The sequence below is a fragment of the Colossoma macropomum genome, unplaced genomic scaffold (assembly GCF_904425465.1).
Source record: "Colossoma macropomum unplaced genomic scaffold, Colossoma_macropomum, whole genome shotgun sequence".
In the NCBI taxonomy this organism is placed as follows: domain Eukaryota; kingdom Metazoa; phylum Chordata; class Actinopteri; order Characiformes; family Serrasalmidae; genus Colossoma; species Colossoma macropomum.
This window is the reverse complement of record NW_023494786.1, coordinates 6,557,788-6,617,483: the sequence shown is the minus strand read 5'-3', so window position 1 is coordinate 6,617,483 and position 59,696 is coordinate 6,557,788. Positions and strand designations below refer to the sequence as shown.

At 39.5% G+C, this 59,696-nt stretch overlaps 2 protein-coding genes across 2 annotated transcripts; one reads left to right on the top strand and one right to left on the bottom strand.

Annotated features, from left to right (window-relative positions):
* The first annotated feature begins 3,759 nt into the window (after positions 1-3,759).
* Positions 3,760-6,289, top strand: si:dkey-243k1.3 (endonuclease domain-containing 1 protein-like). Its single transcript, XM_036558882.1, has 3 exons — positions 3,760-4,139; positions 4,286-4,442; positions 5,728-6,289. The coding sequence occupies exons 1-3, from the start codon at positions 3,843-3,845 to the stop codon at positions 6,114-6,116; spliced, it is 843 nt and encodes a 280-aa protein (XP_036414775.1). The 5' UTR covers positions 3,760-3,842; the 3' UTR covers positions 6,117-6,289.
* A 2,299-nt stretch (positions 6,290-8,588) lies between these two features.
* On the bottom strand, positions 8,589-31,038 carry zgc:162193 (TRPM8 channel-associated factor homolog). The gene is made up of 7 exons (XM_036556733.1): positions 31,035-31,038; positions 19,146-21,332; positions 17,746-17,840; positions 14,289-14,502; positions 13,959-14,198; positions 13,499-13,836; positions 8,589-9,503 (listed from the first exon to the last, which is right to left on the bottom strand). Exons 1-7 carry the CDS (start codon positions 31,036-31,038, stop codon positions 9,261-9,263), a joined length of 3,321 nt encoding a protein of 1,106 aa, XP_036412626.1. The 3' UTR covers positions 8,589-9,260.
* Positions 31,039-59,696: the final 28,658 nt, after the last annotated feature.

Below are 59,696 nucleotides of genomic sequence, written 5' to 3'. Positions count from 1 at the left end.
CACAAAACCTCCTATGCTTTTTTTGGTCATTTGTCTTCATTGTGAACTTCATTGTGAAGACTTTCAAAATCCATATCATGAGACAGATTTGAACCAACAACCATCTGAACTTAGCGCCATGACTTCTACCACAAGTCCACAAGGCTGACTTGTGCTTGTTTGGGGAGAATCTGACTTCGAGATTCCTAGGTTGTGTTTCTACTTGTGTACTTGTTGGTCTTATGTCTTCTGCTCACCACCTTCTTGTGCTTCATTGTTGGCTTGGTTTTTCATGCTCTGTAAAGCAACTTTAAGCTTTGGAAAGGAGCTACATGGGATACATTTGTCTTTCAATGTTCAATACACCTGAAAAGTTCCTGGAGGACCCACTGCCCCTCACAGGGTCACCAATTCCCAGCCCCAACACACCTGAATCAGCTCGTGCTGGGACAGATGATGACTGAAATTGTAAAACCAGTGGATCTCCAGGAGCAGAATTACAGAACATTGCCCTAAAAACCATGGTTCAGTGCGAGTCTGGGTTTGAGGGAAAAGTTCAGAGTTATATATTTCACTCAGGCTATTCCTCAGGCTATTCCTTCACCCATCTCAGGTGCTTTCCTGCAGCCTTCCTCATACCTCATGTGCATCACGTATTTGTGTAGCCACCATCAGGATTTGAACTGATAACCATCTGACCTTGAACACATTGCTCTTCTTTTTTTTTTTGAACATTAGACTTTCAGATTTCCAACTTCAGAGTGAAGAAATAAACCCAAAAGCTTTGTCCAGGACTCAGTGTTATTGTTTGACCCCATGAGCGTCAAAGCATGGCTCATACTGGCTAGGGCCTCACAAAAACAGTTCAACACACACACAGACCACTAGAGGTCAGAAGCTACACTTGCATTCTGGTTTTAGAAGTTTTGACTTTGACCTTCAGCTACTGGCCTGAAGGCCTTATTAGTGTGAATGGAACACATATGAAGAAAAAGTCTTTGGAAAGACAGTCTATGACCCAATGATAACCTGCCCTATGCCAGTGATGGCAAATAACATCTTCAACAGCTTCTGGAGAATTTCAATAGCTGAACCTTTTAAAGCAACATTTATTTTGATATGTTTTATTGATGGATACTCTGGGAATCAACAAAGTAATCCAGCCACTAACAGTACACAGGCAAAGGTTTCAGGAGGAAGATCACAACGAAACTGTTGAAGCTTACTGAATGTGAATGAGTGGAGTGATATTTTCTCCTTAAAAATTGTTCCCACCCACTGGAAATCAAGACATAATTGGGTGATTCCTTTGTTACTTCCTATTGTATTGATACTTAATCAGACACTTAAGGCCTAATCAATGGATGAGTCAACTAAGTTAAATACAACCCTAAAATATATCATATCACAGTACTTAGCATATCACAAACCTTTAAAAATTGCAATAGAATCGTATCATCGTTCAGTAATCATGATATTGTACTCTGGGGTTTTTATATAAGGTCTGGGGTGCACTACCACACCTCACTGGGGTCTTGATGTGGTGTTCTAGGACATCTGTGCGACCAGGCATAGAAGAAAGCACATCTGTGAAATCTGATTCTTACTGGGCCACCTCTCACCACTATGGTCCTAAATCATCCTCTTTCTGCCGCCAGTGACACCTGAGCAATACGGACCTCTTCTCTATTTTTTAAGGACATTGAGGTGCCATATCTGACATCTCTCCTATCTGCTCTCACCACCTCACTTGTTATGTAAGCTCAAAGGGCCACTTGGCGAGCAATTCAAAGCCAAAAGTGGGGAACAATACAAGGACTTTGTCTCCCAGTGAAAATTGCCTCAGTTTGGGGCACAAATTCTCCTAACATAAGAGCCACAATGAATGGAGTTTTGCTCTAAGGTCTAGTGTGGTATACTTAGTCAAACCTGGGATATGAACCTATGACTTTATGGTTGCTGGTTTATCTCTTCCACCACTTGGCTACCAGCTTCTTGGGTTCACTCCAATGAGTAAAATATATATATACACAAATGCATCTTGCTTTTCAAATGATGTTACAGTATTCAGATGTATTTCCTACTTTATCATTTAAAGAAATATTACATAACAAATTTAACTTAAAAAAACAGCTTCAAAATGAACACCTACTATAGCACTACGTAACTTTGGAGGAGCTGGCATGAGACCTCTGAAGAGAACTGAGTAATGTTTTACAGCAACGTGGTTCTTCAGTTAGCAATGAGAGGCTAGCTCAGTATTCCCAGCATAGACAGATGGCTGCAAAAAGACGGAAGAAGACGTTTTCAGAGGATGCGAGGAAGGCAAAAAGAGAGAGTGACCGGACAAGAGTAAATCATGGACTGGCTTTTACTCATTGGCGAAAGCTAAAAGCGAGATAAGGATGCAAGACAGTCTCACGGGTAACAGGAAAACAACAAAAATCTGACAGCAGGGTGTACATCTCTGCCAATGTTACTTATGAAAGAAACCTCGTTGGTGTCATTCCAGTCTCATGGAGTTTTGTGGTTTTTGCAGATGCCAAAAGTCATCTAACCTCAGTGCCGTTTCAGGCTAACATGCAAAAACATACATTAATCTCATGAATTCAAAGTGTGGTCAGTGTTTGTCAGTCTAATGCCAAATAAGACTTGAAGGTTTGCGACCACCTGTAATAAAATCCTGTAATATTACTGTACTTTGCAAGTCGACATGGTACTTTCTCTTCTGATGTTGTCTTTACTGGTTCCAACGTCAGAATCCGACTCTCTTTCGCGTTCACACACGTCATGCAGCCATGTGGATGCTACAGATTACACTCACAATTTCTGTTGTTTACACATAGAGACAACTGAAATGTCGTGATGCCTGAAGGGAAGTTGGATTCTGTATCCTTCAGCTCGTCAACAAATGCATGTGTACAGCTGTCCAAGAATGGGCCTCACAGAGTGACTTGTATATAAGAGAGTGGTGTAAAAGTGAAATACATTCTGCAACTGTAGGGGACCCCAAAAGCAAAAAATACCAATTCTCAAATAATGCTGCTTTGAATCACAAACCCAGGGACTGCAACACTGTATTTGTAATTGTTGTGGCCCTCATAGACCAGTTTAGTTTAAACCTAGGCTTCAGTTTACTGGGTTATATAAGGAATATGTTTACATGTGTCAGACAGTTGACGAAAGTGAGTAACAACGTTAACAATTTGAGAAATGGCCAAGCACATTCCTCACAGAAACAGGAAAAAGGAAGATAAGGGTCTAATTCTTTCCATTACTGGCATACACAGACGTGTTATTTCAGGGCTTTAATTTTTCCACAACACCTACTGCTGATATGTGCTGGAGGTAAGATGAGGTCAGTCCGGTGTGACTGTTTCCACATACGGATACTGGTTCATGGGAAACCAACATATGATATATACAATTGCACAACCTTTCCAGACCTGATAATATACTATTAGGCCTATCTATTCTGTCAGAACCTGGCGGTTTAGTGGAGATATTTGGTTGTTAAATTGGGACAATTTCACTTACAGTAGTGGAACACGCTGTTTTCTGTAAAGTATAACACTGTAACACTGTTCAACTAGTAACTAGCCAACACAAGGACACACCCAAACAAGGACATTAATACCCTTCCTTTATTTACACACATCCGCTTCCCAACCGTTGCTACGTTACCTTGCCCTTGTCAAAAGACTGATAATGTTGTAAAAAAAGGCAAAAATGCGAAAAAAAAAGAGGAGGAGATAAGGAGGTGGATATAAGGAGGAATCAGGATTGCGCAGTTGTTTTTGGCCCTGTAGTGTTTGTGGGAGTCAGAAGAAACACAGGACACTGTAAACTTTTGATTAACAACAATGCAGACCGCCGCTGCTCTGAGTGTCATTATAGGCTTTTTCGTGGCTCTGACTGAAGGTGATGTGGTGTCTGACTTTCAGGATGAGCCTGACTGCATAAAGTTCTTCTACAAAGGCAAAGTCCCACAATGGGGCTCGACCACATCTGGTGCCGCCCGGCTCTGTCAGCGCTACCAGAACACGTACCACTTTGCTACGCTGTACGACACATACAACCGCATTGCCGTGTACTCTGCTTACATCTTTGGGCCCAGCAATGGGGGAGGCAGGGAGACTCGTTGGTTTGTGGAGCCCCAGGTGAGTGCAGGTGGCTGAGAGATATCATTGATTACTTGATATTTGATTGCATGAATGATATTGCTTTCTCGAAAACTGGCTTTGCTATAGATACAACTGCTGTAGTCGCTTTATGATCCAAGCCGTTAAAAGCTTATGTCTTCTAGCTGGTGAATCAAAACTGGGAAGGTGAGATGAAGGAAAGCTTCGTGCTGGAGAAGGAACACCCTGATGTCTATCAGGGTGAGAGGCAGGCTCTGAATGTGGACTACACTTCCTCAGGGTTTGATCGCGGCCACCTTAATCCCAATGGGCACCATGCAGGTATGCGCTGATCACAATCAATATCCTCTGATTCATTTTAACGAAGAGGCAAAGACATTAACATGAACATTTTAAAGTAGCTTATATGTGAAAATGTTAAAGTAAGCCTTAATTATAACTTCGGACTGAATTTATATACGTAAGCAATTGCATTCGCCCATTTATTTTGATGGTGTGAACACAAATCCCCCAACTTTGACTATTTAGTTTTACAGCTTTGGATAGGGATCAAAACCACAATGACACAGACTTGTCTTAAGTGAAGCCTTTCATGACACCCTATTGTGAATCACAGTTCTCAGAAAAGTGCTTAAAGCCACTATTTCTTGATTTTGTTTTCAATTGGATAATGGCATCTTCTTTTAAATTTAAAGATTCATTTCATTTTTTACTGTTCAGTCCATTGTTTCAGTCTCGTTGTTTATAAAGACTAAAAACATACAAGTTAGAGCCTGGCATCATTCTTTTACAGCTGCTTATTTCATTTGGAGGTCAGTCAGTTCACCTTTGTACCCAAACAACTTCCTTCAGCAGAGTTATTATTTCAGGAACTGATTGTGGGCTTAAAAAGGAATTCCACCAATTTTTTAAACTTTGGCATATTTCAATCAATGAGATGTAAACAAAGCCATTCAGAGTGGTTTGATGTGAAACGGTTCACTGTCAAGAAATGTACTGACTCAGATTTCTTTACAGTGGTAGTGATAGAAACCAGGGGTCACAATGTCTACAACACAAATATAACAGTTTTATTTACTATCCAAAATCACCAGTGAACCTACACTTTTTAGATATAATGTTGATAAAGGTAATCTAGTGGTAACATGAAAAACTTCGTTTTCAGTAGGGAACTATTTTGCCCCACAGGACCCTGCAGGTACCCCTCCACCCTAATTATATATTAAAAAATACACTGTCAGCCAAAATCTTCTAAAAAATTATCATAAAGCAATGCCCCAGGCCTCAGGCAATATATTCATACCAACTGTATGTAGTACTTTCTGTGTAGGAGCTTTTAGAGACTCTTCAGACGTCTGGTTCCTATGAACACAACTGTGAACTATTCTGACTCTAAAACAAGGCATTTCACATCAAACAGCCTGGAATACTTTTGTTTACATTTTATCCATTTAATTAAGCAGAAATATTGTAAATTAGTGCAGTTCCCCTTTAAATGGCAAGTCAAAGGGAACCGGCGCCAGTTTTTTCATCTTTGTTTACAATACTGAAGTCGATACTTAAATAATTTATTCTGTGTCTCATTATTGTGTTCTGTCACCTCTAGTCCCGAGTCGAAATGCCACATTCACCCTCACTAACGTGGTGCCCCAGAGCCCAAAACTGAACCAGAATGCCTGGGCGAATCATGAGGCCAATCTGGCCAATATATTCAAAGCTCAGTGTGACAAGGCCTACGTGTTGGTTGGTGCCATCCCATCTGCTGACAACTGGATCATCAAGAACAACGTCAAACGGGTCAACATCCCAGAGTACGTGTGGAATGCTTACTGCTGCGTCAATTCCAACGGCGTTCCTATTCGCAGTGGAGCAGCGATCGCCCTCAACACTGACCAGAACATAGTTGAGGAGTACACACTGAGTAAGCTAGTCGAGTTCCTCCAGAAATTCTCCAATACAGCAGTAGGAGAGCTGTTCTACAATCAGTGCCAGTAACAGATTGTAACGTTGTTTCTTAAACTGGATACATCAGAAATACAACACAGCAGATCTCAATGTAGCTAATCTTATAAACACTGTAATGTAGCATGTTCATTTAAAAACGTACATCACAGTTTAAATGCTGCTGCAATGCATGTCAGAAATTCATTAAAAAGCATATCTAACCACTGGTATGAGTATTTTTGTAATGTGGTAAAACCACACAGTTTGATCTCTGTGTCTTATTTGAAAGTGATGCATTTTAGCACAACCAGAAGTTAAGACATAGAATATTTTGAATAGATTTAGTTCATTTTTCAAATCTAGGAAAAATATAAGGGACTGCCGCGCATATACACGATTTATAGTCTAATAAAGTTTCTTTAGGTCAGTCATGTTAACAGGGGTGGTCTTTGCACTAGGCAAAGGTAGCCAGCTGTCTATGGCCCCCTTAAGCCAAGAGCTCCATGAAAATACAAATTAGATGTACTGTATGTGTTGATGTTAAATAGCTTATTCCGAAATAAATATACATTTTACAAATAGCTGATATTTGCGATTGCAGTGGTAATTTCAATGCACAATGCCACAACCCGGTCATGGTTATAATGGACTATTCTGTATTGTTATGTGATGGCACAACTGCATGAAGACAAACTGGTATGAACAAGGTAATTACGCTGTAATCTACACTTTGTAGAAGAGGTTACCATAATTGGTCAGCATAATAATACCATTAATGTTAGTATAGACAACTGCAGTGTTGGGGGGAATTACTTAAAGTAAAACCAAAGTTACAAATTACTTCTCTTAAAATTTGGGGAATATGTTACTTACTACTTCCATTATTCATTATTCATTATTCTACCTTACTCTATACCAAATTGTCTAAATTTATTTGCATATGATTATTATTTCCAAATTATCTGCCATTGTAGAAAGATCATTTCACTTAATAAAATGATTTAAAGGAAAATGTCTGTAAAAAAGTTAAATATCCCTATAATCTCAAAATGAGAAATATTACATATATCTACTAGATTTAAGATTAATTCAATCGCCAAGATTTTTTTTTTTAATTCAAAAACTTTTTGCAGGTTTGGCACACACACACACACACACACACACACACACACACACACACATTTTCTAAGCCGCTTATCCTTTTGGGTCACAAAAAGGCGCTACCTACTGTGCCACTGTGGAAGAGTTGGCGTGCAGCCTTAACTAATTAAAAAATTTGCCTCTAGGGGGCCCCAGTCACTGTCTTTTACCTAGAGCCCCAGAGTCACTAAATCCACCCTTGACTGTTAAATAGCTGAAGAAGTAATGCTAAATTCACAAAGAGACTGTACACAAAATGGAAGTCATATAACAAGTGTTATTTTTGGTGTTGTGTTTATTTTTCCTTAACTTGTATCTATGTGCTCTTTGTACTATAAGAAAATGACTTCTGCATTACAGTGTCATTCTATTATATATAACCAATAATCCAATCCAGAGATGCACACAGTGAGCATGTTATAAGACACAGTGCTGCAAGGAAAATGATTAATATGCACATTAACAACAGTTTAAAAAGAATAATTTTAAACATGGATTCTGTAAGTAATGTGACCATGTACATCTTATGGCTTGTGGCATTACAATGATTATTTGTGATAAAGGCATATGTTGTGGTTAAATGCTTCTTCATTTAATCCACCTTGATCACAGAAAAGTATAGTTCTGACTGAACAAAAAATAAAATAAAGGGAAATAAATAATCAATGCCCAGATGAAAAGTTCAGTTAATGCTGGTTGAAGAATTTATTACAAATGTTTATTAAAAAAGAAAGAAAGAAAATAAAAGGCATAAATTTGCAATTGCTAAACAAGCACATTCAAGCAACTTTGCCGGAATGCTGGGTAGCTAGGTGTGTATGTGTGGTAAAAGGCTACCACCATGACAGTCACCCCATGGTTAGACTTCCTCTCTTTTATATTCAGCTTGACCTCTAGAGGGCACACTCACAGGGAGAGACTTTAATGCACACAATGCAAATTCAGCATTAACATTAAGGCTCCTACAGCAGACAATGATTCTGTTACAGTAGATGAACATGGTGAAGACAGTCAGACTTTATTGGGTAATCTCAATCTTTTAAAATCTTTGTGTTCAGGCTGAGTTTACGAGGAAAAACCCTGATGTCATTTCACAGAGGACCCTACAAACTGCAGGGAAAATTGTAGTTTGTAGGTCATGACAGCATATAAATATATCAAAACTGACTCTCCAAATATCTGCCTCTTTTGTGAATTTTACATAGATTTCTCCTATACGGCCTTGGAGGTGATTATACAATGCTGATCTATAAGTATAATGAAAGCCTAAACTGAGATTTTACACTTTCAAATGGTGCCCTTATGTATGTGTATAATGTAACCAGAGTTGAGCAGAATACTTTAAAAAAATAGTGATGATTGAATAATGTATACACTGTCCTAAATGTGTTCAGGAACATATTCCATTACAATACATAAAAAGTAACATATTCACAATTCATTTACAATACATTTAGAATATATATTCACAGGGCACATGGGAAAAACTCACACTTAACACTTCACACTTAAATCCTCACTATTACTGGTTGTCATGTAATTCTTCTGTTAGTATGTTTTATTAAAATTAAGTTGCAAACTTCTCAATGTTATTTTGGTTCTCACTGCCCGCTTCAGTCCACTGCTCCAAAAATCCCACTGCTGTTTCATGAATAAAGCAAACGATTTGCCACATCCTAATAAGAAATTTTGCAAATTTCACTATAAAGTGGCTAACCATGAGATATTCTGGTAATGTATGTATGTACATGTATTTAACTTGCCACAACACGCAGCCAGTACAACACCAATGCTAAGCTTATCACTCATGAACATGTTCAGGGAGAACACTTCAGTTCCATCATCCCTCAAAGGAGTGACACTGAATGTCATTAGAGTGATTTATCGGTCTACTCAGGCTTTAGCAGGAACTTCAGTATTTATAAAGAAGCTTTTTAGCATTTTCAAAAACCATCATTTTAAAATGAATGTAAATGATCTCTGAAGACTATCCAAACCATAAAATGTTTATAATCTGAGACAGAAAATATTCTCTATGAAACATGGTTGTTTTAGCTACTCATACTGGACCAGAGGATGGTCAGTCCATTTAGGCAGGCTGGACAGCTTCTCCTCAGTGCTGGGCTGGATGGGCCAGCCCCAGGCTTTGAAGAAGGAGACCAGATTCCTCCCTACCACCTTGGAGAAGGTTTCAGCGTACAGGTTCATCTTGCCACTGTTGTCTTTTGGTATGTTATTCATGTCACGGTAAGCAGCAAAGACTTTCTTGAAGGCGTCCCAGCCAAACTTTTCTTGCAGCTTTAAAAGACAAACCAAGGATTAAACTTACAGGGGATGACTAAGAAGTGCTGATAGAATGGAATAAATATTAGACACCAAAAGCTTTTTTACTTGGTTTGAAATAACATAGATGTTTTATGAGCTGTGGTCCTTGTACAACGTTAGAAATACCTCTCAGTAAAAGTATTATTATTGACTGACTGCCTTATGTAAACCAAAAAAATTAAAGTGAGATCACTAAAATTAGTCTACAATGAAAGGAAGCATGTAGTTAACTAACGAACAAGAATACAATCTGGGAATCATTAACCATGATGGAATTCTTGCTAAATGTTGGTGGGAACAGAGACGTATTATGGCACAAGGTGAGTTACACCTTCCAACACCTACAGAAGGCCAAGCATTAAGTATTGGCAGCGATGCGCTGGCCCAACATAAGACGTGTCTCAAAGAAGCTGAGGTAGAACAGACCTTACTATCACTGGTACACTGTTAGAAATAAAGGTACTGTGCAGGTACATTTTTCATTCATCAAGGCACAAACAATGTAAATGTTCCCTCAAAGGTACAACAGTGGTTTTGAGGTCTAACTGTGCACTTTAAATAAGTTTTTCCAGGTGAAAAGTACATATTAGTACCTTTTCAAAACCTAATGTTTTAAAACAGAACAATAATATGAAAAGCCTCGAGATGAGACGGGGTGTGTGGAGTCAGTACAACGTAGAAAATATCATTTCAATGGATTATGGTACAATTATGTTCCCTGAGTAAAGGTACTGAGATGTACCCTTGAGGGTTACTGCCCCAGTGACAGTTTACCACCTTTTTTTCTGAGTGTATACAAAGCCTCCTCTTCAGTGCTCACTCATGCACATTAGAGACAACCTAAGTGGGCTGTATCAACATGTTACATCTTCCTAACAGAAGCTGTGAGACGCATTCAAATCTTACATTTAAAAACATTCATTTAAAAGAATACTTTGGCAAAAATGACATTTACAAGATCTTCCACTTACCACAAATGCAGTTGATTAGACAAGACATGTTTGGTGTTTAAATGTTGCTTCGTTAATTTAGAACTGCAGCTGCTAGGCTAATGGTGCTAACAAACACTGTGAGTCAGATGTCACCAAAACTCTTACCACAAATACATGCCAAAATCCTTATGTATTTGCAGCAAATTACATTGCTCAGCTACGTAAACTTGTTTAAAAAACAATTTGGTAGAATGACCTGGACAGGCCTTATTTACACATTTAAACTAAATTTGGATCTACATTATTATCTGCATAATGTCTTGCTTTCTGGTAATACAGGCCTTCAAACTCTGGGAAGATGTAGTGGAGGGATATGCTGTAAAACATCACTACACAGGTATGTACACTGTAAAAATAATACTTTCTGGACCTGAATTTTCCTCATCTGATGGCAAAATACTGTGTGTCAGAATGACTATTTGAACTAGTGACACTGTTAAATGTTTAGTTTTCCTCATGTTTGCCCCAGGGGCCCCCATGTGGCTTGGGCCCCTTGGCATACAGGGGCCCAAGCCACATAAAACCCATTGGATAATCGGGCCTGCCCACAACTATGCTAATTTGTGCAAGACTAGTAGGAAGACCAAAGGAGCATGCATGATTTCGGCCTGTGGGGTTTGTAATAAGTTGTTACAAGATCACATCAGACTTTCTTCCAGGTCATTTTGGGCCATTTCTTTTGATTCATCCATCATGAAATTAACATACTATGTAAAGGACAACAGGCATTTTCAAATTACATGAAAAACTGAAAAACGATAAAAATGGAGATACAAGGTTTTGTTCCGACAGCAGAGATATAACAAAAATGCATATTCTAACTGAGGAAAAAGTTAGGACACCCTACCCCCTAATAGCTAGTGTTACCCCCTTTGGCTGAAATAACTGCAGTGAGACGCTTCTTGTAGATGGCCGGTCTCTGACATCAGTCTGAGGAAAGTTTGCCCCACTCCTCAACGCAGAATTCTTTCAGCTGTGAGATGTTTCAGGGGTTTCTTGCCTGTACAGCCTGTTTCAAGTCACCCCACAGCATCTCCATGAGATTAAGATCTGGGCTTTGACTGAGCCATTCCAGGACTCTCCATTTCTTAGTTTTCAGCCAGTCCTTGGTGGATTTACTGGTATGTTTTGGGTCACTGTCATGTTGCAGGGTCCAGTTCTGCATCAGCTTTAATTGTTTTACAGATGGTCTCACATGTTCCTCAAGCACCCTCTGATACACGATAGAATTCATGGTGGATTCTATCATGGTGAGCTGGCCAGGTCCTGCTGCAGCAAAGCATCCTCAAACCATGACACTATCACCTCCATGTTTCACAGTTGGTATGAGGTTCTTTTCCTTGAATGCTGTATTTGGTTTACGCCAAACATGCCTTCTGTTAAGGTGTCCAAATAATACTGTTTTAGGCTCATCTATCCAAAGAACATTATTACAGAAGTCCTGGTCTTTGTCTACATTCTTTCTGGCAAACTTCAGTCTGGCCTTCATGTTTCTCTTAGAGAGCAAAGGTTTCCTTCTTGCACACCTCCCATGAAAGTTAAACTTGTGCAGTCTCCTCCTGATTGTAGAGGCATGCACTTTCACATCAACAGTAGCAAGAGCCTGCTGTAGGTCCCGTGATGACATTTTAGGTTTTGTTTGAGACTTCTTTTAGCATCTTGCGGTCTGCTCTCGGGGTGAACTTGCTTGGACAGCTAGACCTGGGCATGTTGGCAGTTGTTTTGAATGTCCTCCACTTGTAGACTATTTTCCGGACAGTGGAATGGCTGATTTCAAATTCTTTTGAGATCTTTTTAAATCTATTACTAGACTCATAAGCTGCTATCTTCTTTCTGATGGCCTCAGGCAGCTCTTTCGATCTCACCATGGTGTTCACTCTTACTGCAGCAGTTAGGAGCACACCAAACTAAATGTTTAAGGGTTAAATAAGTTATATTACTTGAATCTCTCAGTATTGTTAAAATTGATAGTTTATTTCCACATGTCCAAATATGTTAAAAAACACACAGGCTTTCATAGGATGTATATATATATGTGTGTGTGCGTGTGTGTGTGTGTGTGTGTATATATATATATATATATATATACATACATATATTATGGCAAGCCAAACAGGAAATATTTAATGAACATTGATATATATGGAATGAACATTGATATATATTGAATGTAAATTTATATATATTGAATAAACCTTGATGTACATGGATCGAACATTGAGATGAAAAAATGAATAATATAATTCATAAAATGTTTTGTTTAGACAGAGAGGGACTTTTGAGGTTGTGTGTGTTGTAGCCTTGCACACCCCCCCTCCCCCCAAAAAAGACTGTTTACATTGTTATTTAATGTTGTTCCTCAGTTACAGTGTGTGTATGTGTTTACTGTGTTATTTTGTGTCTAGCTCAGAGTTAGGGAGAATGTGTTTGTGTTTGGTGACCATCAGAAGAAAGAGTGGGGCTAGGAGTGACTCAATTTTCAGTTGCTTTTCAAGTGGCACTGTTTTCCCTTGCTCTCAATAAAAGAGCATTTTTCAAACAGAAATTATGGCCTCATCTGACTCTTCTTCTGCACCATGTCAAATTATGTATATATTGAAACTCCACCCATCTGTGTCTTCACATCATATATCAGCCACTCTCAGGTCACTCTGTCCACGGGGTCACTGTGGATAGATACTGTTCACTTTATCAGAATTCCCTTCCTTTAAGCTTGTTAATGCCCATTTATTGAAGTACAGTTTTTCTTGGCCATCCTCAACCCTTCAACAGCGACTTTCATTATATATATATCAATGTTCAATCCATATATATATCAAAGTTCATTTATATATATATCAATGTTCATTAAATATTTCCTGTTTGGCTTGCCATAATATTATATATATATATATATATATATATATATATATATATATATATATACTTAATTCAGACTTGTTTTCAAGTCTAGTACTCAAATCCTACATCACTGACCTGCAAGTAAGTCTCCAGTGCTGTCCAGATGTTCCAGTTCTCCAGACGCCTGCCTTCTGTGATGTATTTCTTTATTCGGCTCAGTCGTTTATCCGCTGCCATGGCCCCATGAGCATTTGCCCTGTTCACACCCAGCACCACCTCATGTACGTACACAGGCCACAGGTTACAGGTACACTCGACAGTATGTGGTGGGAACTCCCACTTTGAGCATTGCTGATTATGGCCCAGTTCGTGAAGATGTCCCCAAAGATCACTTTTACCGGCAACATATGGATTCACCAAGTCTGTGGCACTCTGAGTCTGCATCATAATGGGGTAACCTGAATGCATGAAGCCTGTGGAAACAAGGTCATCATATGTAAGTAATATGATGAGCTCATGATGATGATAATTAAACCACCTAGTGGCAGTCGCAATGTTTCTCTTATTCAAGTTCAAACCACTACATGATACAGACCAGCCGAGATCTGAACATCAGCAACGAAGCGTTCCTTGCGGGAAAACTTTGCAGGCTTAGCGGCCAAATCAGCTACGCCCCTCATTATGGAATCCCAGAGAGCGGCCACTTTGTCTGGATGGTCCAATTGCCGTATCTGCTCTGATGGCAAGGTGATGATGAGGTTCTCAAACTCCAGCTCTGCCCAAGGTGCTGGTGCTTTACGGATCTTAGCTACCCAGTCAGATACGCTGGTCTCTCCTGAGAGAATTAACAGCGTTTAATTTTACAGTGTACTGCAGTAGGTCACGTTTGGCTTACTAAGAAGGAATAACCAGTAAATGAATTTACCAGACTTGTAGTACGGCGCTTTTATGGCTGTCTGTATGACAACCTCCATCTTATGTGCTGTGCTCCTAGGGGGTGCGATCAGGTATATGAGCCCTCCCCACAGATTCCAAACTTGCAGATTCTCTTTTTCCAAAGGGTAACGAACAAAGACCACTGGAGCTCGTTTCAGTTTATCTGCCTTGTTTAAGTCATCTGTTTGACAGCCAATCTGCACCTGAAAATGTGGTAATTAAGTATATACATCAAAATACCCACATTATGAGTTTGAACGAGTTTGGTTACTTTAGGTTTTGTGACATATTTCTCTACGAACCAGACATACGGCTACCAGGTTAGTTTGGTGTGAAATGCAGGGGGTCCTGGGAGGTCTGGGATCCCCTACTTTACCTCTTGATCCCCCTGATCTCAAAATTCAGGGGGATCCCTGAGAATAAACTTATTATGACATTATGCTGCCTGTTACGGAAAAATACACATGCCAATTAGCCTTGTTTACCCACAATCAGTGAGCTTCTGTCTTTAATATTCTTAACTAAGTAGAGAAACAGCGCTGGTCTGCCTCAGGGTGGTGCTGTAGCAAATTAGTTTACTCAGTTGGGCCTTCATAGCCTAGCAACTATATGCCTGTGATATTTGGCAGATCATATCTGTAAATCTTGCCCAATTTCCAAAGAGATCGGTGGGAGGAGTGAATTATTACGCATTTCTCAAACTGAAGACAAAAGAGAAGATGTGTAGGATTTCTATGAATGTATGGAAGAGCACATTACCAAACTAAAGAGCATTTCCAGAGGAAGAATTGCTAAACCAAACATTTCGCTTCCTCTGAAGCTAGCTGCACTGCTATGGCAGTGAGTTAGCAGCCAGACAACGCTACACTCTTAAAAAAGGAGGGTTCAAAGGTTTTTTAAATTAAGACAATATTTCTCACTCAAAAAGAACCATTTGCATGCTTAAAGCATTATTTAAATTGTGAAATAGTTCTTCAGATTGATGGAGAATGTGTTGTATTTGGTTCTATATAGAACCTTTTTGAAAAGGGTTCTACATACCACCAAAAATTGTTCTGCTATTGTTATGATATCACGCTTGTAACAATAGAAGCCATTTCACGATGCAAAGAGCCCTTTAAGCATCAAAATGGTTCTTTGAGTGTTCTTGATTCTATATAGAACCATTGCCCCCCCAACACCTGACCCCTCCACCCCCGAATACCAGAGGATATTTCACATATTGCATGCAAAGAATCTGGCAATTTAATGCAGACAAAAGTGGCGTAATGGCACCTTACAAAACTATTCATTGTTCATTGCTCATTATTCACATGACATTCACTCACAGACGGTTAACAGGGTGATGATTCTCTCCACAAGGGGGAGCTATTAGCACCAGCAGGATCTCTTTAATACACATATATTTCCAGGTACAAACTGTATGTATAAGAATTAAACAGCCAAAGACAGACTAAAATATTTCAGGTAAAAATTCGGTTTGTTGAACTAACTGTTGGTTGATTGATGAACAGCTTGGTGGATAGCTAACAGACTAACAGGCTACTCTAGTAATATTCAGAATTATGCTTTAGTTTTGAGTAATTATGGAGCTTTTCCTGTAAAACTGCATCATGAAGAGTAACATACAGAGCATTTGTTTTTTTAGAATTTTATTCAAATTACCAATGTAATTAAAGCTTTAAATACACACACACACACACACATCATCTAAACCGCTTATCCTTCTGGGTCACGGTGGGGTGCTGGAGCCTATCCCAGCTGACATTGGGCAGAAGGCAGGATACACCCTGGACAGGTCGCCAGTCCATCACAGGGTAAGCCTGAAATAACCATTCAAAATTCTGGGTTGTCTGGTTGACAGAAATTTTTCAGACCACGTCAGATGTCTTTACGTATTGACATCACAGGCACAGAATCAAATAGAAGGTCTGGCTCATATGGCTCATATGGTTACCTGAGCAACATTGGTCGGGTGTTGGCACAGTGCCGATCTGTACAGTGCTGAAAGTTAGTAAAACGAAGGAGAGAAATATCTCTGAATATGGAGATGTTGGAACAGCCAGCCCAGTTGTCTCCCACGGCACCACCCGTGGTCAAAGCAAAGAAACGTAGAGCTGAAGAGAACCATTGTTCTAACAATCTGTCCTTCCCATCCAGTGGTCCTGCTTAGCATACACTTAGCATACATCATTTTTAGGCTTTTGCATAGAAACTCTGTTTTAAATGGTTTTTCTAATTTTTCCATTCCACCTTAAAATGGGCCTCAGTACCTCAATGGCTGGAGACGCAAAAATGTGACTACTACACCATTTGAGGCAGAACAGGAAACTGACTTCAGATTTGTGTGATTTAGGATCTAAGAATATCCTACATATAGTTTTATCTAGAGCTCTACCTATAAATATGTGCTAAGGTAGGACATTTCAACAAGGTAGCACAATTTGTCAGAACACAGGCAAGCTAAAAGGGAGAGCGACAGACATCAGCGACAGACACCGATCAACATTAGCTTGGTTTTGCAGACATGGCAACAGCTCTGTCACCTGAAGGGACTCAGGAGTGATGCTGAATTGGCTTTTTTATTGCTGGAAAGGTAAGTTATGTTGGTTGTTTGCTAGCTAGCTACCGAAAATAGCTAGCCAGACTATTACTGTTATGGAATTTAGTGTAATGTAAAGCAATGCGCCCTTGTAACTATGAAGTTGTTTCAGTTATATAGCTAACATGTGGCTTTTTGGCTTCAGAGTTTGGGAAACTTGTAATTGTGAAGTAGTTTTAGCTGTATAACTAAGGTTAGCTGGCTAATTCACTAATATTAGCCATTTACTTTCCTAACAGTGTTGTTTTTTTGCTTCAGAGTTCGTCCTCTATTGTTTGATAAACCAGGCTAGCCATTACTGTCAGATAATTTCTGGTGCTACCGTCTGTCTCCTTTGCTAAATGCAACCACATAAAATATACTTTGCTAATATTGCCTAAATAGATATCTGACTGAGTGGAGGCTTACATAACTAATGGACACATGTGCTTCCCAGCTCTCATATGAACAGTAATGTTAGTTAGCTATCAGTTATCTGTGGTGAAGCAGACACAAGTGCAGCACAACCCACATTACAAAATGTTTTCCACACATTTCATGCAGTTGCATATTTCGACCAGAGAGGTCGCCAATTCCTCAAATTGTGCAAAAGTTCTAAAGTGTGGCTTTAATTTATCCACCACTGTGGACAATCAGAATTAGTGTAAAGTCAGGGCTTTAATTGTAAATTAAGACTTTGATAGCAGATTTGTTAATCCATGTTTAAAGTGGTGCAGCACAACTCGATTTAAAATAAATTTAAATGATTAGCTCTGAACTCTGTTTAATTTAATCCTTGTTTGTGCAGCCCACGCTGTATCTCACATTTCTAATTTCAAATGGACAAAATACAGTTAAGTGATACCTGCCAACCCTTGCCTACGATTGTCCTGGGCACTGTAATTTTAGTCTTCATTCCAGGAGAAAGATAGAGGCCTGTGCTTATCCATTCTTTATCATCTACAACGAGAAAGCAAGATGATCGTCTCATTAAGTAAACACTTATTTTAGATATTAAACATTTGATAGTTTAACCAGTGCTCATGTCATTTTTTGCCTTAAAAGCCAAAACTCAACACTGACCCAAAAGCTAACCCTGGAGTGTCAGACTCCAGTTCTGCATGGCCACATGTGTTCATCTTCATTTAACATACCTGATTCAGTTCATGTGTTAATTTCCAAAACTTTGATGAGTTGTTTTTTGTACATAAGAGGAGGAAAAACACAAATCTTTGTGGGAACCTGAGTTCAGTAATCCTGTGACCTTACAGACCCCACAAAAATATCTTAGTTAGACACAGGAAATTTAAATTTAATGTGCAGCTGTGTGTTAAACCCCTGAAGTTACTGGTTTAGAAGAATCTGTGTGAAACTGAGTCTAATCTGCTGCTAAGCTAATGAAAGAGAAAAAGAAATAGCCCCATTATGCACAACAGTTGTGTTCTAAGCAATTTTTTGAAGCTGTCCAATAGACAGCGAAACCAAACACTTAAACCAATACTCATACTTGTATGTAGCCTGCTGTAGCTTGTTATACATGTATTTTTAATGATTAAAGTAATGCTACTTTATTCTTACTGATCAAACTACCAGTACAAAAGCTTTTTTCATCCCGGAATTAATCAGAAGAAAGAGTAGCAATGAGATAAGTTCATCTAAGCTAAACTTTAAGTTTCTTCAAAATAAATAAATAAATAAATAAATAAATAAGATAGATTCAATTATTTTCTAATACTTAGTTGTGTCCCTTTGGCTTAATAACAGCACTCAGGTAAGGATTAAACCATTCTCTCCTGTCCATTCTACCCAACTGTTCCACAAACAGCGTCTATATTTCAGCCAGAGTTTGTGTTTGCATGATAGCATTTTACCTGCTGTTTCAAATTAAGCATTGGGATTGAAATCTGGTGATTTTGCTGGTCAGTCAAACTGTCCCAGTGTGCCATCATGTCCTTCTGTAATGTGGGAGTGTCAGAGAGTGTGTTCTGATCAGACATGAAGCACAAAGTAAGTGGAAGAGTGGGGTAAAATAGACAGGACCTCAAGAGGATCTCAAGAACTGGTAGAACCCTCACCTGAATGGATTGGCCCCATCATTAAAGCAATTACATGCTTAACCAAGTATTAGAGAACAAATTATGCAACTCATTTTTTGTCGAGGGAGCTTATCTTTTCATTTTTTCCCTTTCATTAACCATGTGATGTGTATATAGAGGGAAATCTATAGGGAAAACTGTGATAACTTAATTAGCTATTATTCTTTACCTGCTGTGCTAGCACTGATCCAGACTCTTGCATCTGACACAGATGGCAGATTAGGTATGTCTGCGATGAGGTATGACAGAAGTTCACTGGTGTCTTTAGAGAGCCTGAACAACTCAGTCCCCACCTGGAGTAGCAGGTGATCCTTTGCACTTTCTACAGGACGTGTAGGAGACACCTGTGGAAACCCTGCCTTTATCATGTCTGTGAGGAGTACAACTACTGATTTGTACATGTCACAGTTGTATGCCTGCATACGGAGATAACTGACACAGTCATTGCCAAGCTTCTTCAGAAACTGCTGTTTATAATCTTCCAGCTGCTTGCCCTGAAGCACATGTTGAGCAAAATGCTGCAGCAAATCCTGGAAATCATACATCTGTGTAGAGCTAATGCCATGTTGCTTCACCTGAGGAGCCTTGTACACACCAGCAGTCAGAGTTTTGTCCAAGAGACAGAGTCCCATTTTATCAAGGATGCGATTACCAGGGAAATCTATCTTCACATTACGGCCAGGGTTGGAATGGGCCCATGACCAAGCTTGTCCACCTATCAGAAGACCACCACCACCAGTAACAAACTCGTGGATCTCTTTAGACTGAGCATCACTGTATGAGGTGCAGACAAAGACACTTAGGTCTTCCTTAAACCCAGTCAACTGACACTGTAGTCCTGACTTATTCAGCAGGCTGTAGACCTCCTTAAGTTCAGGTACAACTCCAATAACCCCATTAGGTTTTTTATCAAGCCAGTAGACAGCATTGATCATGAATGTGGACAGGGACTCACAGCCTAGGTAGGCTTCATGGCTGGCCACAATTACACGTCCCTTTCCATAGTATGCCCCAGCAAGAAATGCCTTTTCATCTGTGGTGAATCCAATAGGGAATGCTAAAGGACCATGCACCAATACCTCAGATGGTACAGCCTTGCCTTGGATGTCTAATTCAGAAACTCCTTGTAAAAGGAATTCTAGAGCATAGTTGAAAAGCCGTGGGGCCTTGTACAGCCCAGCTTTCACGGTTGAACCAATGAGATACAATCCCATCTTACCCAGGATGCGATTTCCAGGGAAATCTATCTTCACATTACAGCCAGGGTTGGAATGGGCCCACGACCAAGCTTGTCCACCAATCAGGAGCCCACCACCACCAGCAACAAATTCCTGGATCTCTCTACACTGAGCATCATTGTATGATGTACAGACAAAGACACTCAGGTCTTTCCTAAAGCCAGTCAACTGACACTGTAGCCCTGACTTGTTCAGCAAGTAGTAGGCCTCTTTAAGTTCCGGTAACACTCCGATAAGCCCATTACGCCCTTTATCAAGCCACTGAACAGCATTGATCATGAAAGTGGACAGTGATTCATGGCTTAGGTACGTTTTGTGGCTGGCCACAATAACTTGTCCCTGTCCAAAATATGTTCCCGCTAGGAATGCCTTTCTATCTGGAGTGAGTCCGATAGGGAATGCTAAAGGACCATGCACCAAAACCTCAGATGGTACAACCTTGCCTTGGATGTCAAACTCAGATATGCCTTGTAAAAGGAATTCTATGTCATCTTGGAAAACATGTGGAGCCTTGTACAACTCAGCCTCTACAGTTTTATCTAAGAGGCACAACCCCATTTTTCCAAGAATACGATTTCCAGGGCATTCAGTCATCACATTGAGGCCAGGATTTTGATAAGCCCACGACCAAGCCTGTCCACCTATCAAGAGACCACCACCACCAGCAACAAATTCCTGGATCTCATTACACTGAGCATCGTTGTAGGAGGTGCAGACAAAGACACTCAGGTCTTCCTTAAACCCAGTCAACTGACACTGTAGCCCTGACTTGCTCAGAAGCCCATATGTGTCTTTAAGTTCAGGTAAGACACCGATAACTCCTTTACGTCCTTTATCAAGCCATTGCACAGCATTGATCATGAAAGTGGACAATGACTCACTACCTAGGTAGGCTTCATGGCCAGCAACAATTACTCTGCCCTGGCTATAGCACGCTCCAGCAAGGAATGTCTTTCCATCTGGGGTGAGTCCAATAGGAAATGCTGACGATCCATGCTCGAATATTTCAGATGGTAGAACCTTGCCTTGGATGTCAAATTCAGTCACTCCTTGTAAAAGGAATTCCAGATGATCTTTGAAATTTTTGCCTTTCCTGAGGAAAAAGAACAACACATATACTGGTTATAAGATAAACACAAATGTGTCTCAAATGAAACCTGGGCTGATCCTTTTCATATTGAAACTATGTAGCATAATGAAATAAACAAATTTCATTAGGTTTTATTTAAAAAGGTCCAGAAAGAGAAGTGAGTTGAGAGAGGCAATTGAGAGTCATGCAGCATTACATTTGGATTAGCCTGCAGCTAGATCTAGTCAAACTAGAATGCTCTTTATTGAAGTCATTCCTCTTCCCCAGCTGTCTGTTACCTTTACTATACTGTCTGTAACGGGTTTTGCAATTTTTAATATTATTATTGCTAAAACCTTATGTGAGGGTGTGAGGTAACCTGGATTTATTCAAAGTCTACCGACCAGGGCAAGAGAGAGAAACGCTCGCACCAAGGATGCTTCAGAAAAGGGAATTTATTGGCTAAATATCAAACTACTTTTGGACTTCATTCAATGATAAACAATAGAAAATAAAACCAGAAAACAAAACAAAACAAAGTGATAGTAATGAAAGACAAAATAGCTCGAGTAAGTTAGAGTGATTCACGGCTAAATGGTATGAGGCAGTGTGGTTTGGGAAGTCGCTTAGGAGAGTCTCTAGAGAATTAAGTATGGACAAGAATAACTATATGGCTGGATGTACCTATAAAAGTTATCTTATTAAATAAATTGGCGTCAGGGCCCTGACTGCAAATTGATGGAACCAGCTTACATTGGAGTCAGGGGCTGACTTCAGGCGGGGTCGTCTCAGGACAGACTCGATCGAAGGCTGGAGCTCACGCGGTGGTTCCTCTCCTCGCTGGCCGTGGATGCTGCATCTCCGTGCGGGCACATGCCTTTCTGTCAGTGATTGGGCGGAGGCGTCTCGTGGCCGTCTGACGGTGGAGCTTGGGCAGCCTTTCGATGGTCGATCTGTTCACAGATCAGTGCATGGCTCTGGGTGTGATGCTGGGTCTCCGTGGCGTCAGAACCGCTCCGACTCCGCTGGCGAGGTTCAGGTTGCAATCAGGGTTCTGAGGCTGGTGATACTAATTTAACTAACTACCTCTCTTTAGCAGAATCGAAAATTATGGATATATTCTCCCTGGCCAGACAAGAAATATCCACCTTCCTTTTCTGAGGGTGGTTTAAACTTAAGGTGTGTAGACAAACAGGCAAGTTACAAAACAAACAAAGGTTTCAGATCTGAAAATTTAGCATTCTAATACTTCTGACCTGTCTTTCTGACCAAGGCCGGCACAAACTTAGAAACTTAGCTATCCATTTGTTGCAAACGCAGGAATCTGAACTGAACTCAAATTTGCGGTGCACTCTGGTTTTGCTCGGCTGTAGGCCCTACCCTTTGGAGGTGGAGCCAGAGTGCTGATAGGTTCTCCTCACCTAAGGTTACTAGCTACTCATTGTTTCCAACTCTGATTGGTTGTGCATAATTTTAGGAATGCCTTCCCCAGAATCACTGCCTCCTTTGTTTCAGCTAGTTTAAACAAAGAAAAAGAAACATTCCTATATCATCAAATTGGTTAAACTTTCAAAATCAAGAAATGAACAACTAGGATATTCAGACATGTTTCTAAGAGAGAGTTTAACCCTTGTTACCTGATACACAACACATGTCAAAGAACACAGGTACTATTTGCCTATCATGTCTGAACATGACCCAATGCATGAAAAATAAAATCGACAATAAAAGGAAAGGAACAAAAGAAGAAAAGAAAAGAAAACCACATTCAGGATACATATTGGTCAATGGTCTAAACTCATAGCAATTAAATGGTTGTGTCTGACTGTTATCAAAGTTATACTCTACGTATTTCTAGCACTTAATAGTAGAAAAAGATACAGGTAATATTTAGGTACTACCCAACAACAAGATTAATACAACAAGTAGTATTGCGTACAGATTGTATAAATGTTGATAATCAAGCAGACAAGCAAGAAGTTTCTTGGGTTCCTTATAAGCACAAGTCCTTACGGTGGTGATGTGGTAATTTGCGGTTTCACCCCTTGGGGGTGCTGTTGGTCCATGCTTGAGATCCCTAGGGAATTTAGGAAGTTACAACTTTGCCGTCCAAAGTCGTAAGATTTCCACTTTTGGTATGTCTAGTTTAGTTAAAAAGAGTTCTAACGAATGGTTGCAGCTTGGAGTGGACGTATACCTTAGAAATGTACTTTCTATGCTCTTTCTATGAGTGGCGCAACCGTCTAAGCGTTGGCCCTATCATCAGGAGATCACGAGTTCGATCCCTGGTGATGCTACAGCCATCCGTAGCCGGGAGTCCGAGAGAGCACAACTGGCCTCGCTCTCTCTGGGTGGGTAGGATGGCCCCCCTTCTCCCCCCCATCACTCAGCGCGATGCTAGTCAGCGCAGGCGTCTGTTAGCTGACGTAACAGATCTGGTGGTTGGCGCGTTCGGCTGTCCGGTGACGTTGCGTGAGCGGCAGCTCGAAAAGAAGCGGTGGTTGGCTTCACAGATCTCGGAGGAAGCCTGTGTTAGCCTTCACCCTCCTAGCGTTGATAGCATCGTGTGATTGGGGGAGTCCTAACTAGCAGGTGGAATTGGAGACGACTAAATTCGGGAGAAAATCGGGTAAAAATTAAAAAAAAAAAGAAATGTACTTTCTGTTACTTAAAGATAAAGTTGTCCACAGGACTTTCAGCTGTAAATCTGACTGAGTCTGGGGTTGGGGGGTGTTAAGCCGACAGATTTACACCTCAATTCCAGATTTGCTGGAGCCAAAAGGCCCTTAACTTTGGGTTGTTGATACGTTAGAAACACTAGCAAGTTTCAGCCAGTGTTCGCTACATGTCTCTATACTGTCTCTCAATATTCTAGTAAACACATAATTTGGAACAAACTTAATGTTCCACACAAGCTTAAACTTAAATGGCACATTTCCACAAAAATGTAATGCACTTTTACTTGCACTACTACTATTTAACTGCTGAATTGAATAAATAAAAAGAAAACCTCAAATAAAATGTGGTATGTGCAAAAGTTTGGGCAACTTTTCAGTCCAGTGTTATTTTTTTGTAATGCCTCTGAGCTTATTTGACTGATTAAGCCTTAATCAGGTGAAGACAGTTCTATAGTGTAGAAAACCTCCCACTCAACAGACATGGGCTCATCTAAGTGGCTGGCTGAAGATCTGAAACTAAAGATGACTGACTCTTACAAAGCAATAAAGAGTATGAAAGATCTAAAGTTGATGCATAATTAACTAATTTATGTAGCAAGTTGAAACACCAAATGTCCTGCTTTTAATTTTCATTGTCTGAAAAGTCATTAGGAGATGGAAGTTAAAGAAAATAGTTGACATGAAGACAAAATCTGGAAGACTGAAAGAATTCTTTGAACAAAATGCACATAAACTGGTCAAGTTTGCAAAACAAAATCCCCACAGGTAGGTGGCCTTAACTGTGATCTCATCACAAAAGTCACGGTCCAAAGTATGCAACACAGCAATCAGCAGCATTTGGAATCAAGTGCTGTGAACTGAACAAAAATCTAACTCTGGCTCTGATCTTCAAAGGTATGTTTGTGCAGCATTTCAAAAAGAAGACTTGGCCAACTGATAAGCATGGGGGTGGGTCCGTTATGCTTTGGAGTTGTGTGGCAGACAGTGACACAGGAAATGTTGTGGGGATAGAGGGACTGAAGGATTCTAAATTAATGAACAAATCCTGGAAGCTGATGTCTCACAGTCAGCAAAGAAGCTGAAGCTGAAAAGAAGTTGGATATTACAAGTAGACAATGATCCAAAACACACATCAAAATCAACATTGAACTACCCTGATAAATGAAACATTTAGGTTTTGAAATGGCCATGACTATCCCCAAACATGACCCGCAAGCCAGACAACATGAATATTGAATATTTGTGAATGGGAAGCGTTCTGCAAGGCAAAAAGTGAAAATAATTCCAATAGTAGAAAGACTGTCCTCTGGCTACAAGAAACAATTGCAGGTTGTAATTTTGGCCAAAAGGCATCTTTTGAAGTGCTGACCAAAAGTGTGCCCAAACTACCATGCATAATATTTAAAATTTTATTTATTTAACACATCAATAGTACTGTGCATTAAAAATTCCAGAAACTTGCCATATTAAAGTCTGTTCCATGCATATGTGGTGGTACAAAATTACTTAAAGAATGGGTTACATTCACTTCCATTGCAATGTTTTTTCCTTCTCCTGTAAAGTTACCAGTTTAGAGGTACCATTTTTAAGGTTTTTTCTGACAGTGACATATTCATTGTAGTGTGTGGTTTGATACAAGACCAGTTATGAAAACAGATATTAAAAGTTATCGTTAATGTTTACTATGCTGAAACTGTTTAAACTAATCATACTGATCAGCAAATCAACACACTTCACTGGCTAATCTGTCTTCATTAACAAACTAAGGCAACACCACTGATTTTTATTTTTCCTTTCAGCTCCACTACTGTTATCAATTTCGTTAGCTGACTGGCTGAGCTAGTTAGTCTCTAATCTGATGCCCTCAATTACATGCATGGTTTGAAAAGCTGAAAGAAGGCTATCCCTTCACAATTTCACTGTGCTGTGTCTATCAGCCGCAGTCAGGAGACAGACAGACGCCAGTCATCCTGTTGTAACACGTGCAGAATGTTTCTTGCTGTTGTCATGTTGAGACAAGCATTGACGTCCCTGAAAACATAGCATTTAAAGGCAGCATATGTTACCCCAAAATGTGTATATACTTCTTTCGATGTTAATGGTGCTTTCACTGTTATGCAAGTTACCCAGTAATGCACCCCCATACCATGACACACCCTGGCCCTTGGCCCAGAGAACACGATGTCCGTTATTTCCATAAATAAACTGCATAATACATGTTTCCACTGTGCATCAGTCCATTTCAGATGAGCTTGAGTCCAGAGAAGGCACGGCATTTCTGGACGTTGTTGATATATCTTCTTTGCTGTGCATAGCACATTCTTAACTTGCGTTTGTGGATGCAGCGACGAACAGTGTTTATTGACAACGGTTTGTCAAAGTATTCCCGAGCTCATGTGGTGATGCCCATCACAGAGGCATGCTGGGTTTTAATGCAGTGCTGCCTGAGGGATTTTTTTTCCTTTTCTTTTTTTTTATTGCTTTTTTGGCAGACACCAGGCTTTGAATCTGTGTGAAATATTGAATTACGGAAGTAAAGTTAAGTTACTACCTAACCATGGTGGCGAATATTAATGGCTAACCAAATTTAGAAATTTGGACAATCATCCAAACACTGTTGGCATTTGCTGAAATACAGTAACTTGATGTGGCTATAATAGGTGACAGATCATCAAGCAATATGAGCGATTGTTGAATAATGCCTGTCTCACACTACAGGATTAATGGGCTGTTTTTAAGTTTCATTCCTTCTCCACTTTCTGTATGAGCTTCTTTGGCTTGCTTGCCTTGTAAACATTGCATTTCTTTCAGGAAATGCCTATGTAGTTTTACGCAACACAGTTTGGGTGCAGATGTACTGATACACAGCTGTATGTCTGGAGCTGAGTAGTTCTTTTTCCACAAAATAGCTTCTCAATCAGGTCATACTTTACTCTTGCAGTTTGCTGAGGTTACCAATATCAAATCAAATTGTGAAATATAGAGCTGGACTGCATTAAACTACTTTTGATTTCTGAAAAAAATGTAACTCAATCAAGTAAACATTGAAACCCTAGAGACAAGTAGACATTACACACATTAGACTTTAAATCTGACTTTAAGTAGATGTAAATATGGATAACCACACTCTCCACATGCACAATATAAGGCAATGTAATATAATATAATGTAACATAAGTTTTATAAGTAGGAACAATTTCAGTAGCTACTTACATGACTGGATATGTTGACAGTTTCCTGCTGCAGTAAGTATGAGAGAATTCTAACCCTAACCCTACTGAAAGTGTCCTGTGTAGCAAATCCCACCCTCTATTTTGTGAAAGGGCTGGGACGCCCCACTCACATAATATACGCATAAGGAACAATGGCTATGCAGCAGTGGAAGCAACCTGTACCTGAGATTTTGCTGTTAACTAACAGCACTGCTACTTTTATAACAGTGTAAAACCTAAAAAAAGAGAAAATAGTGTTTCTTTTGAGACACTACAGATGGTGACTTATGTGATATGATAAGCTCAGTTTAAACTCTATGGTAGACCACTTTTATAATGAAAAACAGTTTAAACATACATTCTTTTTTTCACTATACTAATATCTGTTCACTCAAGTGAATGAAGTCTGAGTTTTCAGTGCAAACAAAGAATCATGTTAGGTTAAATGCTGCAGTGCTGTAACTGTACATTCAGTCAAAAAATCTAACATAGTTCTCGTGTGTTATGAGTTCTGAGTGTTTGTACATCTATTCAGCCATGGAAACAAATCAGATATGTAATGAATTTACATATTTAATGTTTGTGGTGTTAACTTGCTACATAAATTTGTAGTAAGTTAATTAGATTACTGCCATTGTTTTTTTCTCCTGTTGTTCAGCTAAATCAAGTAATGCAAAAGAATTTTAACACATGGGTACCTAGCCTAGTTTGCACTGCCACATAAGACCTTGTGTGCTCAACACCTTTCAGACAGTTTGTTGTTTGTCCTTCCTTGGAGGTTCAGGCAAGTAAAACGAGCATTCCCCAACAGTTAGCTAAGAGAACCCATCCATATGGATCACTACACTTTAAAAACACTCACCACACTCGACTACCTAATCATTTTTCCAGGCTCACTCTAGGAAGCTACCACTACAAACCACCTACACAACAAAAACAACTTAAAAAGGAGGCCAAACCTCAAAAGGGTCCCTTAACCCTAGCCTCGAAAATGTTAATTTCATTGATCCCTGGTGAGAAACTATGTTTTTTTGTATTTACATCTGAAATATCTTTGTTAACACAGGAAAAAATGTTGGCAATAAAGATTTGCACACATTTTTCTAAAATTGTTGTCTGTAGAGGCAACATGCCGGGACAACAGCACAGAGAGCTCCAATCATCTATAAAGCAGGCCAATCAGATTAGCTGTGCGGCGGGACAAAACCAGATCCCTTATCATTTTAAGTTGAGTTGACCTCATAGTGTAACAGAATAGAAGATATAGGATGTACTGTTCGATATAAGCTAAAAGAAAAAAACACAAATGAATCCCCCCTTTGTTGTTTTTCAGAGGCGAGGAGTGTTCAGTGGGCCAGAGGAAGACTCACTGAGCCAGACTTGGCAGACGGAATACTCAGTTTAATTCCTCAGTTCTCAGAGAAAATAGAAGCCTTTACAGATCAGCGATGTTGGGTGCATTACTCCTCAGTTTCTGAGGATCTGTTATCCTGCCTTGCAATTTTTAATACTCTTAACACACCTGATCCAACTAATCAGCTCATTAATAGCCCATTATTAAGTTAAAGTGAGTGTGTTAAAGCAGGAAAAGCACTACAGTGTACAGGTCAGTGGGCGTCCCTGACCAGGACTGAGAAAGACTGCTTTAGTAAATTGATTTGACTAAATAAGTAATTCAGATATTGGTTTTGTTAACATTTCTGTATCAGATTAAACCAAATGTTTATTATTGTACTGTATCATATTGTACAATAGCATTTTTAAAAATGAGGTTTCAGAATGGGCAATCGATTAGTATACTTACCCGACAAAAAAGCTAAATATTAGAATAAATTTACACATTTTTGTGCTCAAACAGGCACTACGACCTGTCACTAAGAGGTTGCTACACAAATCTGTCCAACACTGATCTGGATGAGGGGGTCAGAGAGGTGGTCAGTGGAAATGATGAACTTGGCATAGAGCTTGTTAGAGCACGGCTTGGAAGTGAAGTCATCATAGTACAGAGGAACAGCATTCGTCAGAGTTTAATCTGAACCAATGGATCAGCAACCAGAGCCCAGTCACACAGAATGCACGGAAAATCTTATCAAGATGCAGAGCCAAACTTGTAGCATCTTGATGGCAATCACAAGTGAATCAGGTATAAAAGTGAAGCTCATTTTAGGTGTCTTACAATTTGATACATTTTTGCAGGGTGACACATTCAACTGTTTCTCAATACAGTAAACTATACTAGCATTAAATACTACAGTTTATATAATTTATACTAGTATGTTAACTGAGCAATGTCATTATGAACAGGGTGCAATAGCATTTGAGAGCTTTGTGGAAATTATTCAGCAAAGTGAGTATCCTCCAGAGGGCACTGCAGTCAAGGCAGAGAGAACGATGCAGTTTGCTTGTTCCATGGGACAGACAGAGGGAGTGCTATGAAAGGAAGTACCCACAAAAAGTTGTGGTCAGATATTTGGAGAGGTGTTACAAACACATACCACACTTTATTTTTACCCTTTTAGAGAGTGAAGGCACAATTAACAGGAATAATAGAATGCACCTGTGGGCACTACATTATGCTTATTTGACTGGGATTAATTGACACCCGTAGCTGGGTGGTTACTAACTATAAAAACATTTACTATTCACAAGGAACTATATTCCTGGGTGTAACAACAGCTGCATAAGCAGGATCTTAAGGGTGCCAGTGCAAAAACAATTAATGTGCCCCCCACTACACAAAAATTGCTTTCATTACTAAAAAGTGACAATGTAATTTGCCTGTTTATTCAGAATCAGAATAGCGTCAAGCTTTATTGGCCAGGTATGCTTACACATACAAAGAATTTGGTTTTGGTTACAGGAGCTCACAGTGATCAGTATCAGACAGACGTTTACATGTAGTGAATAAAATAAATATAAAATAAAATAGAATACAATACAATAAAATAAAATAAAATACAAAAAAATAAAATAAAAAATGCATTCCTACCATCACTCACTCATACACACACACATACACAGTCATAGCTGTAACCTTTACATTGTGCAAAGTATGGGTCTAAAGTTAAAGTGATGAGTGCAGCAGCAGTTAAAGGGTGTATAGTAGCAAAGAAAGGGATCAGTGAGGTGACAGATAAGTGGGGTAATATGGCAGGTAAGTAAGATGCTAGAAGTTGGTATTGTTAGGTTGAAATGGAGTTGATGCTGTCAAGGCCACTCCACCCACTAGAATCTAATGTGTTTGGTTTGCTATATAACATTGGAACAAATACAGTTAAGCACAAACACAGTAAAATAATGTGTTGTTTGGCAGTGAAGTTATTTATTATGCAGGTTTAGATGAATACTGTTACAAGAACACTGGTTTCCTGGCTTCTCTCTGCACTCCAGCCATCGCATGGATTTGTTCAATTCCATCAGCAGCACCTGATTTAATTTAAATTCATTCGACGTGCACCACTCATATTATCTGATGTTTAAATGGATGATAGATGTATATGTGACTTCTCATCATGATGGAGTACTTATTTAAAAATAGTGGAATTGTTAAATGCTGCTTTTGTAGATTAAGAATAAGGAAATGTTGAATATGACAGATGGTATTTTATACTTGCATTACATATCAACATTTTGAAAAAGAAAATAAAATCATATCTTGTTTGTCACTGCTAGTAGAATGACTCTTATACTAAACGCTCAGCTCTCCATGCGTTTTATCCATAATAGAAATGTGAGTTTATATGTTCTAATTTTACATTAAACTTTCAGTCTAGCGCCTGATCTACCAGCGGCTAATGTGGAGAGAAGCTCAGATTAAGAGTGAAAAAACCAAATGACTACAATTTGTATAGAAAATCACACCCATTGTTACGACATCACAGTTATCTATAAATGTGATCTCTACAGTGGAGAAACTAGAACTGCCTGTGTCTGCTGTTTTATACATTACAGTAAATGTGCTTGAAACAGTCTCTCACTCTTTCACTCTTAAATTCCTTTTGTATTTTGACAATATTCTCTCATACAGGGGCGACATTTGAGTCTCATATCAGCAAATAAACATCATCTCATTTGTGAGTAGCCAACAGTCTGTTTCCATCTATTGTCAGACTCTGTATCATGTTTAATCTTTTTATCTGAGTCAAAGTACAAACAGCAGACTTAGTGCAGTGGTTCTCACACTGGGGGTCTCAGGTTTTTGAAAAAAAAAGAATATAGGTCTATATTTTTGACAATGACCAGCACGACACAGAGCAAACACAACTACATTGTGACAATCAGTGAATAATTAGTAAATGACTTTTATTTGTTTACAGAGAAAATAGAATAAAAATAGATAGTAGCTTTTTTCCTGCGAGAAATATAGAAAATAACCACACAGATGATTAAAATGTTATATAGATAATCTAGAAGGAAAAGTAATGTCACTAAACATGACCCCACTGTTCAAACTTCAGCTCAGATCACTGAAACACTACAGCTGACGTGAAAAACACTGAGTTTAGCTCTTTAGATCTGTGAACCAGATTTAAAAGAATACAGAAATGTATGAAAGTGGAATATTTAAAAATACAGTATATTTTGGTTTTAGTATTAGTAAAAAGTACAAACAAGTATTTTTAGTTAAAAAAAATGAAAAAGAAACAATTTTCTTCAGAAACACTTTAAAACTAAATTATATAAAAGTACAGAGACTTCAAAGATAATAATGTCACAGTGAAAACTGAATACACTTTTAATATTGATATGTAAGTAAATAAGTGAGACCTAATTGTTAAAATGACAGTAGAAACGTGTTCCCTTTACAGCATAAACAGGTTTAGTCTGATATGATTTGCACTGTGTGTAGTTCTGTGTTCATATGGAATCTCTGATCAGACACATACAGAGGCTGACTGATCTGTGCTGTCTGTCTGTCTGAGTGCTAACTTTGAGCTGCTCGTCTAAACCTGTTCATTTTCCATTAACGTTTGTCAAAAGTCTCCTGTTACTGTGAAAAAGCTCTTCTGGGAAACAGCCGGTCAGAAATACGTGTTTAGATACTGTCATTGGGAATAAGAGCTGCTGATGGATGAATAAGAATAAAAGTTTAGCGTGCTAAGCTAACCACATCCGATAACATGATTGACAGTAGCATAGTCACATGAGTCCTCCTCCTTCTTGAAGGTTCCTGCTGTAACAGCGTCATTAGAACTGGCTGCAGTCTTGCTGAAGTTCAGTGTTGCGTAAGTTGGACCTTCAGCTGACTTTCCAGACGACTGCTGAGTGTCACCTGCTGAAGAATCAGAGAGAATTGTGGGTAGTTGAGCTGTGGAGCAGATGTTCTGATTAGGAGAGATTGATGGTGTTTGAGTGGCATAAAGAGGATGTGAAGAATCACAGGGGCTTGTGGGTAACTGGACATTGTCATAGACAGTTTGAGGAGGATCTGAGGGGTTTGTGGGTAGTTGGGCAGTAGAGTAGGAAGTGCAGGAGTCAGAAAGACGTCTGCTGTCTTTAATCTTCTCATAATCAGAGACAGTGAGGGGAACCTGAGAGCAGAGAGAAAATAAATGTAAAAATCTGACGTTATCGTGGTTCACCGCTGGATATATTACAGTGGTGCCTTTTTCTGTCTACATATATGGCGCATGTGTGAGTTTAGACAATGTTTTAGCAATAATCAGTTCAGTAATGTTTGCTTTTCACAGGTTAATACAGGACAATAGTGACCTGCTTTTAAATTTGAAGTCATGACTCACCGTGTGGCTGTGTGAGGAACCTTGAGCAGATTGGCTTGGGGACCAAGCTGGATCTGAGGAGAAAAGAAAACTTGACATTAAATCACTCAGAACTTGAGAAATCATTGCTTTATTCTTAATATTGAGCAAAAACTGTCGGAGTGATTATTTTAAAGTGGAATTAATCTGAGAATGTGTTCAACGTCTTAATTTCTAGCCACTTGCATGTCCATTTCTAGCCAGCAGGGGGCAGCATCTGTACACTGTTAGTCCACCAAGTCTAGTGCATTTCATTTCTGACTAATTAATCTACAGCACACACACATGCTGCACTCACTTTGTGTCCTGTGTCTCTTCTGGAGAGTGAATATGAAGAATAAGAGTCCAATCAGAAGCAGCAGCACCATCACACACACAGCAGAGATCAGAGAGGAAGCTGGAAATGCTGGAGGTGGAGAAACAGGATCATCTAGAGCAAAAAATAATATATCCTGACACTTCAGGACATTTAAATGATACATGATATGCATCACAATATTTAGTTTTTCTGGAGATTTAATAAGTTGGAACAGACAAAACAGAACATGTAGTGACTACAATGATTTTTATTCAATGTTTTCCAAACTGCACTGCACTGAATCCAGTTAAACAGGCCTAATTATGCTCACTTTGTAATGAAACGTAGTTACTCAGTGTTCTCAATGTACTGGCAATAACCAAGATATGATCAGCAAAGCATACTGTGACACACTTTATGATTATACTGATACAATATTGTCATAACATCCACTTGTAGGTTCATCATTAGTGAATCAGCCACAAACAACAATCTGATCATTCAGTGTGTCTGATCAGACTGATCATATCTGAGTAGCTGTATTTTGTGTGATGTAAATGTAATCAGTCATATCTGCTGTAAATGATTACTGTAATGATATAATGAGCTGGTCAGTCATCTAAACAGTACAGACCAGCCTTGGTCAGACTGCAGACTCCCTGTAATTCACTGACAGGATCTTAAATTAGTGCTGTTCACATGCTGCCTCTAGACTGTCAGAACACACAGGAGAAAATGTCTGATATTAAACAGGTTCATTTAACATGGTATCTACTCACCAGTAACTGTCAGACTGATCTGTGTGATACAAACTCTGTATCCATCATCAGATTTCCAGTCTGATTCAATTCCACACCAGTATTCACCAGAGTCTTCCTCAGTCAGACTGTTGATGGTCACAGTGAAGATCTGCTGTTCTGGGTCATCAAACACTGAGAAGTTTCCTTTATTTATCCATTTTCTACTCTGCCTAACAAATATTTTAGAAATACAGAGAGCCTTGTTCTCTCTCTTACAGAAAAACTTGGACTCAGTCCTGTTGGATTGTGGGTATTTGCAGCTGATGTTCACACCTCCTCCTGCATGACCAATCACACTGATGCTCTTCTCAGACGACAGATCTGTTAATCAGAATCATTCAGGTTAAATTCAGTCTTAAACAGGTACATAAACTAACACTGATTATTCCATTTAACTGGTTACTATATTATCATGATTACATGTTTGTTGGGGTTAATTTATCAGAAACAGCAGCAGCTCAATGTTCTGATCCAGTAACATCTAAAATAATCTCCTTCATAAACACTGAAGAAAAGCTGCTCTTCTCTTTTCACTGAGAATCTGTTCAGAGATTCTGTTTTTCTTTAATCAAAACGCCACTGATTTGTTCTGACTTTACAGAAATATGTGAGTCTGAGTTTGTTCAAGATTTCATATCTTGATTTTGACTCCTCCTCCTGCATGGTCTGTCACTTTTGTAGAGGCCACACCCCCTGGCTAAAAGTATGGTGAGATCACTCTATGAAAGGGAGGAGAAAAAAAATGCTGTTCAAGGAAATCCTTTAAATTAAAAAAATTGTTTCTTGTTTAATTTTGGACAAGAAGAGTTTCACTGAGTGACGATTCAGCATTAAATTATATAAAAACTGTAGATAAAATGTTTGTGTGTTAGCAGGACTGTAGAGAGGAGATGTGTAGAAGAGATGGTTGATCTGGACAGAGAGGAAATGTGCAGAGGAATTTAATGATGGTGTTATTGGAGACACATCTCTGCTTTCATTTTTCCTGTTACAGTGTTTTCACTCCTCTTTTCTCTTGTTTTTGAATGTTATTTATATCAGTCAATGTTGCTGAATCACTGTACATTTTGTTGATGTGCAAATCCTTACATTAAATAAAGAAGAAGCAACTGCACATTAATGAGGAAGTCCTCATTCATACTTTCAGGAAATAAGCTAAATATGTCTACTGCTCTGTAGTAGAGACATGAATATAGATACACAAAGCTCTGAAGACTGAGAGAATTAGAGAAACATCCATCTAGATCTGCTACACTGTAAATTAAATTATTTGACTTACGTAAAAAAATCATACAAACATTCCCTCGAAAAAATGGAGTAAAGTTCTTCAACAGGTTTCAGCATAAATGACTGTATTTTAAGTTCATTTCTAATTTTCAGTGTTCCAAACTTTTTTGCAAGTAAGGTCAACTCAAACAGCCCAATCATTCTAAAGAGTTTCAGTTGAGCTGACAGTCTCTACTATTTAATGTTCTGCTAACTCTTGAATGAGTTACATTAACTTTAATCAGTCTAGTTAGATTAAACTCTCATCACCCCAATTCATGTCAATAAAACTGTTCAAACTCATTAACTTAATCTCAACACAAACACCATCATAGTGAGAAGAAAACATGTAAAATGCATCAAAACTTAATATTTTAGCATGAGAATGTACTATGACACAAAAATGAGATTTTCAAAAGACTCTTCAGTCTATAGAACTGATTCAGTCTATCTGAACTAGATTTACATCAAAAACTAAGGATTATACAAGGAGTAGTAAGTGTTACTAGACTTGCATTAGAAACTAACGTATAAAGACCTTTGTAATACTTTTCTGAAGAATCTGTACATTAAAAATTAAGTGTTGAATGTAAATGGGGGGATATGGAGTTCTCTCATTAATAATTTAAGGAGGCTTAATTGTAACACAAGTTAAATCTAACCCCACTATGTGGAGGCTGTACTTTAGCCTGGCTAGCTTTCACTGTGAGTTGTTTACATGCTTCAAAACAGTATTATAGACACCAAAATTATACAGTGAATTCTGTAACTTATATATATTGTGAAAAAAAAGTTACTGTTATGCTACAGAAATGGTCTTCAGGGTGAATCCTGAGAAATATCAGTCTGATTGATGTCAATTTGCAGAAGACACTGCTATGGAAACAGATGATGACTAAAAGCACCTTCTATTTGTACAACATGGACATTTTAACTACAGAAAACATTTGTATATTCACCCTCAGTGTAGCTGATGATAATGATGCTGGGGGTTTTGGGGAATAAACAGGTGCAGTGATGGGAGATACTCACCTGTCTGTACATTCAGATCCACTGATGTGCTGCTGTCTTTATCAGCTCCACACTGATACCTTCCAGAATCCTCTACAGTGAGCTCTGTGATCAACACCCGTAACACTGCAGCAGTGCTGTTATCAAACAGTGAGAATCTTCCTCCATTTCCCCACTTATCTTTAACTTCTGTCTTGATCAGTTCAGTACAGTTTGAACCTGAACTTCTACAGAAATACAGTGAGTTTGGTTCTGATTCTTTCTGATATTTACACTTGAAGAGAACTCCTCCTCCTGAATATCCTGTCACTTCCCGAGAGGCTCCATCACCTACTAAAAGAGGACAAACGTCCATCAAAGCCTTCATTTGATGCTGCTGATGCTGATGATTATGTAGAAATGCATTTTTACCTGACATCAGGCAGAAGATGAAGATGAGGAGGATCTTCATTCTGAGTTCAGACTCATCCACACCAACTCTACTTCACTTCAGACGGACAGCAGAGCTCCTGAAACTTCCAGCTCGTCTCTGTCTGCGTCTGACTCTGAGCCTCTGCTGTGTCTGCAACTGCGTCTCAAAGAGATAATGAAATAATTCTCACTTCCTCTTTTAAGCCTAGAGAAAGCTACAAAACTCAGCATGATGCCGTGTGAAATTGTGGTGAAATTTTCTACTACAAATGCCTAAAATAAATTCATGACACTACAGTGGTCAGAATTTAAACTATCCTACCTGTATCTTTATGTACTGACCGACCTATAAACCCGCTCTACTGTAGAACACCCGCGATTTTTAAAGTCAGCGCGAGCTAAGACCAGTTAACTGACACTCAACGGTTTTTTGAGCTACCGCTAATGGAACCACTCTTCTACCTTTTCCACAAATTAATTTTTTGTATGTAGTTACTTTTTAATTTGTACACAGTAGTTGTTTTGTAACATACTGCTTTCAACATAATTAATATGCATGAAAACATCTGTTCACATTTAAAGAGTAAGTAACGTTTTCCAGCTACATACATGATGCTAACATTATGACTTGGCCATGATTTTTAATGATATTTTGGTATATTATAGTTATTGGTGTTTGATTTTCCTGGTAATACTGAATACAAATAAGATATAAAATCTAGCTCACACTCTGCTGCAGCAAGGTTAACGAACTATGTTAAATAACGTTAACTAGCTGGCTGCGTTACGATGTACGTAGAATTAGCCACGCTAGCTAGCTAACATCACTGTTAGCTTAAGAACAGGCCTTCTTAGTTAGCCAATAATTGGCTAACAAAAACGTCTTTATTCACCTTAAAAACAGCACAAACTACAAACACAACACTAGCTCACTAATAACGTTTCAACTAGGAAAACAGCCTCATTTTAGCTTTTGGTTAAAGCCAGCTAATCAGGCTACATTAAAAACCCACACAAAATACGAACGATACACTGATGAACGTTCATTGAAGCAGGTTTTTCATGTTGTAGTCAAATCTGGCATCAATTATTCCTTAAATTAATCTTTAAGTATCAAACGTCAAAATACTCACACGAAAGCTTTTTCTCCAATTCTCATCGACCGTAACTGAACCGAGCCACAGCGCGTCCCACTGGTTTTGGATCTCCTCTCTAGTCTCGCCTCTCTACTCAACCTATTTGACTGATTGATGATGCAGCCAGTTAAATTACAACATGCGCGTTATCTCAAATACCAAGAGACCACAGAGGTGAACCCTGGTGTCTATATTCACTACGGTCCAACAGTTTGAACTTAATGTTTAAAAAATCACAGGCAGAAAAATGTATGATATTCTAATATGTTAGTCCTGTGCAACATTAATCAAACTCACAGGAAGCTGCTGCGCTGTATATAAAAATGTGTCCAGAATAATTGAGTTGTGTAACGTGATTAATATCAAGAATACCACGTTTTCCCCCAAACATTATATTCAAATCTCAAAGAAAGAAAACCTGACAAAAATGACTGTAAGCAGAATTACAGTTCATGATGTATCATTTAAACAACTCTTGTTAATCCCAAAATATTCCAAACACTGAATAAGACTTTCTCTAAAACGCATTTTATAAATAAGATATAGATCAAAATGATAAATTATTGTATATAAAATAAAAAATATTAATTTGAGAGGCGAGTCCAAAAGTTTTAATTTTAATCTTTAGAACACAAAGATACTTTCTTTAAAAAAGTTTACTTAATTACTTAATGGATACGGTTCATTAGAAACATTTGAGATTAATGTTACACTCTTTAAAAAAAGGATGTTTCCACATGGGTTCTTTAGTAAAGGGAATGATTCTACTTAGAACCATGAGTTCTATTTAGAACCATTAAAGGTTCTTTGCATTGTGAAATGGTTCTTCAGATTGATGGAGAATGTGTTGTATATGGTTCTATAAAGCATCAAAAAGGGTTCTTCTACTGTTACAAGCTTGACATCATGATAACAGAAGAACCCTTAAAGCATGAAATGGTTCTATGTAAAACTAATGATTCTAAGTTAAACCATCCCTTTACAAAAGAACTCCTGAAGAAAGTTCTTTAAGAGTGAACACTTATCAGATGAGTATGGATTAGTTACCATTATTTAACCCTTTTTCATACAAATACTCACAGCTGTCTCCTTATATTCAGGTTCACTGGCAAGACAGGTGCCACACATGAAAAAGGTAAGCAATGAACAAACAGTAGTTCCTTTAATAACTATGACAACATACATTGAATGTGACAATGAGTTTTGTTTTATTTTTGTTATCTTTTGTCTAATTGTATAGTATGTCTGGAAGAAAACCATCATATTGGACACTTAGAGGAAAGGCAAAGACATGAGTTGATAGAGACTTAGAGTCAATTCAGGCACAGGAGGGCAGAGCATTGATTCAGAAACAGAAAACAATGCTTTACTTGAAGACAATGACAATGATGATTTGGAGTTCATGGACTGCCAGTCTACTGTGTGTGACAATGACTTCAGTTGCATTTCTAACGATTTATTGTTTGACTATGAGGACTTTTCAGAATTTAATTCTGGATCAGAGTCAGAATTGGAGTTTGATTCTTTCCCTGATGAACTAGAAAAATGGGCAATTCAGCACCACATCACACAGTGCAGTAAATGCACTGCTAGATGTCCTTGGCAAGTATCATCCAATTTTACCAAAAGATGCCAGGACGCTGTTGGGTAGAGCAAGATCAAATGATCTTGAAATTCAGGAAAAAGCTGGTGGTCAGTACTACTACTTTGGTGTGCGCCAATCTATTTCACACATTTATTGTTTATTGATGGACTACCCTTGTTACACAAAGCATGGGCTGGGGTATCACAGACCATTGAGGGGAGCTGCAAAGTTAACCTGACTCCTTCAAAGTAGAACCCATCTGCAAGCTTGGCTGTCTCCAATGCAAAGTTATCAAGAAACTCATTTGGTGAATTAGGCTTTCTTTCACCACAAAACAGGCCAATTGTTACTGGCTCATGATGTGGTAAATTGATAACAGTGCCAAGAATGGGCCACAGCTGTGCTGGTGAACTTTTGAAAAGTGGTAGCCCATCAATATTGACTTGAAGTTTCAGGTGTTTTATATTGGTCAGTAAAACCTTGTTTTACTGTAGACCATGTGAAATAGATTGGCTCACCAAAGTAGTAGTACTGACCAGCAGCCTTTTCCTGAAATAATAGATCATTTGATCTTGCTCTACCCAAAAGTGTCCTGGCATCTTTTGGTAAGATTGGATGATACTTGCCAAGGACATCTAGTAGTGCATTTACTGCACTGTGTTTGATGTGGTGCTGAATTGCCCATTTTGCTGTCCCCTGCTAACAATCTGCTATCATAGCTACACCTTTAATCGTAAAAGAGGCGCAAACATGTCAAAACTCTAAACCTGACTTTTATTGCATTCTTAGCACTTACCAACACCTTTCAGCCTGGAAGAGCAGAGCAGGAGTGGTGCAACAATCAGTCAGATATCGAAGGTATAAAGTCTGAAACATTTACAAAAGTGCACTGAAAGGAAGACTTCAGCATTTTTGAACCTTATCTGTGCAGCATCTGTAGCTAATAGTCGGTTAACCACGGGGATTAATTTCAACATTATTTCCTGTACCAAAAACAGACTAACTCGATAAACAAGGCAGATCAGAAAATGCTAATGTACAGTTAAGCCCAAAATTATTCATACCCATGCCAAATTTTGATTTATAGTGTATATTTACTTGACCAATAGGTTTCTTCTGGCTGGAAATGATATGAAAAGTGACAAAAGACTTTAAGAATTGTGCTAGAGGTACAAATAAAAAATGAACTATTTTTATGTTTAATTCTATATTTGTGTGAAAAATGCCATGTTTAAGATTATTCATACCCTCAATAATCAATGGCAAAGCCTTTACTTGCCATCACAGCAATCAAACAGTTCTTAAAATTGCTAACAAGCTTTTTGCGTGTCTCCACTGGGATTCTGGACCACTCATGTTTTGCCACAATCTCCAGGTCTTTGAGGTTGGAAGCCTTCCTTGCTATCATTTAGGTCTTCACTTCACTTCACAGATTCTTGATGGTATTCAGGTCTCTGGCTGGGCCACTGCAAAAAGTTGATATTGAAAGTCCGACGCTGCCAAGTTTTTCTGCAGACTGTCTGATGTTTTCCAGGTCGGCATTCTGGTACCAACATCTTAAGGCAGATGCATCAGCCTTGTGCAGTGTCTGCTGGTGTATCTGCCTTGAGATGTTGGTACCAGAATTGCTCAGATTCCCCGGGATGGCCTTGGTAATAATCCTTGGAGTCTTCTTAGCCTCTCACACTACCATTCCTACCAGTGGAGGGGTCACTTTTGCACTTTTACCATGCCCTTTGAGATTTTTCACAGTGTGAAACTCCTTGTACTTTTTGATTATGGTTTGCAGTGTGGCCACTGGAATTTGACAACACTTGGATATGGCTTTATAGCCTTTCCCCATCTTATAAGCAGCTACAATGAGCTACCAGAGGTCCTCACTAAGCTCTCTGGTTTTAGCTATGACTTTCATTTGACTAGTAACTGCCTAGAGAACTACTGCATCACCTGTTCTCAATTTATAGTTGATTAAGATGCTCTAGAACATGGTACAAATTACAAAGATCTGTTGGAATGGTACAGAAGCTTGCATTTTCTTAAACAATTGCACCAATTTCAAGGAGTATGAATAACTTTAGACACAGCATTTTTTGTAAAAATGTAAAAAAAACACAGAAATGGTTAAATAATTAATAGTTAAATAATTTCTCTACATTTCTAACACAATGTCTTACTGTCTTGTCACTTGTCATTTCCAGGCAGAAGAAACCTACTGCTCAAATTAAATTTTACTATAAATCCAAATTTGGCATGGGTATGAATAATTTTCAGATTAACAGTATATTTAAGTGCTTTTTTCCAAAAAGTGTTTCCTGTTCTTTTCTAGGTACAGAAAAACAGGTTGAAATCTTCTTAAATCAGATATATGCAGCACATAGACCACAAATGCTGGAATATTCCATTAAATGGCTTTTGAATAATTTCAAATTATGGAGGATATGTCAATATTTTTAAACCTTAATTAATTATGACAGTTTTAAGTATATAAAACAACACGCTGTAAGTAGTCCTTTCATAAAACTGAAGCAAAATGTACAATATGAGTACTTTATTGATTTGTTCTTGTACAGTAAATGTTTTACTGCAGTAACAGAAAAAAACACATAGTTAATATTAGGCCTTTAAAACAAAACCTAAAGAATTCTGCACCATCTGTCAGCCCATTTCACTTTTTGTCACCATTTATTTTGACCTGTTTTCTCTGATTCGTCACTAGTTCTCAGGGTATTAGGTCTCTTGGGCAGCACTGTTGCTCCCTGTTATCCAAATAAATGATGCAATTTCAGGCTTAACCATCCCATAATTAAGGCTTGCTGGTGTGAATGTGGTGAACTCCTTGGTTTGTTGAACCAAGTTTTGTAATGAAAACTTTCTGAAATGGAGTTTTGTAAGAAAGAATAATGCAGCTTTCACAGAATCGTTCTGCTTTATAACTACAGTTTGTGCTGAATGCTCACAACATGCCAAATGTTCTGTATTTTGTAAAAGATTTTCACACATGATGTCATGGTTCCCATGATCACGACCCCTTTTGCTCCATCCCACCCTGCCCTCCGCTCTGTATAGTTCAGCTGTGTGTTGTTATTATATATCATCACTGTCCAAAAAAAACATCTCCATGTGTTTCCTTTATCATTTATCTACAGCATTTGAGCACAACAGTTGTCCTTTACATTGTGTCATGATTACATTGTTTCATGATGAATGGACCAATAAAAATGCTCCAAAATTACATGGAATAAATATAGAAATCTCTTTACACTGACTAGCATTAAAAGATGAGAACTTTTTTGCCTTTTCCTGTAAAGTTACTATTTTGGAGATGTTTTCCTTTGGACTGTGATGATATATCGTCCCTGTGCTTTCACTTTCTTTTACATTTATTTTCTGTTGCAGAGCTGAGGCTGCAGCTGCGGGTGGGCAGTGGGTCACCATAGTGGTGTTTCTGAGCCTTTGGGAGCCTCTAAGTCCAACAGTAGTTGTTTTAAGCGTTTCAGGTGGGATTATTTTCCATGGGGAGGTGGGGTAATGCCAGTTTACCACAGGACTTCTGTAATGTTTATGACTGATTATCACGAGATAAGAAACCTCAGTGTAAATGACAGACATGGCAGTGGCTCCTCAATTTACGCAGCACCTTCACTTTAGAAAAGAGTAAAAAAACATTTTACAACATTTAATTTACCATTTATTTCATTTATTTTGTTTACACTAACCATTTACCTTGCTGTCTGAAGTGAAGGCAGCATGTCATTCGCATCACCATTAGCCTGGGAATTCACAGCCAACAGTCAAATCACCACATCAAATCAAATTGTTTCCTGTTATTGTTACATGTTCTGAGTTATAAACATGAGAAGGACAATAATGTGACATATCAGCTTGACTTTAGCCACAGAGAACACAAGTAAACGCTTTTTTGAGCCTCCATACTTAACAAACTTCTTTTCAACGGAATATGATAGCATTTTCACTGACATGTTGATTTACGCTGGATTAATATAACTCACATTTACACTCACTATACATTTTGCATTGATCATTGAGAGTCTGGGTCGTTCTCCATTTGGAGTGGGAATTCATGTGGATACATTTTTAAAAAACAATTCCTTTCATTTCAAAACTAAATAATCATAATATGTCCATTAACATCTCCTATTATCATATGTGCAACTAGGAGAGCTTAATTCCAAACATATTTTAATTTATTTATTATAAAATGCAAAGTTTTTTCACTGTTTTTTCCCTTAAGCAAGCATTCTTTTTGTCACAAATTATTTATTTATTTTTATGATTTACAAACATATTACCAAAGCTCTTTTCAATGTCTGCACTAAAAAATACAAAAATACAGATGGTTTTACATATTTTAACGTACCTCCACATATTCTTTATTAACAATTATAATTGTTGTACGATAAACATGGAAATTGAACTACAGAGATAAGAATCAGTGCAACGATGAATAATTTCAAGTAAGGTCATCTCAGTTTTAATCAAAAAGAACACTTTATCATAACAAATCTGTAACACCAGTGACAATTGTTTAATATTTTAGGAGACGTCCAGGTGGTTCCAAGAATTCAGAAACCAAGAATTCAGACAATAAATGATTAATGTTTTATGTTATTTAGTGGGCAGCAGAGACACAGTTTCAGAACAAAACATCATTTGTTTTAAATTGTCCGTCTCAGGACTGATGAGGATACACCTCTTGTTTTTTATGCCAAGTAAGCAGCTTTACCTGAATCTCTACTCTGCCTGTACAGCCTCTGCCTCTCTCTTGCACACTGTTTGGCCGACCTAGCCAGGCTGGCAAAATGACGAAACAGACTTAAATATTGATAAAGATCCAATTTCAGTATTTACTAGTTTTGCAAGTGTTCTGATCATTCATGACATTAACATTAGTCACTGGTGACATTCTGGTTAAAACTGAGGATTTTGTAAATTGGCTGATTCATTGGTGATCAGGTGACCTTGTGCAACTATTTAAAATCAGTAATAAAAATGATTTTTGGCATCATTTGACAACATTTTAATTATGCAGCCATTAAAGCACATAACACCAGTAGAAGATATAGAAGTTATGTGCTGACTGATAAACAAAGTTATTCATAAATTCATGAAATATAATAAGCAAGTATGGACTCGCCTTCTCATGCCTTGAGATGCTTCCTCTCTGATGAGCCTTGACCCAAGAAAGCAGTTTAATAGAGTTGAAAATACTGTGTTAAAATGTAATATAAGAGTCCTGATAACACCAGTGACCGAAATCTCTGTGACAAATGTTTTTTTCACATAAAATGCATATTTTAAAATTTAAAATCAATGAAATAAAAAGTAAACATGAATCTGTTTTATACAAATTCCAAAGTTAAACTTCTTCAAATGTTGTTTCATGTTAAAAATGGTTTCTCAAATGTTGAAAATTGGTTTTGTGTCGAGCTGTTTTACACATGCAGAGCGGCTTTGAAATAAGATTAAAAAGAAAAACCAGAGAAATCATAAGGGAAAAGTATTATTTAATCTTAGGTCAACTGTGTAAATGTACATACTGATTTTTGGAGCTGTGCCTAATATTTTAAGCATCTTTTTAAGCCCTGCAACCTTTGTGACCTGGTTTCCCCTCCAAATGGAGAATGACCCGTCTGCATTTCTGTTTTGGCGTCAAAAAAGGACAAAATGTGGTAAAAATGTGAAGGATTTTTTTTTCTCTACACAAAACAAAACTGTATTCATAAAACAATTCTCATCAAATTCAAGTCACGACAAAATAACTCCTCTTTTAATTACAAATACAAGTTTAATGAATTTATGTTTACAGTCTGTACTTTCAACAAAATTTCCCCTCTTATTTAAAGTGAGAAGTGATTAATACTGTCATGCTTTATTATAACTGCTGTAACTTATGACAACTGCAACTTCTAATGAGCACTGAAAATCACACACTGAGAAACTCTGAAAGATGTTAAACACCAAAATTTAAAACAACAAATGCAACAAAACCCAGTAAAGTGACTAAATTACACAACTTTTCCTCTCAGTTCAGTCTCACTGTATAATATTACTGCATCAGTCATTTGTTCTATTGTGACTTAACGCTGATTATTGTGACGCCACCGAAATGGAACTCAAGCCGCGATCTAAACGGTAAGAAAAGCCCGTTGAGCCTCAGTCGGTCACCGAAACCCAAAGCGATCAGCTGAGCTTTCTGTCTCTCCGGTTAGAGAAGCTTCACTCGACGATGAACAGCCTCGTATTCAGCACGAGGATCCGGTGGCGCCCCCTGCTGTTTGTGGCTGAGGCCCCGGCCACCACCGGCGGAGTTTACTATCTGCTCTCATCGACGTTTGGAGCGGACGACGGTCAACCACTCGGTCCAGACCGCGGCTGAAGGTCAGTTAACTCATTTTAAACCTTTAAAAATGAACATACACAGATATTCATACATACAGTGTTTGTAAGTGAGTAAATATGAATAATTACATGCTCACATCTGCAGCTAACTCAGCTAACGTTAGCTAAAGTCTACACCAGAGAACTTGTAGAGAGACTGCAGTTCATTCTGGACTCCTATACACGGTGACACAACCGAGACAACCAAGTATGCACTTCTGCTGATGTTCACAAACAGCTGTTTGGTATTTTTAATCATAACTGCAGCTTTAAGGTCCATGTATGTTTATTCTCCAGGGGATTTGTGTCCGGCGGCATTACATGCTCCTGACTCCAGATAATCAGTCATGAAGCAACATAACAGTTAATAGTTTTACTTATTCAGAATCTAAAAACACTAAATCAACTTCTGTCCTGTTGCACTTTTTACAGTGTACCACTCCTTCCTCCTTTCCTGAACTGAATTATGAGGTCTTATTTTAACATGTTTAGTGTTTACATTAGTTAGGATGTTTCAGTAGCCACGTTTACATGCATCTTAATAATCCGTTAATAATCCGACTAATAGTGCAATCGGAATAGAATATGTCCATGTATACACCTCAGTCGGAATAGTCTAGTCCGATTGAGGCCATTCGGAATACAATTTCTATCCGATTGAACGAGGTGGGTAATCCTGTAAATAATCCGTTAAATAGAAGAATAATAGCCACGTAGTCGCCTGTGTCCGATTACGTTTCCAATCGGACCGTGTAAGTACGTTCTGCGCATGTGCGTTCGTGTCACAGCAAAAGCAGAGAACTCATAAACCGGCTCTGGCAAAAGTTTATAACGTTCAACATGGCGGGAGCAGAAACGGGTCTGCAGAGGAGACGAAGTTTATGCTTTGAGCTTTAAAAGGCGGCGGTGGGACGGGCGTCCAGCTTATGTGTCTCAGAACACGAAGTCTTCCTCTCTGCCTTCTTTAATAAGTACATATGAGGTACGTTTTTCTGAGTCTGACATATTTTTAAAGTAATCAAAAACAAAAGCGCTGCTCACTGAAAAATCGTCTCCCTCTGACTGGATCTCACGATGTTCGCTGTCATGGTAACGTTTACTCTAAGTGGTACTCCACGCATGCGCGTCATTTTCGGTCTGATTGCTTGTAGTGAGCATGTAAAGGAAGATTTTCCATCAGATTGTTTAATAGTGCATAGAAACATCTCAGTCTTAATCTGTAATCGGAATGTATTAATTGGCAAGATTGAAAAAAAAATCGGATTGGCAAAAATCTTTGCATGTGTTTCTCAGACACAGCCTCAGTATTTAAGTCAAGGCTAAAAACCTACTTATTTAGTCAAGCCTTTGGTAATTTGGTAATTTTCCTTTGAGGGGTTTTGTTTGCCTCCTTTCACAACAATCTCTAACTCTGTCTCCCAGAAAGCGATGCTGTTCTTTCTGGAACACATCTTTACTTTGGAGGAGGCTACGTATGAAGCTCCTGAGTCTGTGGTCACAGCCGTATGCAAGATTCGTGAGGACCACACAGAGGATCTCCTGGACAGGTTTGAGGACATCTATAAATCCATTATTTCTTTAGATTTCTCACCCTTTTGTTTTTTCCTACATCTGTACCCACAAGCACTCCCTACTTTTCCAACACTGTAAAGATTTTTCAGTCAATTCAGTCTAAAAATGTACTTTATGTGTTAACAAGCTGTTTAACTAGTTTTATTCAAGTAAATACTTTGATAGAAACAAACTGAAGTAACATAACAGTTAATAATTTTACTTATTCAAATGGTGGTGGACCATTGTCAGTACAGCAGTGATAATAACATTGTAGCAGTGTATTCTGAGTGTTTCACTGCTCTGAGTCTATCAGGCACAACAGTGGTCCTGTGGTCAGAAACAAAGTCACATTATTCATAGAAAAATATGAGCTCTTAAATGTACACCTTCAAGGTTTACAAAAAAATAATTATTAATCCTAATAAATGCTTTTGTGGATTTTTTATCTATTCAAGCCATCAGAAAACAGTCATTTTGATGATTTGATAAATGGTTTGATAATCACACCTTTGGAAAATCAGTGGTGATTTGACTGGCTATCTATGATGTGTCATTCTTGGAACTATGTTAAAACACAGTTGAAGTATATTGAAAAATGAACTAACAAGCCAGTTTGACTGTTGGAACAACAATTGACCCACTTTTTTGCTGTCTATGGCATGCGCCCGTCCCCCCGTCCCGATGACAGCCACGAGGGCCGGGAGGAAATCGGGGCCTAAAGTCTGAGCTGGAAAGAGCTCCAGCAAGGACGGCGGGGAGAGAACCGCGAGTGAGTGGGGGACGGTGCGCGAATCACAAGCACCGTTGAGGGATTCGAGTGAGGGCTGGAGGAGTACGTCAGCCACCAGAGAGTGGATTACGACGATTACGGCCACGAGAGGCACGAAGGTAGGATCCTGGTCCACAGCGAGGCCTCTTCGCTATATCTTAAGATCTTAGTTATAGTATTATATCTAATTTTTTTTACTAATGAAAACACAGCATTTTGGAATTAAACTCTTTAACTGTTTCCCCAGCTGGAAATTACAGCAATTTTTCTTCACTAGTAGGTGTCAGTAATTGCGATAATTCGTGATGTGAAGCGCCCATAGAACCGCGAGTGAGTGGGGGATGGTGCGCAAATCACGAGCACCGCCAGGGATTCCAGTGACGGCTGGAGGAGTACCAGAGAGGGGATAACAACGATCATGGCCAAGAGAGGCATGAAGGTAGGATGCAAGTCCTGAACTCTGCCGCTCAGGCCCTGCCTCCTGGTCCACAGCGAGGCCTCTTTGCTATATCGTAAGTTCTTAGTTACAGTGTTAAAGCTAAGTTTTTAGTAATGAAAACACAGCATTTTGGAAATAAACTCTTTAACTGTTTCCCTAGCTGGAAATTACAGCAATTTTTCTTGGCTAGTAGGTGTCAGTAATTGCGATAATTCGTGTATGTCAAGCGGCCATAATCTTGAGGGAATACCTTCAGAGGCGGTTTATTAGGAGCCTGGCCACTTCCTATTGCCCCTGTTATATGAAAAACATGACTGCAAAACACCAGAGGGCACCCCTGAGTTAGTCCTCAATGCATTTGTGTAAATGGAACTGAATGGCTAGAAATGAAAAGTTAAATATTTTCTATTTTCTTGCCCAGAACTTTGGTTTAATTTTGGAAAGTAGAAAACTGACCCACTTTTTTACTGTCTATGGCATGCGCCCGTCCCCCCGCCTCGATGACGGCCACGAGAGCCGGGAGGAAGCCGGGGCCCGAACTCTGAGCTGGACAGAAGTCCCGCAAGGACTGCGGAGAGAGAACCGCGAGTGAGTGGGGGACGGTGCGCAAATCACGAGCACCGCCGAGGGATTCCAGTGACGGCTGGAGGAGTACGTCAGCCACCAGAGAGGGGATGACGACGATGATGGCCACGAGAGGCAAGAAGGTAGGATGCAAGTCCTGAACTCTGCCGCTCAGGCCCTGCCTCCTGGTCCACAGCGAGGCCTCTTTGCTATATCGTAAGTTCTTAGTTACAGTGTTAAAGCTAAGTTTTTTAGTAATGAAAACACAGCATTTTGGAAATAAACTCTTTAACTGTTTCCCTAGCTGGAAATTACAGCAATTTTTCTTGGCTAGTAGGTGTCAGTAATTGCGATAATTCGTGTATGTCAAGCGGCCATAATCTTGAGGGAATACCTTCAGAGGCGGTTTATTAGGAGCCTGGCCACTTCCTATTGCCCCTGTTATATGAAAAACATGACTGCAAAACACCAGAGGGCACCCCTGAGTTAGTCCTCAATGCATTTGTGTAAATGGAACTGAATGGCTAGAAATGAAAAGTTAAATATTTTCTATTTTCTTGCCCAGAACTTTGGTTTAATTTTGGAAAGTAGAAAACTGACCCACTTTTTTACTGTCTATGGCATGCGCCCGTCCCCCCGCCTCGATGACGGCCACGAGAGCCGGGAGGAAGCCGGGGCCCGAACTCTGAGCTGGACAGAAGTCCCGCAAGGACTGCGGAGAGAGAACCGCGAGTGAGTGGGGGGACGGTGCGCAAATCACGAGCACGCCGAGGGATTCCAGTGACGGCTGGAGGAGTACGTCAGCCACCAGAGAGGGGATGACGACGATGATGGCCACGAGAGGCAAGAAGGTAGGATGCAAGTCCTGAACTCTGCCGCTCAGGCCCTGCCTCCTGGTCCACAGCGAGGCCTCTTTGCTATATCGTAAGTTCTTAGTTACAGTGTTAAAGCTAAGTTTTTTAGTAATGAAAACACAGCATTTTGGAAATAAACTCTTTAACTGTTTCCCTAGCTGGAAATTACAGCAATTTTTCTTGGCTAGTAGGTGTCAGTAATTGCGATAATTCGTGTATGTCAAGCGGCCATAATCTTGAGGGAATACCTTCAGAGGCGGTTTATTAGGAGCCTGGCCACTTCCTATTGCCCCTGTTATATCAAAAACATGACTGCAAAACACCAGAGGGCACCCCTGAGTTAGTCCTCAATGCATTTGTGTAAATGGAACTGAATGGCTAGAAATGAAAAGTTAAATATTTTCTATTTTCTTGCCCAGAACTTTGGTTTAATTTTGGAAAGTAGAAAACTGACCCACTTTTTTACTGTCTATGGCATGCGCCCGTCCCCCCGCCTCGATGACGGCCACGAGAGCCGGGAGGAAGCCGGGGCCCGAACTCTGAGCTGGACAGAAGTCCCGCAAGGACTGCGGAGAGAGAACCGCGATTGAGTGGGGGGACGGTGCGCAAATCACGAGCAGCGCCGAGGGATTCCAGTGACGGCTGGAGGAGTACGTCAGCCACCAGAGAGGGGATGACGACGATGATGGCCACGAGAGGCAAGAAGGTAGGATGCAAGTCCTGAACTCTGCCGCTCAGGCCCTGCCTCCTGGTCCACAGCGAGGCCTCTTTGCTATATCGTAAGTTCTTAGTTACAGTGTTAAAGCTAAGTTTTTTAGTAATGAAAACACAGCATTTTGGAAATAAACTCTTTAACTGTTTCCCTAGCTGGAAATTACAGCAATTTTTCTTGGCTAGTAGGTGTCAGTAATTGCGATAATTCGTGTATGTCAAGCGGCCATAATCTTGAGGGAATACCTTCAGAGGCGGTTTATTAGGAGCCTGGCCACTTCCTATTGCCCCTGTTATATCAAACAACATGACTGCAAAACACCAGAGGGCACCCCTGAGTTAGTCCTCAATGCATTTGTGTAAATGGAACTGAATGGCTAGAAATGAAAAGTTAAATATTTTCTATTTTCTTGCCCAGAACTTTGGTTTAATTTTGGAAAGTAGAAAACTGACCCACTTTTTTACTGTCTATGGCATGCGCCCGTCCCCCCGCCTCGATGACGGCCACGAGAGCCGGGAGGAAGCCGGGGCCCGAACTCTGAGCTGGACAGAAGTCCCGCAAGGACTGCGGAGAGAGAACCGCGAGTGAGTGGGGGGACGGTGCGCAAATCACGAGCACCGCCGAGGGATTCCAGTGACGGCTGGAGGAGTACGTCAGCCACCAGAGAGGGGATGACGACGATGATGGCCACGAGAGGCAAGAAGGTAGGATGCAAGTCCTGAACTCTGCCGCTCAGGCCCTGCCTCCTGGTCCACAGCGAGGCCTCTTTGCTATATCGTAAGTTCTTAGTTACAGTGTTAAAGCTAAGTTTTTTAGTAATGAAAACACAGCATTTTGGAAATAAACTCTTTAACTGTTTCCCTAGCTGGAAATTACAGCAATTTTTCTTGGCTAGTAGGTGTCAGTAATTGCGATAATTCGTGTATGTCAAGCGGCCATAATCTTGAGGGAATACCTTCAGAGGCGGTTTATTAGGAGCCTGGCCACTTCCTATTTCCCCCGTTATATCAACAACATGACTGCAAAACACCAGAGAGCACCCCTGAGTTAGTCCTCAATGCATTTGTGTAAATGGAACTGAATGGCTAGAAATGAAAAGTTAAATATTTTCTATTTTCTTGCCCAGAACTTTGGTTTAATTTTGGAAAGTAGAAAACTGACCCACTTTTTTACTGTCTATGGCATGCGCCCGTCCCCCCGCCTCGATGACGGCCACGAGAGCCGGGAGGAAGCCGGGGCCCGAACTCTGAGCTGGACAGAAGTCCCGCAAGGACTGCGGAGAGAGAACCGCGAGTGAGTGGGGGGACGGTGCGCAAATCACGAGCACCGCCGAGGGATTCCAGTGACGGCTGGAGGAGTACGTCAGCCACCAGAGAGGGGATGACGACGATGATGGCCACGAGAGGCAAGAAGGTAGGATGCAAGTCCTGAACTCTGCCGCTCAGGCCCTGCCTCCTGGTCCACAGCGAGGCCTCTTTGCTATATCGTAAGTTCTTAGTTACAGTGTTAAAGCTAAGTTTTTTAGTAATGAAAACACAGCATTTTGGAAATAAACTCTTTAACTGTTTCCCTAGCTGGAAATTACAGCAATTTTTCTTGGCTAGTAGGTGTCAGTAATTGCGATAATTCGTGTATGTCAAGCGGCCATAATCTTGAGGGAATACCTTCAGAGGCGGTTTATTAGGAGCCTGGCCACTTCCTATTGCCCCTGTTATATCAAAAACATGACTGCAAAACACCAGAGGGCACCCCTGAGTTAGTCCTCAATGCATTTGTGTAAATGGAACTGAATGGCTAGAAATGAAAAGTTAAATATTTTCTATTTTCTTGCCCAGAACTTTGGTTTAATTTTGGAAAGTAGAAAACTGACCCACTTTTTTACTGTCTATGGCATGCGCCCGTCCCCCCGCCTCGATGACGGCCACGAGAGCCGGGAGGAAGCCGGGGCCCGAACTCTGAGCTGGACAGAAGTCCCGCAAGGACTGCGGAGAGAGAACCGCGAGTGAGTGGGGGGACGGTGCGCAAATCACGAGCACCGCCGAGGGATTCCAGTGACGGCTGGAGGAGTACGTCAGCCACCAGAGAGGGGATGACGACGATGATGGCCACGAGAGGCAAGAAGGTAGGATGCAAGTCCTGAACTCTGCCGCTCAGGCCCTGCCTCCTGGTCCACAGCGAGGCCTCTTTGCTATATCGTAAGTTCTTAGTTACAGTGTTAAAGCTAAGTTTTTTAGTAATGAAAACACAGCATTTTGGAAATAAACTCTTTAACTGTTTCCCTAGCTGGAAATTACAGCAATTTTTCTTGGCTAGTAGGTGTCAGTAATTGCGATAATTCGTGTATGTCAAGCGGCCATAATCTTGAGGGAATACCTTCAGAGGCGGTTTATTAGGAGCCTGGCCACTTCCTATTGCCCCTGTTATATCAAAAACATGACTGCAAAACACCAGAGGGCACCCCTGAGTTAGTCCTCAATGCATTTGTGTAAATGGAACTGAATGGCTAGAAATGAAAAGTTAAATATTTTCTATTTTCTTGCCCAGAACTTTGGTTTAATTTTGGAAAGTAGAAAACTGACCCACTTTTTTACTGTCTATGGCATGCGCCCGTCCCCCCGCCTCGATGACGGCCACGAGAGCCGGGAGGAAGCCGGGGCCCGAACTCTGAGCTGGACAGAAGTCCCGCAAGGACTGCGGAGAGAGAACCGCGAGTGAGTGGGGGGACGGTGCGCACATCACGAGCACCGCCGAGGGATTCCAGTGACGGCTGGAGGAGTACGTCAGCCACCAGAGAGGGGATGATGACGATGATGGCCACGAGAGGCAAGAAGGTAGGATGCAAGTCCTGAACTCTGCCGCTCAGGCCCTGCCTCCTGGTCCACAGCGAGGCCTCTTTGCTATATCGTAAGTTCTTAGTTACAGTGTTAAAGCTAAGTTTTTTAGTAATGAAAACACAGCATTTTGGAAATAAACTCTTTAACTGTTTCCCTAGCTGGAAATTACAGCAATTTTTCTTGGCTAGTAGGTGTCAGTAATTGCGATAATTCGTGTATGTCAAGCGGCCATAATCTTGAGGGAATACCTTCAGAGGCGGTTTATTAGGAGCCTGGCCACTTCCTATTTCCCCCGTTATATCAACAACATGACTGCAAAACACCAGAGGGCACCCCTGAGTTAGTCCTCAATGCATTTGTGTAAATGGAACTGAATGGCTAGAAATGAAAAGTTAAATATTTTCTATTTTCTTGCCCAGAACTTTCGTTTAATTTTGGAAAGTAGAAAACTGACCCACTTTTTTACTGTCTATGGCATGCGCCCGTCCCCCCGCCTCGATGACGGCCACGAGAGCCGGGAGGAAGCCGGGGCCCGAACTCTGAGCTGGACAGAAGTCCCGCAAGGACTGCGGAGAGAGAACCGCGAGTGAGTGGGGGGACGGTGCGCAAATCACGAGCACTGCCGAGGGATTCCAGTGACGGCTGGAGGAGTACGTCAGCCACCAGAGAGGGGATGATGACGATGATGGCCACGAGAGGCAAGAAGGTAGGATGCAAGTCCTGAACTCTGCCGCTCAGGCCCTGCCTCCTGGTCCACAGCGAGGCCTCTTTGCTATATCGTAAGTTCTTAGTTACAGTGTTAAAGCTAAGTTTTTTAGTAATGAAAACACAGCATTTTGTAAATAAACTCTTTAACTGTGTCCCTAGCTGGAAATTACAGCAATTTTTCTTCGCTAGTAGGTGTCAGTAATTGTGATAATTCGTGTATGTCAAGCGGCCATAATCTTGAGGGAATACCTTCAGAGGCGGTTTATTAGGAGCCTGGCCACTTCCTATTGCCCCCGTTATATCAAAAACATGACTGCAAAACACCAGAGGGCACCCCTGAGTTAGTCCTCAATGCATGGGTGTAAATGGAGCTCTCTGACTAGAAATCAAAAGTTAAAATAGTTTATATTCTCTTGCCCAGAACTTTCCTTTAATTTTTAAAAATAGAAGCATGTATTTTTCCTTATCAGGTAACACTCCTCAGTTTTTCTCATACACAGCCTCAGTCTTTAAGTCTAGGCTAAAAACCTACTTATGTATTCAAGCCTTTGGTAATTTGGTGATTGTCCTTTGAGGGGTTTTCTTTGCCCCCTTTGACAACAGTCTGTAACTCTGTCTCCCAGAAAGCGATGCTGTTCTTTCTGGAATTCATCTTTACTTTTCAGGAGGCTATGTATGAAGCTCCTGAGTCTGTGGTCACAGCTGTTTGCGAGATTCTTGAGGACCACACAGAGGATCTCCTCGACAGGTTTGAGGACATCTTTAAATCCATTATTTCTTTAGATTTCTCATTCTTTTGTTTTTTCCTCCATCTGTACCCACAGACACTCCCTGCTTTTCCTACACTTTTTTTAGTCAGTTCTATCTAAAAATGTACTTTATGTGGTAACAAGTTGTTTAACTAGTTTTATTCAAATAAATACTTTGATAGAAACAAACTGAAGTAACATAACAGTTAATAAGTTTACTTATTCAAACGGTGGTGGACCATTCTCAGTACAGCAGTGATAGCAACATTGTAGCAGTGTATTCTGAGTGTTTCACTGCTTTGAGTGTATCTGGCACAACAGTGGTCCTGTGATCAGAAACAAAGACACATTATTCATAGAAAAATATGAGCTCTTAACTGTACACCTTCAAGGTTTACAAAAAAGCTAAATGTATATAATAAATAATTATTAATCCTAATAAATGCTTTTTTGGATTTTTTATCTATTCAAGCTATCAGAAAACAGTAAATCATCTTGAAAGTAGAAGAATATATTTTTCCTTATTAAGTAACACTCCTTAGTGTTTCTCAGACACAGCCCCAGTCTTTAAGTCTAGGCTAAAAACCTACTTATTTAGTCAAGCCTTTTGTAATTTGGTGATTGTCCTTTGAGGGGTTTTGTTTTCCTCCTTTGACAACAGTCTGTAACTCTGTCTCCAAGAAAGCAATGCTGTTCTTTCTGGAACTTCATCCTGATAGATGCTTTTTTGGAGAAAAAAACAGTAAATCCTCTTGATGATTTGATAAATGTTTTGATAATCACACATTTGGAAAATCAGTGTTTTTTTGACTAGCTTTCTCTGATGTGTCATTCTTGGAACTATTACACAGTTGAATTATATTGAAAAATGAACTAACAAGCCAGTTTTGACTATTGCAACAACAATTGACCCACTTTTTTACTGTCTATGGCATGCGCCCGTTCCCCCCGCCCCGAAGATGGCCACGAGAGCTGGCAGGAAGTCAGGGCCCGAACTCTGAGTGGGAACGATGTCCCGCAAGGACGGCGGGGAGAGAACCTCGCGTGAGTGGGGGACGGTGTAGGAATCACAAGCACCACCGAGGGATTCGAGTGACGGCTGGAGGAGGACGTCAGCCGCCATAGAGTGGATGACAACGATGACGGCCACGAGAGGCACAAAGACGGGATGCAAGTCTTGAACTCCGCCGCTCAGAGCCCGCCTACTGGTCCACAGCGAGGCCTCTTCGCTATACTTTACGTTCGATCCAGGTAGACGAGCTATGGAGCGGGAGCAGTGAGGTGGAGGTGGAACAATGAGATCTCGAAATGAGCTCAAAAGCTGGAGTGAAACAAGACTGAAAAGTCTGAAGCCACTGAAAAGTGGCCAGCTTAGTTTGATTTTGGTTTTGAGTTGTTTTGTTTGGTGTGTGAAGATAAAGAAAATGGTTGCTGTGACACTGAACTCTGCCTCTTGTGTACTTCTTGAGCCCGGGGGAGCACAAGTCGTGCTACACTGTCATAATACTGCAGTCATATATTAATGTAAACACTTCACTGTGTAGTAACAAGTCAGGTGGAATTACTGGATTTACATGATGACAGTGAAAAACAAAAAAGTTTTTTTTTTCATTTTAACATTGTGATGTACTTTATTTTAAGAATAATGAGTTAAATGTTAATCAACTGTAATCCTTCTGATGTAAGCATACTTAATGAAGAAGAATAAACAGAAAATAATGATCTGAACTCACTGTGAACAAAAAAGGCAGAAAATCTAAGTAAATGGTCACATTAGTTGCGGACACCTGAACGCAGTAGTTTTACAATAACTTACAATACAACTTGCAACTTTTCCTTAAATTACAATATTTCATTGTACTTTGCAGAGTTCATGTCTATTCCTAACAGTTTATTACATGGAAATATTATTTGTTTGTTATTTACACACTATTTTTAGGGAATTTGTAAAGATTTGTAAGCTCCTCCTTTCACCATCATACAGATCATATGGTTTGCTTTCAGTCATTTCTACTCTTCTATGCTTGCAAATGAAATGTGACTATTTACTGTCATTTACTACCCTGTTTGTTCATTGTGAATCCAGATAATTGTTGCATGTTCATATTTGTTGATTAACATGTTAAAAAAAGATATTTCAAGTCTGCTTGTAACTGAAAGATTACAATTAACTTTGAATTCATTGGTCAACAAACAGTTAATTACTCATTAACAGAAGACCTTATTAACACATAAATACATTTATACCACATTTTTACACCTGCTTATGAATAAAATGGTCTATTAGGTAATTTTAAGTGTTTGCTAATAGATAAGTAATCATTAAGAAGCAGACCTTGAAATAAAGTGTAACCGGTTAGTTAATGGTAGTGATTGTATCACAAACATTTTCACAATATTGCGCTGCAAAGATTCAAGTCAAAGGTCCGATTCCCAGTTCAGGAAGGAACGCTACTGTGGTATAATAAGAGTCTTTGGGAAAGATTCCTAATTCTACATTCATGTATCATTGTCACTCAGTATAAGAGCATCTTCTAAATAGAGTTTGTGTTTCTCACGAGCTTCGTGTGATTCTATTAATATGTGTTGTCAGGCTCGTCTGTTCTGTTTGGTTACAAATTAGAAAGGTTCTCAGCGTTTGATCCAGTTCGCTCCCATAACTGCAATCTTGTGCTAAACGCCTCAGCTCTGCAACACATTCCGTTACGGTCTCAGTGGGTTTTCACGAGAGCGTGAATCAAATTTATATGGCTGTACAACTTCACTCGACTTTGGGTTAAAATGTTCCTTCATCAACGTCACCAGTTCATTGTATGTTTTAGTGCTTGGTTTAGTCGGACTAAGGATATTTCGCATTAAGCTGTATGTCTGCGGCCCCACTACACTGATGAGAACAGGCCTTTACCTCTCTCCATCATCAATACTGTCTGCTTCGAAAAACTGCTCCAAAATCTCGCAGTATTCTTCCCATGTCTGATTCTTTGAATCAAATGCCCTTAGGGTGCCAATCAGAGCCTTCAGCTGTATCATCCCCTTTTCTTTTGTACGCCGTTCTGAGTTTTTCAGTAAAGCTGAGTCTGGACTCCATCTTCAGCTTGTGTGAGGACTTTGGAAACACCGCGCACTACAATATGAATATATTCGTGAAGTTAAGTAGTTCTGTCCGTTTTACAGATGTTTGTGGAACCAGTATGTATTGGCTCCTCTTCATTTCCAGTGCACTACACTGACATATTCACGTACCCTGGTTCTGTGTATTGCGTAAAAGTCATAAGATGGTTCTAAAATACTTTTTATTCCTATGAATTTTGTCAATATCCTGTTGTTATATGAGCCATACTGTACTTGAGAGGGCAAAGGAGTGACTGTCATTTTAATAAGTAATGATTAACCTGTACTATTTTGTTAGCTTTTAATCAGTAATGAAGTCTGACTGGTTCATCTCTTTACTTCAGTGGCACAGACGTTATAAATTCATCATAATAATCAGTAATCATTACTTTCTTTATAATGAATTGAGAATTGACTCTGCATAGTGTTGTATTTTCCTCACTCTGACACACCTCAACCAGCACAACAGGAGCTTGTGAATTAGCAGTTGAGTCAAGTTTACTAGATGAGGGAAAGCACAAAAATGTCCATACTGTGGGGTCCAGAACTGGGATTGGGGACCTCTGAATGAAGGATTCTTATGATCCTAGGAGAAAGACGCTGCACTTTCCCTATCAATTATTAACCAATTTCCGAGTTCAGTGGTAACTGTAGGATAAACCATTCCCTCATGCAGCTCTGTGTATCAGCATAGGAGTTAAAACGTGTCACATTATTAACATGAAAGATGAATTAAAACTATGGCAACTGTCACAAATGAGGACTAGTGGTAAAAAGATGTCAGTGTAAGTGTTTGATTTTATCACATCAACAGACACTAAATAGGTAGAAACAGACAAGGTAACGTAATAAACTCAAGACCTGACAGACAGAGACAGGCAAATACAAGAGCTGCTTACACAGCAAGATGAAGCAGAAGGACAAGATGATGAGAGGATGGAGGTACAGTTGACTTTGATTGACACAATATTCCAGAACACTGTGTCTCAGGAGGATCTTGTGACAACAAACATTAATTAACACAGGAAATCCTGATAAATTTAGATGTTGAAGAAAGCCTTTATTACCTTATATGATTTATTCATTTGTTTCTGATTAATGCCTTATTATGGAAGAAGTACCCACAAAGTAAAAAGGCTGTGGTGAGATATTTGGAGAGGTGTTACAAACACATACCACACTTTATTTTTACCCTTTTAGAGAGTGAAGGCACAATTAACAGCAATAATAGAATGCACCTGTGGGCACTGCATTATGTTTACTTGCCTGGGATTAATAGACACTCATATTTGGTCAGCAGGTGAATCCTCCAGGTGGACAGCAGGATCACCAGGATCACTTTGGAGTAGATCTTTTGGAAAAAGTTAGTGCATTTTTGAGGGACATTTAAGAGAACACTCCAAGATAAGACAGCTAAATAAATATCTGATTGTTTTTCTCAGCAGAGCTGTTAAATGTTTTTTTAAATGACCCCCAGATTCCTCTGCAAAACTTCTGAATCCGCAAGTCATGTCTTTTTTTTAATGCAGATAACTTTACATGCACAAACAGAAATAACAGTAGG

Bases quoted from the DNA above. Each gene is read 5' to 3' on its own strand.
- zgc:162193 (XM_036556733.1), bottom strand. The intron at 14,503-17,745 runs GTATCACTTAAC...CCACATTTTCAG, and splicing joins TCGTAGGCAAGGGTTGGCAG to GTGCAGATTGGCTGTCAAAC. The intron at 13,837-13,958 runs GTCTGTATCATG...TTGTTTCCACAG, and splicing joins TGATGTTCAGATCTCGGCTG to GCTTCATGCATTCAGGTTAC.
- si:dkey-243k1.3 (XM_036558882.1), top strand. From the start codon at position 3,843: ATGCAGACCGCCGCTGCTCTGAGTGTCATTATAGGCTTTTTCGTGGCT. The intron at 4,140-4,285 runs GTGAGTGCAGGT...TATGTCTTCTAG, and splicing joins GTTGGTTTGTGGAGCCCCAG to CTGGTGAATCAAAACTGGGA. The intron at 4,443-5,727 runs GTATGCGCTGAT...TGTCACCTCTAG, and splicing joins TCCCAATGGGCACCATGCAG to TCCCGAGTCGAAATGCCACA.